The 64,617-nt window shown below is 36.5% G+C and overlaps 1 protein-coding gene across 3 annotated transcripts; it reads left to right on the top strand.

Annotated features, from left to right (window-relative positions):
* The first annotated feature begins 3,975 nt into the window (after positions 1 to 3,975).
* Positions 3,976 to 45,843, top strand: SLC35F5 (solute carrier family 35 member F5). Of its 3 annotated transcripts, none has more exon segments than NM_001101242.1 (16): positions 3,988 to 4,253; positions 5,112 to 5,202; positions 5,353 to 5,494; positions 10,000 to 10,143; positions 12,352 to 12,414; positions 15,159 to 15,240; positions 16,755 to 16,945; positions 22,535 to 22,616; positions 23,375 to 23,462; positions 25,745 to 25,809; positions 27,731 to 27,835; positions 31,219 to 31,378; positions 36,988 to 37,078; positions 39,725 to 39,879; positions 40,420 to 40,506; positions 43,256 to 45,843. In NM_001101242.1, coding segments are annotated over 15 exon segments (1,575 nt in total). In that variant the 5' UTR covers positions 3,988 to 4,213; the 3' UTR covers positions 40,496 to 40,506; positions 43,256 to 45,843.
* The last annotated feature ends 18,774 nt before the right edge of the window (positions 45,844 to 64,617 follow it).

Genomic DNA, 64,617 nt, shown 5'->3' with positions numbered 1-64,617 from the left:
TAAAAAAAAAAATTAATTTTTTTGCTACGGTGGGTCTTCATCGCTGCTCAAGAGGGCTTTCTCTAGCTGCAGCGAGTGGGGGCTACTTTCTAGTTGAGGTACACGGGCTTCTCATTGTTGTGGTTTCTCTTGTTGCGGAGCACAGGCTCCGGGCATGCGGGCTTCAGTAGTTGTGGCTCATGGGCTCGAGTGCGAGCTCAGCAGTTGTGGCACATAGACTTAGTTGCTCCACAGCACGTGGGATCTTCCCAGACCAGGGATGGAATGGGGGAAGCCCTCCTTGGGAAGTTTTACAGCCATGAAGATGACAGAAAGCCAAGATGGAGCTGCACAAACAAACCTTATTCTATTAGCAGCCCCACATATTAATATTTACCTTCCCATGGTTTGCCACTCCTGAAAGTCTGAAACTCTTTTTCTTTATCACATCTCTACGAATTATTCTTGTTTTGTTAAAGATGCTGTATTAGCCCACCTTCTGACCACCAATTTGAGTTACTCTTCTTTTAGATTCCTCCCCAGTGATATGCCCGCTATGCGTTAATAAACTGCTTGTTTTTCCCTTGTTCACGTGGCTTTTGTCAGTCTAATTTTGTAGGACCCCAGCTGGAAAACCAGGAGGGTAAAAGGAAAAAAGAACTTTTCCTCCCCTACACTCATATTCTTTTATTCTTAGAAAAAAAAATCATTCCTCTAATTCCATCCCCATCAAAATTCTACCCATTATTAAAATGAAGTTCAGATCCACCTGTTTTCTAAAGCTTTCTTTATATTTACCTGAAGAGATCATGCCTGCAGAACTCTGGTCCATACCCTCAAGGGCATGGCAATGAGTGGCCATGAATCAAGCATTGTCTTAAGATGCCTATTTTATGGGTGTTTAGAACTTTTATTCAATTCTCTGTTGATATTTTGCTCTTCCAAACTGCCTGTAAACCCTTGAAAATGTAGGACTTGATTGTACACAATAAACCCTTAGGACCTTAGATTTAAATCTCAGAACCTCTCAAGGTTCTGACTTACCCCGTAAAATGCAGTAATTCAAATTCAAAAGCAGTCTCTTGTGTACAGTAATGAAAACTAAATCGTGAACGCCAATCCATTAGACCATGTGTTAGATACAAATCAAATCAATTATTTATTGAGCTTTTGTGCCCAGCATTCTAGTAGAAAATATGATGAAATATAAGAGACAAGAGTAGACTGTTGGTCAGCACTTGATCAATAACTGCCAGCTTCCTAAGTTTCTGTCTTGTTTCCAACTTAGAACCAGAGCAAGGTAAATATGTATCCCTCCAACCACAAAGGATGCCTTGTTTCTGGTTAGCTTTCCTTGTTTCCCCATGCCAACCGTCAGGGTATACCTGAAGCCTATCCCTGTTTCTACTGGAAAACTTTTACACTTCCCCGTCTTTGAATCTCTGCCAAATGCAAGTGATGTGGGCTGACTGCCTTGCTATAGCAAGCTCTGAATAAATGTTTTCTGCTTGTTCTCATTTGAGTGTTCTTTATTTCCAAGCTTGGAATTCACAGAACTATTATAAGTGGTTTCAACTATTAACTGGAAGCTCCAAAGACTCATGACATAGCCATTTGTGATTTTACTAAGGCTTGAATTTGAAATGTAATCTTTGATACTGGTGTACAGGAGTGAACTACTGACTGCCCTGTACACTCACACATGATCTTACCTTCATATTCATATTGTGACACATGTAATTACTGAGGAAATTATATTCTCTATATTTCAGGTAACTTTTTTTTAAGATATCAGACTTAATAACATGAATTTTAAGGGTCTACTACTGAGAGATTTCAAAAGGACTTAAAGAGTGATCAACTTTGAAGAGTAAAAAGGAATTTAATAAAAATGAAAAATCAATCTTTTAAGACTGTGAGACTACAAAAATAGTGGTACCAACAAAAATGAAGATATGAGGAAGAAAATAGGCTTTAAAATGTCAAGAGACAGCGACATGTTCCAGTTCATTCAAGACATTGACCACTCTTCTGTGTCGGGCCCTAGTCTAGATGCTGAGGGTATAGTGGAGGATAATAAAGGCAAAAATTCTTGTTCTTGTGGAATTTATATTTGAAAATGTAGACAGTTGGGATTTTGTAGGGAGGGAAATGTAAAGTTCTTACATCTAAGAATTAATCACAGAAATAAGAGTGAAAGTTATACCAGAAAGCAGCTTTCTAAGACTTCGAAGTTACTAAGGGCTTGGCCTTGGATAAGATGTGGGGACACAAGAAAGAAATGCCTGAGTTCAGAATGCCACACCACAGAAATCACACCAGGGTCTGTTGACTCAGAGTAGTCCAGTGGAATTTTCCTCAGAGTGTGCTGGGAAAACATGTTAATGGAAGATTAACCTAGGTCTAGAGGCACTGTCCTTTAACAGATGCTCTGGAAATAAGTGGTAATAATGGTAATTTATATACATTTACAAAGTACTTACATTTGCATTATTTATTTAAGAAATAGGTAACAGTATCAGCATATTTCTAATGAATTGAGGTAGAGAGAATAATAGTCCTCAAGATCACAGAATAAAGAGTGGTCAGACACTATACTGGATGCTTGGGGCTGGTGCACTGGGACGACCCAGAGGGATGGTATGGGGAGGGAGGAGGGAGGAGGGTTCAGGATGGGGAACACATGTATACCTGTGGCAGATTCATTTCGATATTTGGCAAAACTAATACAATATTGTAAAGTTTAAAAATAAAATAAAATTAAAAAAAAAAATCTCAAAACAGAAAAAAAAAAAGTACAACCTAATTTTCCTGGTTCTAAGATCCTGGAAGGTATTCATAATGCTATTATTTTTTTTCAGTCTACTATGGGTCTGCCACTCTAAAGAAACAAGAATAAAGCATCTACTGGAATAATTTGATCAATGTCTGCAAACAAATTTCCCCTAAGTAATTTAAATGGTTAAGATTTTTTTATTCTGCATGATACCTTTCTAAATATTTATTAGAGGAGCTTAATGCTGATAGTTTATTAGAAATTGACGGGGTCAACAAAAAATGTTCAATGGTATTGCTTTACTAGTTAACGGAACAAATTCAATATATTCAATTTCTATAAAACAGGAGAAATTTAGAAGGTAAGAAATGCACTACATTGTGATTACAAAAGAAAACTTAAATTTCTTCACACCACCTCATAAAGATGTTACAAATGCGCTGGTAGTAGACAACTCCAGTGAAGAAACTTCTGGTCTCATTTTCGTTTTCTAAATACATATCAGGACGCTGGTCAAGGCTTTTTCTTATGGGCTATTCAAAAGCTAATTTAAAAAATCTGTATAATTTAATAATTATTAACATTTGTGTTCTACCTGTATGAACTATCTAAACCCTTCACATTTGTATGCTCAAGTAATCCTAGCATATATACAAATTAATAGACGAGGCAGGTACTATTATTATGCCTAATTTTCAGTAATCTGAGGGCCAGGGAGGTGAAATAGTTTGGCCTTACTGACAGAACTTCTAATTCCCGAACCTGGGATCTATTTTAAATACAAGTTTCCAAAGAGCAAAAGTTCTCCCAGGCCATTCTGCTCTTCCGTCCTCTTCTCGAGAAAGAACTACTGAGAGTTTCCTGACCGAATTTTGTAACAAATGCAGTTGTTAGCTCTTGTTTTGGTGCGGGACCATCTGGAGGCTCAGGCACCACCCTCGTCCTTCGCTCCAGTTCAACCACCCACGCCTTCTTCCCTCTTCTCATTCCACCGCGCCCTGCTTCCCTTCTTCCCATCTCCTCTCTGCCGTCCCAGCGGCGTCTTCTCGCTCTGTGCCCAGCGCCCGTCAATAGACAAACCAACCTAGACGTACACCCTCCTGCCGCCTGCAGTCGCGCAGTCGTGACGAAACCCGTGCGCCACCGCCCTTGCGCCGGAGAGAGGGGCGGGGCCGCAGGCCGGGCTGGCAGGCTGGCCGGCCGGGGGCGGGGCCGGGGCCAGGGTCCAGCTCAGGGCCTCCGCGGCCATCGCTGCCTGCGCGGTTCCTTACCTTCGCCCGCCCCCAGCCCTCCCGAACCGAGTGGAGCCGGTTGGCGTCGGCAGTGTCGCCCCGAGGCCCACCGCGGCTTCAGGGGCTAGGCCTGCGCGCAGCGCAATGACAGGCGGTGCGAGAGCTCTGTGAGTCCGAGGCCGCGGCCGTGGCCCTGGGCGGCGGCGGGTCCGGGCCGGGTCCGCTCATGGTGCCGCCACGACACCATCCCGGGGCAGGAAGGCCAGGTAAGTAGGCACAGGATGGCCGCGAAATCACTCGGAACCGAAGCCGGGGACCGAGGGCTCCGAACAGCCCCACTCTTGAGCCTCTGGTAGCAGCCGAGGTGCTCTGACCGAAATGGCCACAGTGTCTGGGGACCTATTGAAGGGGAGGCTGACAGGGGCGCGCGAGCCCAGTCTAGACTCTGGTAGTTGAGGAAGCTTCCCGGCGCCGCCGCCTCAGGGCTTTAATCTCTTTCTCCGGGGAGACGTCACTGCCTTAACTTTCTTTTTTTCCCTCCTCGAAAAAAGGAAGATTCCCTTGAACAGCTGTTTCCCCACCCACCTCCTGAATGACTATTTCGGATCGAAATAGTAGACACACTGAAGGGTGGGTGGGGGAAGCGTGGAGGATCCTTTCCCTTGACCATGTGAGGTGCTTGGAAACGTGCCCTCAATACACAAAACAAATCGCTTCCTCTCAAATCTGCCAAGTCCACTCAAGATCTGGGACGGAGAAGACACTTAGAAACAGGCGCGTGTCTAGACACTGTCCGGGGGTTGGGTGCCTCTGAAGAGAGTAGCAAGAGCGGCGAATCCAGTTCTGTCTTTATGAAACTATTATGAAGCTGTTCTTCACTAGTGAAGTATTCTTAAATATGCTGATTGTTGAATTTTGCTTTTTTTCTTTGTATCGTATTCTTTGAGTATAATTTGAAATGTATAGTAGATAACAGAAGTGTAGAGAAAAATGTCAGTTATATTTCACATACTCGATATTCTTTCATTTGCTTTCATTTTAAAGGTGAAGAGTGAAAAAGAGCTTATGAGTCTTATTTTGAGTGGTTGATGTTTTCACAAGCATTATTCTGTGGTGATTTTTAGGTGCACTGAGTTCTTCACCTCCGTTTAGACTCAGATCTTCTAAGTTTTCAGGCATTGCTCTTCAAGATCTCAGAAAGGCCTTTAAAATAAGGTAAATTCAACACTTAAAAAAAACAAAAACTGTGTGACTTTGAACATTAGCTTAACAAATGTCATACTTCTGTTGTACTTATATTCTCATTTTTATATGGTTATTTTTTAAAGATCCTTTCTAATGTAATCTGTGTTTTTCTAAAAACAGACTGCAAATGGTGTGTGTGTTTATCATGAACCGAATGAATTCCCAGAGCAGTGGTTTCACTCAGCGGAAGCGAATGGCTCTTGGGATTGTTATTCTCCTACTTGTTGATGTGATATGGGTTGCATCCTCAGAACTTACTTCGGTATGTAAGCCTTATCTAGGAATGATGCTGTGTTATTGAAATATCGTTATATTTATCTCTAGCCATTACTGTCTCTCATGCCCACTTAAGTGGTATTTTGAATATTGTTAAATTTTCTTTTATAACGAACGAGTATCAATTCAAGTTGAAGCTGAAAGGATACTGTTTTTATTGTTTCATTCAGTTTTCTTAAATCCCTAGAAGGAGGTTATGTAGAAAATGAGATACATGCCTATTTTCTTAATATTTGTGGGTTTTTGGTGTTTTTTTTTTTCTCTAAATTTATTTCTTTTTTTATAAATACTATTTTCTAGTGGAACAGCCATACAGGAGTCACCATTTAGTAGAAAGTGAAAATACTTTTGGACAAATGATTGAAAGTGATCCGAGTTTTCATGTATGGTCACTATTGTACACATACATTGGTGCATGGACATTTATGTGTTTGCTGATTTAAACGTTCTTGTGAAATACATGTATAGGGTGATTGCCTTTAATTAAATTTTATTTTGTTTTTATTGATGACCTGTTGGTAGTAATGTGGTATTTTGAGTTCACAAGCTAGTTTTTCTTTCAACTTGTATAGGTACTTAATTCACTTTAGTTAACGATCCCTGCAAAAATTCATTTTCAGAAATTACTGTTTCAACTTACATGTTGCTATATTAAGGCAAAAGGAAGACTAGCATTTATAAAATGAATTTAAATGTCAAAGGAAGCAGTGCGATACTGCTGGTCATCCCACGTGGTAGCTAAGTAAATAGTTGACATTGGCATTGTATCTGATGAATAAATTTTTAGCCTTTTTGGAGTTAGACTCTGGAATACATTAGGCCATTGATTTTTCACTCTTCTACAAACTTTTTTTTTTTTTTAAGATTAGCATTCTGTAGTTTAACTACAAAGAAATCTGTTTAATGTTGATAGGGAAATACGCTTATCTTTAAAATTTTATTTTAGTTTCAAATAGTTTAGTTTTTATTTATTGTGTTGGTTACTTCCTTTGACATCATAGCATGAGGCTGGTAATGGCTACAAGTCTTACTTTGAATGATGCCAATTTGAGCACTGTAAGTTCCTCATCAGTCTTTATGTAGTTGTTGAATATCCATATGATTATTGTCCAGATAGAGTATTTCACTGCTGCTGCTGCTACTGCTGCTAAGTTGCTTCAGTCGTATCTGACCCTGTGTGACCCCATAGATGGCAGCCCACCGGGCTCCCCCGTCCCTGGGATTCTCCAGGCAAGAACACTGGAGTGGGTTGCCATTTCCTTCTCCAGTGCGTGAAAGTGAAAGTGAGGTCGCTCAGTCGTGTCCGACTCCTAGCGACCCCACGGACTGCCTACCAGGCTCCTCTGTCCATGGGATTTTCCAGGCAAGAGTACTGGAGAGAGTATTTCACTAGAGGTTATAAAATGTTGATTTTTCTAAGGATCATTCCTTCTGCATTTATTAGTTGAAATTCTTTAAGGAGAACTTTTCTGCAACTACTGTTTGGTTATCCTGAAACATGGTTCATATGGGAAAGTTTGGATACATCTTTATTCCCTTTCTTTATTCATTTTAAATTAATGTTACCTAGCAACTTCCAGAAATAATCATTGAGCATTTTTTGTATATCATTATACATTTAGGGATTTTTGTATGTTTGATGTGTTTTAAACAATTGTGGTTATTAATTATTTTATGTAAAATTAGATAGCCAATGGAAATTTGCTGTATTTGCTATATGACACAGGGAGCTCAAATCCACTGCTTTGTGACAACTTAATGGATTGGATGGGGTGAGAGGTGGGAGGGAGGCTCAAGGGGGTGGGTACATACATATGTACCTATGGCTGATTCATGTTAATATATGGCAGAAACCATTACAATATTGTAAAGCAATTATCCTCCAATTAAAAATAAATAAATTTAAATTTTAAAAAAGAAATAGGATTGTGCTTATTATCCCTTTGATGCTTAAACTGCCCTATCTTTGGCCAGTGAGAGCACCTTTAAATTGTCTCTAGTGTCTTTTTTCAGTAGGACCCCATCCTGTTTGCCTTTTGACACAAAATGTCCTAGACTTATGTCATACATTCCTGCCTTGGATTTGACCCTTTCTTCAAGGATCAATGGTTTTTTTGTTTTCAAAGTGGTACAGATTATCATCTGGATTCTTGTGGTGCTCATTCCTTATGGGTTATTTTTTTCTAGGGCTTTCAATGCACATAACTAGGATTTTTTTTTGTTCATTTGTTTTTATTCCTTTTTTTTATTTTTTAACTTTACAATATTGTATTGGTTTTGCCATATACCAGCATGAATCCGCCACAGGTATACATGTGTTCACCATCCTGAACCCTCCTCCCTCCTCCCTCCCCGTACCATCCCTCTGGGTCGTCCCAGTGCACCAGCCCCAAGCATCCAGTATCATGCATCGAACCTGGACTGGTGACTTGTTTCATATATGATATTATACATGTTTCAGTGTCATTCTCCCAAATCATCCCACCCTCTCCCTCTCCCACAGAGTCCAAAAGACTTCTATACATCAGTGTCTCTTTTGCTGTCTTGTATACAGGGTTATTGTTACCATCTTTCTAAATTCCATATATATGCATTAGTATACTGTATTGGTGTTTTTCTTTCTGGCTTACTTCACTCTGTATAATCGGCTCCAGTTTCATCCACCTCATTAGAACTGATTCAAATGTATTCTTTTTAATGGCTGACTAATACTCCATTGTGTATATGTACCACAGCTTTCTTATCCATTCATCTGCTGATGGATATCTAGGTTGCTTCCATGTCCTGGCTATTATAAACAGTGCTGCGATGAACAGTGGGGTACACGTGTCTCTTTCAATTCTGGTTTCCTCAGTGTGTATGCCCAGCAGTGGGATTGTTCGGTCATAAGGCAGTTCTATTTCCGGTTTTTTAAGGAATCTCCACACTGTTTTCCATAGTGGCCATACTAGTTTGCATTCCCACCAACAGTGTAAGAGGGTTCCCTTTTCTCCACACCCTCTCCAGCATTTATTGCTTGTAGACTTTTGGATTGCAGCCATTCTGACTGGCGTGAAATGGTACCTCATTGTGGTTTTGATTTGCATTTCTCTGATAATGAGTGATGTTGAGCATCTTTTCATGTGTTTGTTAGCCATCTGTATGTCTTCTTTGGAGAAATGTCTATTTAGTTCTTTGGCCCATTTTTTGATTGGGTCATTTATTTTTCTGGAATTGAGCTGCAGGAGTTGCTTGTATATTTTTGAGAAAAGTTGTTTGTCAGTTGCTTCATTTGCTATTATTTTCTCCCAGTCTGAAGGCTGTCTTTTCTCCTTGCTTATAGTTTCCTTTGTTGTGGAGAAGCTTTTAAGTTTAATTAGGTCCCATTTGTTTATTTTTGCTTTTATTTCCAATATTCTGGGAGGTGGGTCATAGGGGATCCTGCTGTGATGTATGTTGGAGAGTGTTTTGTCTATGTTTTCCTCTAGGAGTTTTATAGTTTCTGGTCTTATGTTTAGATCTTTACTCCATTTTGAGTTTATTTTTGTGTATGGTGTTAGAAAGTGTTCTAGTTTCATTCTTTTACAAGTGGTTGACCCGTTTTCCTAGCACCACTTGTTAAAGAGATTGTCTTTAAGATTTTTTTTTTTGAAATAAAAATTATGAGTTCTTGCTGATATTTTCAATTTAAATGATGATAACAAGGATATCCTATGTAGTGCAGGGAACTATATTCAATACCATGTAATAACTTAAAATGGAAAAGAATCTGAAAAAATAGGTAGTTTATACATAGACACACACACACACACACACACACACACACACACACACACAACTGAATCGTCTTGCTGTACACCTGAAACTAAGACAGCATTGTAAATCAACTATACTTTTAAAAAAATCAAACAAAAATGATAATTGCAGGTTTTTTTTTTTTATAACTTCCTAATAATTTTAAACTTCATGCAGTTTTCTTAATAGCCCATACTTTTTCATTGGCTTTCTTTGTGCTATTTCCTCTGTTTGGGCTATTATTTAGCCTTTCAGATATGGATCAAGAATAGCTTCTTTTGGAAAATTTCTGTAACCTTCAGAATGATCTTTCTTTGGTATTCCCTTGGTACCCTGTACCCCACTGTCATGGTATTAGCATATTACACTGTGTATTCTTCTTATCTATATCTATCTATATATAAAATCTGGATCTTTTTATCTCCTCTCAGGAAAGCCTGTCTTACTTTGCCTTAGTCCCTAATATAGATACTGTTGCATAGTAGGTTTTCAGTGCAAACTAAAAACTTTTTTTTGCAAGTTGTTTAGAAATATTATGCTTGGCATATAAGAAAAAGACAATATTCAGAAATGAATTAAAAATATTTTTGTAGTCTCTTTTGATCTTTCCAAAAGTTAAAAATCTTTCCAAAGAGTTAAAAATCATGTAATAATCTTATTTTATTGGAAATGAGTAATGAGGTTTGTCTCAGTTTGTGTAACTGTTTTCCTCCACAGTATGTTTTTACTCAGTACAACAAACCATTCTTCAGCACCTTTGCAAAAACGTCTATGTTCGTTCTGTACCTTTTGGGCTTTATAGTTTGGAAGCCTTGGAGACAACAGTGCACAAGAGGATTTCGAGGAAAGCATGCTACTTTTGTAAGTTTTAAATTTCAAGTGTTTGTTGGAGAGGGGTTTTCAATTTTTCAAAGTACCAGTTTCTTGAAAGATGTCAGATTTTAAGTTGTTCAGTTAAATGAATGAAAATAGTATGATATATGAAAAACCTACTTTTGTTGATACTTTAAAATTTTTTCTAATCAGCTTGGCATCAGAATATTTTGTGAAAGATCAAAGGTACATAATCAGTTTCTTTCGCTTACCTTGTGATATCCTCTGAGTTGTTAAATATTATTTCAGTTCAGTTCAGAACATGTGGAGAAAATAATGGAAGAGAAGGGATAAGAAAAGTATCTAGAGTTTTGGTCATTTGCAGACCAGATGAATATCATCTAATTAGTTGATTATAGAAGAAAATAATTCAAAGTTTGTATGTTAAAATGAAAATAACATATTTCAGAGCATTTTTCAGATGTTTGGCTAATCAAATTATATTCTTTCATTAATGTGACATACATGCTTCTTTTTAAGTGTTGGGAAAAAATGACAGTTTATATAGTGATATATCTTCCTTGTAGTGGAAACTCAATTTTTGATAATAAAGAATATAAAACTATCTCTTACATTAATTCTTTTCTTTTTCTTTTGTTTTTAGATTCTCTATCCCTCTCTTTCTTTTTAAAATTTTGGTAACATATACATAACATCATATTTACCATTTTAATCATTTTTTTCTTTTACCCTATTTTTATTGTATTCAAATATATATAACATAAAATTTACTATTTTAACCATTTTAAAATGTGTAGTTCAGTGGAATTAAGTACATTTGTTTTTCTGTATAACCATTACCACTATCCATCTCCAGAACTTTTTTGTCATCCCAAGCAGAAACTCTGCTTGAATGCCCATTCTTTCCTTCCCCCAGCTTCTGGTAACCTATGTTTTATTTTCTGTTTCCATAAATCCTTTTCTTTTATGTGTACTACTTTTTGTGAATTAAAACAATATTATTTCTTGTCTTAGCTAATGAATGCATGCCTGAGAAATGAACTTTTTAGATTTTTATCGGGCTTTTCAGTAATTTTTGAGGTAAAGACTGGAAATTATACTCCTGTGCACAAAAACTTACCAAAATTATGAATATGAGTAGTTTTTACTTTGTAAAAGTTAAGATGTATACATTATAGAAATGCACATTCATTGTAGTATTACATGTAGGAATATGTTACATGTGTATTAATACATGTACATTGTTGAAAATTTTAAAGATATAGAGGAACAAAACAAAGAAAATAATAAATTCTACCATTCAAGGAATAATCTCTAACACTATTTTGGCATATGTACTACCATTCTTTTACATGTGTGTATTTTTGTTTCACTTTTTATAAGAATGAAATTATTCTGTTACATCCTGTTTTATTACTTGCTTTTTGTGCTTGATAGTATATCACAAACAACTTTTTATGAAACTTAACATTGTTGGAACATTTTTCAGTGTTAAGTATTTTTTAATTGCAGTAAAGTTCATTGTTGGAGACAAATTATGTTAACAGGAAGAATAAGAATAATCTATTCGTACTCTTACCATTCTAAGACCACTATAAATATTTGATACTATCCGTAGATATCTATTTATATGTATATATATTAAAAAAGATTTATAGCAGAAATAGGTTTGGTCTATATATATTGCTTTCTAACCTGACTTGATTTTTCATTTACCATATCGTGAATATTTTTCCAGACAAATAAACATTTGTTATCATTGTTTCCTATTTTATTTAACTAACAATTTTTAGAGTGTTTTCACCTTCTCTTTTGTTGTGAATAAATAGGAATGCCTTTGTATTCATATGTAGTTATTTAGTTAGGCTGAATTCCTAAAAGCATAATTGCTGGGTAAAACACCAGTGTCATTTTATGGCTTTTGATTCCTTTCACTAAATTAGCATCTGTAGTAGTTTCACCTGATTGATGTCTGTTAGCAGTGTGTAAGATTGAACTGTCAGCAGAACCCTAATCATTTGCCAGTAGGGTAGGTAGGCAGTGGTATCTTGTTTAATTTGCATGTTTTTGGTTACTTTTTTCATGTATTTGTTGCATAGTAGAATTTTTCTGTGAGTTGTCCATATCTTGTCCATTTTTCTACATTGACTCTTCCTTACTGATTTGAGCTGTGACTCACATCAGTTCTAGTTTGTAACATGAGTTTAATCGAATTTTATGTCTCATAATTTGTAGTTTGCAGATGCTGAAGGGTACTTTGCTGCTTGCACAACAGATACAACTATGAATAGTTCTTTGGTAAGTGTTTCTTTTCTCGTCAGGGAGAGACTGGGTGGAGTTGACCGTGGTGGGAAGGACTGAAATAACTTTGATAGCACCACAGCTATGTTAAGATAGTTGTATCTCCATGTTAGGTGCTCTCCACAAGAGTTGTAATTTGGTACTTTCTTTTTTTTTTTTTTGGTACTTTCTTTCCTTAGCGGCACCTGGGGCCTAGAAGCAAGCAATTCAGCCACCTCTAAGGGGAGAAGGGAAGAGGAAATTAGTTAAAGAGTGAAAAGAGAAAAGGAAGTCCTTTGTTTCTTACCAGCTTTGTCACATCATGTTTGTTATATTTTATCACTTAGAAGCAAATGCATTTACTTGAAACAGACTCTATAAGCAGATTGTGTATTCATTTCACAAATTTTTAAGAGCACTTAATATATTAAATACTTCTTCTAGACTCTTGAAATATAGCTTATGCTCCAGTGTGTGTTTGAGGAAGGAAGAGAGACAGATAATAAACAAGCTTACAAAGGAATTAACATAGTCACTCTATTTAATCTTGTTGGAGACAGTATGTAAGAATACTCTTTTTAGATCATTACTAAGTTATGTATTTAAAATGTATCATTCCAAGTGTGGTATTCTATTTGAGAAAGATTTTAAAGTTACTCTAAAATTTAGTACCAATTAATGAAGCACTATAGGTGACCTTATTGACTGTTTTTTAGTTCATCTGGCTCTTAGAACTACGGTTGCTTGCAAGATAGGTTATTCGGCACAGTGTAGGCTTTGTTAAACTTAGAGAAAGTGTCATGTCTTTTCTCTCTCGGATCTTTAGTGTCAACAAGACTAGTCATTGGGAATTCCCTGATGGTCGAGTGGTTAGGATCCTGTGCTTTTACTACTGAGGGTATGTGTTTGATCCATGATCAGGGAACTAAGATATCACAAAGCTGTGCAGCGCAGCAAAAAACAAAACAAAACACAAAATAACAGCAAAAAGAAAACTAGGGGAAGAAAACACAAGACTAATATCAGTTGTCTCTGTCAGTGTAGAAGACAAGAGTTGAAATGGCAACCTACTCTTCTACTGCTGCTGTGCTGTGCTCAGTCACATCTGACTCTTGGGACCCCATGAACTATAGGACCCATGAATTGTAGAGCCCTCCAGGCTCCTCTGTCCATGGGATTTTCCAGGCAAGAATACTGGAGTGAATTGGTCTTCCCGACCAAGGGATCAAACCCCGTCTCTTGCGTCTCTTGCATTGCAATATTGCAGATGAATTCTTTACCACTGTGCCACCTGGGAAGCCCTACTATTTTGCTAAGTTTTGCTGTTATCTGTAAGATGTACATGTCAAATTGTTTTAGGTCAAATGCTGTAATGCAACAAAGAGACTCTATTTCCAAATCCTGTTATCTCTTCATTTACTGAATAGTTTTAATTGACAGAATCTGTATCAGGAGTTAAATAAAAAAAAAAAAATATTTTATGTTGATTTAAGAAACTGTCTTTGGAGAATTGTACCTTGAATACAGATCATCTGAGAAACATTTGCAAAAACAGTTGAGGTGTTTAGAACCACTTAAAATGTAGAAAGAAAGCTGAGTGCTGAAGAATTGATGCTTTTGAACTGTGGTGTTGGAGAGGACTCTTGAGAGTCCCTTGGACTGCAAGGAGATCCAACCAGTCCATCCTAAAGGAGATCAGTCCTGGGTGTTCATTGGAAGGACTGATGTTGAAGCTGAGACTCCAATCCTTTGGCCACCTGATGCGAAGAGCTGACTCATTGGAAAAGACCCTGATGCTGGGAGGTATTGGGGGCAGGAGCAGAAGGGGACGACAGAGGATGAGATGGTTGGATGGCATCACCGACTCAATGGACATGAGTTTGGGTGAACTCTGGGAGTTGGTGATGGACAGGGAGGCCTGGCCTGCTGCAATTCATGGGGTCGCAATGAGTCGGATACGACTGAGCGACTGAATTGAACTGAACTGAAAAATGTAGATCTTTAGAGCATGGTTAGACAAACCTGAATTTAATTCTGTTGTCTACCACTCAATTATTTTATATCTCAACTTCTAGAAAAGTTCCTTTAAAATTCCATTTTATAAAGTTGTTGTGAGGACTAATGAGAAATGTAAGTTTACCTGCTCTGGACATGAGAAGTAAGAACTGATAAGAGGAAGCTATTTTTCTATCTGTTAATCTAGTTCAGATTTTTAGGAATTTTTGGTTTTAGGTGACTCAAGTAGTAAGGGGAAGCAATTTGGCAAATTTGTATACATATTATACATGTGATTATTTGTTCATTGTCTGCCTTCCCCATTAGACTGACTGATCATTGAGAACAGAGATTTTGTTTCTATTCACTGTTACATCCCCAGGACCTAGAACAGTACCTGACATAGTAGACACTCAATATATATATCTTAAAAGAATGAATGAAAAGGAATGGGAGATAATCTATTAGCTGAGAGAGGTCTGTTTTTATGATTTTTAAATGTTAAATATCATAATGTGCCAGTGCTGTTCGATTACATTTCTAAACTTTAAACTTATTCTTTCTGTCTTTGTACCTGAGTGGATCATTTGAGTTTCCTTTTTAAGTCTTGAAAATGCATTTTGGGAAAATTATGCTGTATAAGCATGGTGGTGAAAGGCTCTCTTTTGGGTGGTATCTGTGTCTATAAACCATTCACTTAAATTTAGCCAGTGTATCAGATATTATACTTGCTGTTTATATTTGTTTCTGTTTTTGCTGCATTCCAGAGTGAGCCTCTATATGTTCCTGTGAAATTTCATGATCTTCCAAGTGAAAAACCTGAGAACACAAACATTGATACTGAAAAAAGTAAGCAAAACTTAGAATTTCATGACTTAGAAATGGATGAAAATTTTAGCTTTTCATTCAAGCCATTCCAAAATTAAGTGGTTCTGTGGGTTGCCTATTCCATGTGGTATTGGTTCAACCTGTAGTTGTCTGGTAGTTTGACTGGAAGTTTTCATTAATTCAATGGAAATAGCTTCCAAATACCAGAAATCTCTATGGTGTTACTGTAAACATAGATTTATTTTTTAATCAACAATGTTTTCTGCAACCAGGCCATCAAAGACGTTGATAGCGAATTACAGGAGTTTTGCCAGTTGTGAATGTGATAAGGAAAGCCAGCTTCAGTGTAAAGTGAAGAACTTATCTATGATATTCTCTTGCAAGTAGTGGAACTGTAGAAGAATGTTCTGCATGCTTGACTAGGAAAATAATTCTCATAAATTGAATATCTATGAGAAAAAATCCAAATAAGCTTTTACTATAAATGCCGGGCTGGATGAGTTACAAGCTGAAATCAAGATTGCTGGGAGAAATAACAAACTCAGATATGCAGATGATACCACTCCAATGGCAGAAAGCGAAGAGGAACTGAAGAACCTCTTGGTGAGGGTGAAAGAGGAGAGTGAAAAAGCTGGTTTAAAACTCAGTATTAAAAATGTTAAGATCATGGCATCTTGTCCCATCACTTCATGGCAAATAGAAGGGGAAAAGATGGAAGCAGTGACAGATTTCCTTTTTTTTGAGCTCTAAACTCATTACTTTACTGACAAAGGTCCTAGTCAAAGCTATGTTTTTTCCAGTAGTCATGTATGGATGTGAGAGTTGGGCCAAAAAGAAGGCTGCGTGTGAAAGAATTGAAGCTTTTGAACTGTGGTGTTGGAGAAGACTCTTGAGAATCCTTTGGACTGCAAGGAGATCAAACCAGTTAATCCTAAAGGGAATCAGTCCTGAGTATTCATTGGAAGGACTGATGATGAAGCTGAAACTCCAATACTCTGGCCACCTGATGTGAAGAACCAACTCATTGGAAAAGACCTTGATGCTGGGCAAGGTTGAAGGCAGGAGGAGAGAGCCACAGAGGACAAGATGGTTGGATGGCATCACCGATTCACTGGACATGAACTTGAGCAAACTCTGGGAGATGGTGAGGAACAGGCAGGCCTGGCATGCTGCAGTCCATGGGGTTGCACAGAATTGGACATGACTTTGCGACTGAACAATATAAATGCTAAAATAATATTCATACTATATCCTGAATCAGGCAGTTGTGCATGTATACAGTTGAAGAAACTTTATTTGAATATTGGTCTCATTTTAAAATCATCAAAATGTTTCATAAATGGAAACATTTTTTCTTGCAAACTCTTTTCCATAAGCAGAGCTGTCCCATATAATAATGTAACTGTTTTTTTTTTGACTATTCAAACGTGATCATAGATAAATTATATGCATTTATCATTATATTAAAACTTTTAACTTTTGTTGGGTGTGAGGGGAAATGTTTAATGATTTTGTACTATATTTTTCCTTTTAAGTTCCCAAAAAGTCTCGTGTAAGATTTAGTAATATTATGGAGATTCGACAACTTCCATCAAGCCATGCATTGGAAGCTAAGTTGTCTCGCATGTCATATCCTACTGTGAAAGAACAAGAATCCTTACTCAAAACTGTGGGGAAACTTACGGCAACTCAAGTAGCAAAAATTAGCTTTTTTTTTTGCTTTGTGGTAAGTCTTCTCTTTATTATATGTTTGGAATTTGAATTTTAAGACAGTATACATACCAACAATATACTATGGAAGTGTAAGACAATTTAGGTTGCTTAATCATGACTCTAAACTCTGTTATCTGTCATCAGAGGGAAATTAGAGTATTAAAGTTAATAATTACTAGTCATATGTGAAAGAATGTAATAAATACTGTACACTACAACTACTCATATATATTTAGAATTTGGATAATAAATAGTTATTTTATACTATGATATATATTAATACAAATGCTAGTAAATATCCAGATAAGAGTTTGCATTGACTGCATTGATTTCTTCAAATAATTGCTTTTGTAGTTTTACTTAAAATTCGTATGTGTGCTGTCATGTCAGTTGTGTCTGATTCTTTGCGAACTTATGGACTATAGCCCACCAGGCTCCTCTGTCCATGGGATTCTCCAGGCAAGAATACTGGAGTGGGTTGCTATTTCCTCCTCCAGGGGATCTTCCCAACCCAGGATTGAACCCGGGTCTTTTATATCTGCCGCATTGACAGGCAGGTTCTTTACCACTAGTGTCACCTGGGAAGCCATATAAATGTGGTCAAAATATTACTAGTATTTATAGTAAACATTTTTTCAGAATATTTTATTATAGCTTCTCAATTATTTTGATTTAGAAACCAAAAAATATGCTTAGTGTTTCACATAAAAAATTCATTTAGCAAATAAAATATTATTTTAGGCTAATCTTGGATTGGACAACTTGTCTGAGTAAGTAAAAACTCTGATTTACAATTTAAAAATGAATTTTAATACTCAACCTATTCCAAGGTTGTTTTGTATGAACCTTTAGGATTTAAATATATACTGAGCACTTAAAAAAATTAGGTAATGATGCAGTGCTAATGTCAATATTATTAGCCTGATTATTAGATTTTTTTTTTTACATTACAGTTTTGCTTCATATATACGGCATAGCCAATTTTTCACCATCCTCTGCCTGAATAACCTCTGTTTTAGTGATACCTTGATTAATATATTCAGGAATGAAAATCAAAGAATCTTTGGGAGTTGTAATATGGTAACTACATATGTAATAAGGTTAATTTAAAGGCTCATGTATTTAGATTATGCTATTATGATTTCCATTACCTTGTTTTAAATGTGTAAAGCAAGACTAAAATTAATTAATTTTATCTCTTTAACTTTTAAAGGAGACATGAGGTGAAACGCAAAAAATCTATATAGTAAAAGTTTAAAAGGAGGCGAGAGATAAGAACCAGATTAAACATATAATGTCTGTATAGGGGGCAAACTGACTGTGGAATGCGTTGATTATGTCAGGAACTTCCACTAAAAGAAAGCACACAATTTATCTCTAGGCAGTTTGACAGGAAGGAAAGGTGGAGACCTTTCTGATTTACGTAGCTTGTTGTCTATTAAAAAGAAGTACTTCTCTTTATTGATAAAGTTAACTTTTCCCAACTCAAAACTGAGAGAATAAATTTCATAGGCAGTAAGACATTGTTCGAGAAGGCAATAGGACCCCACTCCAGACTTTTGCCTGGAAAATCCCATGGACAGAGGAGCCTGGTGGGCTGCCGTCTACAGGGTGACACAGAGTCGGACATGATTGAGCGACTTCACTTTCACTTTCCACTTTCATGCATTGGAGAAGGAAATGGTAACCCACTCCAGTGTTCTTGCCTGGAGAATCCCAGGGACGGGGGAGCCTGGTGGGCTGCCGTCTATGGGGTTGCACAGAGTCGGACACGACTGAAGCGACTTAGCAGCAGCAGCAAGATATTGTTCTGTATAGCAGATTTACAGGTAGATATGTGCAGATAATAACCTTTTAGAAAGATTGAAGTAAAATATACATATCACAAAGCTTACTGTTTTAATTATTTTTAAGTGTACAAGTCAGTGGCATTAAATACATTCACACTGTTTTGCAAACATCTCCAGTGCCTGTCAGGAGAACTTTTTTCATGTTGCAAAACTGAAACTCTATACCCATTAAATGATAATTTCCCTTTCCCACCTGCCTTAGCTGCTGACAGCTACCATTTTATTTTTTGTCTCTGTGAGCTTAACTGCTCTGAGTACTTTATTTAGATAGAATTATACAACATTTTTCCTCTTGTGACTGACTTTTTTCACTTCATAATTTAATAAATTATTCTTGTTCTTCAGGGTTTATATTTGTATCATGTTCAGAATATTTTTCTTTTTAAGGCTGTATAATAGTCCATTCTGTGTATATACCACATTTTGTTTATCTGTTCATCCATTGATATACACTTGGATTGCTTCCACTTTTAATAGTCTTTGAAACATGTAAAATATCATGTATGAAATGAGAAACCAGTCCAGGTTCGATGCACGATACTGGATGCTTGGGGCTAGTGCAGTGGGATGACCCAGAGGGATGGTATGGGGAGGGAGGAGGGAGTAGGGTTTAGGATGGGGAACACATGTATACCTGTGGCGGATTCATTTTGATATTTGGCAAAACTAATACAATTATGTAAAGTTTAAAAATAAAATAAAATTAAAAAAAAAAAGAAAAATCAGTATTAAGTACATTATTAATATAAGAGCAGGGAGCTATGTTAATCTTTAGTAAAGGCATTTCTATAGGAAGTCAGAGTAGTACAGTCCAGGAATTCAACTTTTTAGAAACCTGACTCAATAGAGTGATAAGCTTAGTTGAGGTCTAGAGCAGTGCTATTCAGTAGAAATATAATGTGAGCCTCAAATATAGGTCATATATGTATTTTTAAATTTTCTAGTAGCCACATTAAAAAAAGAGAAAGTTATTTTTTTTCTTGTGTCTTTATTTGAGAATTATTTGAAAATTTAGCTGTTTTAGAATTTTGCCAACCATAAATGAGTTTTTGTATTCCATCAACTGCAGGGCCCATAATGAGGCTTTGTACTTAGTATGATGTCTTTCATCTTTGGCCTTTGAAATGCTTTATAGGCTTTAATTAATTATTTGTTTTTCTTTTTTTGGAGTATAATTATTTTACAACATTGTGTTAGTTTCTGCTGTGCAGAGTGAATCAGGTATATGTATACATATATCCCTTCTCTCTTGAGCCTCCCTCCCACCTGCTCCATCCCACTTCTTTAGGTCATCACAGCACTGAGCTGAGATCCGTGTGCTATATAGCAACTTCCCACTAGCTATGTTTTCCACATGGTAGTGTATGTATGTCAATCCTAACCTCCCACTTCGTCCCACTCTCCCCTCCCCACTGTGTCCTCAGGTCCTCTCTCTAAGTCTGCATCTCAGTTTCTACCCTGCAAATAGGTTCATTGGTACCATTTTTCTAAATTCCATATATATTCGTTAATATATGATACTTCTTTTTCTCTTTGTGAGTTACTTCACTCTGTGTGACAGACTCTAGGTCCATCCATACCACATAAGTAAAATTAATTTTAATACTATATTTTTATTTAATCCACTTTATGTATATAAAACACTTGAACATACTCTTGATATAAAGATGATTGATGAGATAGTTTGCATTCTTTTTTTTGTACTAAAATCTTCTAAACATTTCAGTTTTTAAATATTTTTTTCTATTTCATTTCATTTTCTGTTTTTATTTCAATTTCTAAACATTTCAATTCAAGCTAGCCATATTTCATTTGCTTAATAGTGACATGTGGCTAGTGGCTAGTGTATTGGACATTGCAGTTCAAAAGGAGTTAATAATTACTGTATTTGCCAGCCCTCCTTTAATTATTTTGTCTCATTAGGGCTTATGGTGTTACAGTTTTTTTCTGTAAAGTACAATTTAGGTCTCACAGGCTTTTACGCTAGTTTTAAAATCAATTACCACTCATGAAATAATGAAGTATTATATAAATTATTTGTGATAGCTCAATTATTAGTAAGTGGTTGTCCTCAACTCTGAAATAATGAAGAGAAACATTGTAAAAATAATTTTTACTGAGGGTAATTGAGATGGTCTGACTTTGTGATGAGGCTGCCTTGAGTTTGAGAGCCAGAGAATGGAATTTGGGGAGAACTGGAGAGTGGGAAGATTTTTCTGGAAAGAGTTCATAGCTAATGATGAGTAGTTAGAATCTTTGCATTCCTACCATCTAAATGGTCTTATTTTATTTCTTTATCTTGCATTAGCAGAGAGCAGTGAGATTGTTTGGAAAGTGAGCACAGTATTTAAGTATTAAAATGGTAAGGAAAGTAGGTCAAGAAAGCTAATTATCACCTGATAAGCATTACCTATTCTTGCAGAAAATCTCCAAAAGATAATTAAAGGGCAGAATCTTCTGCTTCTTGTTTAGTGCATCAACTGCAAGCAGTTGTGGCTCCTATTGCAATATATATTTGATATTGCTCATGCTGCCATTTGCTAACCTCATTTTTTATTTAGATAGTCAAGTGAAATTAGGATGTCAGAAGACTACAGATGGAATCAGAGTCTCTGCTGTGCTTTCAGTCTGGCTTTAGCTTACAGTGTAGACTGAATGGAGACTTCTAGGCTCTCAACCATCTGCTGCTTCCTAGCAGTGTGCTAAAATCATGTGTCTATACTGCTTCTTTGAAATATAAACGCTGATAATCATACCACTCACTTAACTAAAAGTTCTGAAAGAGATCAGGAGATGTCCCTCCCTTAACAGAGACAAATCATTCTCCAGCAGAACATGATTATCCAGTCCATCTGTTTAAGCAACAGAAAACAGGTAGACAAGCAGTTAATTTACTTAGACCAACAATCTGCTTCTTAATGTATGCTACATTAGGGACACTCATGCACATGTGTCCCAGGAGGCATATGCTAAAATGTTCTTGGTAGCATTGTTTGGAATAGTCAAAAAAATGTCCACCAACAGAAAATAGATAAGTTGTTGTAAATTGCATTAGAATATCTGATGGCAGTGAAAATAACTTTGTATGCACATACACACAAACATCAGGCTTCGTCAAAAGAGGCCTTATTTCTTATTCTCTAAATCAAAGTGGGCCCAGGGTTGGGAATATAAAGATACCCTAGCTTAGATGAGCAAAAGGGAAGAAAGAAGGGGAAAAAAATTCCCATAACTGGAAAACCTCCAGTTTTGGTGTTATGTCTCAAAACTGAGAATCACAGAAACAATCACAGTTAGCCAGTAAATTCACAGTATTCTTGGACATTCTAAAATTTCCAAAGTGAATACAGCCTTTGTCTGTATCAGTCTGGCCAGTTCCATCTCCTTAAGCATCACCTGTTCAATTGATTTCTCTTAAATTTGATTTAGATAAATTTAATACTATCAGTGCTTAGATAAATCAAATTTCAATGTTGATTTGATATTAAATTTATCCTAATTTTTAAAAAGAAGCCTGAAGAGTGCTAATTTTTAACCAATTTGTTCATTTCTTAAGAAAATTGGATAGCAAAGATTTTTGGTCTGATATAAATGTGTGTCTTCTTTTTAGGCCTGTGATTTTTCAATGTAAAACAAAATTTAAAACTTCTTATAATAGTATTTAGCAGGAGAAAAGAAGGAGGGAACTATAAATTATAATAACAAATACAAATAAGTAATTTATTAGGTTTCATTATTTTCTGTTTCTTCAGTGGTTTTTGGCAAATTTCTCATATCAAGAAGCACTTTCAGACACACAAGTTGCTATAGTTAATATTTTGTCCTCAACTTCTGGTAAGAAATTTGTCTTATCTGTATTATAACTTGAGGCCTATTTCTGATATATATGTGTACATATAAATATTTTTATCTTGTTATAAATTATTTCATTCTTTTTAACATATATTAATGTATTATAACTATTACTTAATCTTAAAGTTTAGTACCATAGCCTTGTACTGTTTATATTCCTTCTAATGCTTTACAGTATTTTCTATGCAACAAAAATACATTGTATATAAAGTTTTATAGGCTGACCCTTTGTATTGTAGCTGTCTTTCCTTTCACATATTCTTTCTAAGGATATTTTTTTCGACCCTTTGGCTAAATGTGGTTGCTTATTTCAGATCTATAATTTGCTCTATGAAAGGTGTTTTATTTTTAAAATTGAATCAACTTCCAGGTCTAGAAGATAAAAAAAGTATTTTTGAGCTGTAAAAATAACTATAGCACACATACTTGATTATGATGAGGTCAGAATATTACTGTGAATGCTGAGATTAACTCTCTTAGTAGTTTTAAAATAAATAGGACTGTACTTGATCTGTATTGGTGAGATAAACAGTTTAATTTGGAGACTGTTTCCTTGTATGGTCTTTGAACATTTCAGCCTAGGTAACTGTAGTCGTATTCTTAGTCATTTAAAAATGACAAGATTTAAAAGTTAGGTAATAAGTAATTTACTTATTTAAACAATCAAGTTGATAATAAATAATTTTAACAGTATTTATTTAAGCGAATGTATCTTTCTTTAAATCTTTTTCTTTCCACAGGACTTTTTACCTTAATCCTTGCTGCAATGTTTCCAAGTAACAGTGGAGATAGATTCACTCTTTCTAAACTTTTAGCTGTAATCTTAAGGTAAGAATATAATATAATAGCTAGTTTGTTCTTCTTAAAAATGCAGTGTTTAAAGCATTTCTGGTAGTGATAGAGGAGGGTTTATATTATAATATCATATATAGGCAGAGAAAGAGGAAGATAAAAGAAGGTTTTAAATGAACATCAGCTCTGCATCACATCCTTGGCTAGTTTTAGTTTTTAAAACCTTCCTAGGGAGCATAACTGAAGGGAGGATCTTTGGTTCCCATTCATGAGACTGTGAACTTAACTAAGTATTGTACTGACATTCACATGCAGTTGTCTCTGATTGTCTCAGCCTTAATCTTTTAGTTATTTTCTGTATAAGCCATCTGGCAATTTTGTATTACTATTTGTAATATAATACATAAGTACCATTAGTAACTAATTTAAATCTTTTATTTTTATTTAGCTTTGTATTTATTTGTCTTGTCTTCCCTAGGAGATTTTAAACCATTGAAGACTAAATCCTTGTTTTCTGCTTCTTTGTGTTATCAAAGGCCTAGCATAGGGCTTTGCTTACAGTCAGTATTCAAATAGATATATTGATTTGATGAAACTCTTGTTTTTGTAAGAGAAAATCAGAAATCAGAGAAGGTACCAGAATAATTTACCAGAAAGATTAGTGTTTTTGAGCTATCAGAGCTGGCTTTGAATCAGAGCTCTGTTTGCCCCTGGCCATTTCCCCGTAACTCTCTGAGAGGATTTCCTTGATGGCAAAATGATGATAGTATCATCTAATTTACAGTTTTGTTTTAAAGTTTGGAAGGATGTATAGGAAAAGTGATTATAATAGACACTGGTTCTTGGCAGTCACAAAGTGGTGTTTCTCTCTTTTAGATACAAGGGTAGATTGACAGTGGTAGTTTTCATGGGCAGTCTGGTTGAGCCAACTGATTTACCATTTAGACTTCATGGATGCTAGGAATTTATTCTTTTACATGACTGGCCCATGATTTAGCCAGACGAATTTTTACACTAGGAAAATACAGTATATTTATATTAGGGAAGTAATGAGGTTTATCCAGCTTTGTTCACAATTCATGCCTATTTCTAACTGTTCTTTGTGTTGTCTTAATAAAAGTAGAAAGATGCACAGAAATAGAAAGACAATATAAGGCTCCGTGAGGATGGGAATCACATCTCTCTTGTTCATTGCTTAACCCAAACTATTGCTCAATAAGCAACAGTTGAATGAAGAAATAACCTCTGATTTCTCTGCCTCCTTTATTTGGTCTTATTTTATCCATTAAAATGATGGAATTATTTATTTAAATATTTAAGAATAATTTTACTGTTAATTTTGATTTTACCTGGTGGGTTAGTGATAAAGAACCTACCTGCCAATGCAGGAGATGCAGGTTTGATCCCTGGGTAAGGAAGATCCCCTAGAGTAAGAAAGAGCAACCCACTCCAATATTCTTGCCTAGGAAATACCATGGACAGAGGAGCCTGGTGGGCTGCAATCCATGGGGTTGTACAGTCAGACAACTTAGTGACTAAACAACCATAACAATATCAAGAGTTATTACTAGTTTATATGGGTTTAATACATGTACATTTCAAAAAAAAGATTGAAGGAGGGATGACAAATTGACTTTTTCCTAATTGAAAGGCAGAAGATAAGCATAGCAAGTTAAGAACACTAGACTCCGGAAGTAGACTGCCTGTGTTTCAATCCCAGCTATGTGATTTTGGTCAAGTTACTTCATTTTTTTGTGCGTTAGTTTTCTCATGTGTAAAATGGGAATGGTAATGATTAATAATACCTTCCTTATAAGGTAATGTCAGTCATTTTATGTGGATTAAGTGAATTAATACAAATACAGCACTTATAGTATACTGATATTGCTGCTGCTAAGTCGCTTCAGTCGTGTCCAACTCTGTGCGACCCCACAGACAGCAGCCCACCAGGCTCCCCCATCCCTGGGATTCTCCAGGCAAGAACACTGGAGTGGGTTGCCATTTCCTTCTCCAATGCATAAAAGTGAAAAGTGAAAGTGAAGTCGCTCAGTCATGTCCGACTCTTCACGACCCCGTGGACTGCAGCCCACCAGGCTCCTCCATCCATGGGATTTTCCAGGCAAGAGTACTGGAGTGGGGTGCCATTGCCTTCTCCGATACTAATATTATTCAGTATTAATTAAATCATGAATTCTTTGATGGTTTGACCTAAAGTTAAGATTAGTCTTTATTACTTGTAAATAACTTTGATCTTTATGATTAGTCTTTTAAAGGAATTTATTATGTTACTCATCAGTAATGACGGTTATTTCTCATAGCATTGGAGGTGTTGTGCTGGTAAATCTGTCAGGATCTGAAAAGTCTCCTGGAAGAAACACAATAGGTAAGTATCTGACTCTGAATTCTTCCTGTTAGAGTATACAAGAAAGACCTGTGCATATCATTGTGCGTGTGCACATACACACACGTGCATGCATATGCACACATGTGCACACAGATATACACGCAGAGGGTGGGCACTAATAAGGCTTTTATTAAAAAAGTTTTTCCTTTGGAAATAATGTAAGAAAATTAAAAAATAGAACACAGAACTCTCATATAACCTTCACCCAGATTCTCTTAACTGTTTATAACATACATAACTACAGTATAGGTTTAAAAATCAGGAATTAACAGCGATTACAGTCATTTTTATTTAGTCTGTAGGTTCTTTTCAAATTTCACCATTTTTCCCCACTAATGTTCTTCTTCTGGTCCAAGATCATTTGTTGTGTTTAGGTATCATGTCTCCTTGGTTTTCTTTAATCTGTGACTATCCCGCTGTCATTTTTTGTCTTTCATAACTTTAATATTTTTGGAGAATACTGTCTGCTTTTTTTTGTAGAATGTCCTTCAATTTATTTTTCTGGTATTTCTTTATGGTTAAATGAATATTGTGCGTTTTTGGCAAGAATACCATGGAAGTGATACTGTGTCCTGACAAATCCATCATATCAAGAAGGCTCATGATATTTATTTGTTCTATTACTAATGACATTAATTTTAAAGTGATGTCTGTCAGGTTGCTCCAGTGTAGCTCCTAGTTTTTCCCTTTGTAAGTGATAAGCATCTTGTTAGAGATATGGAGACTATACATATATCCTGCCCATCATGCTTGCAGCCACTAATTTTGTTATTCTCTTCTGATTCTTACCTGAAACAATTACTACTATGGTAAACATTTAGTTTTTGATCCATTGTTTAGATTTAACAGAAGAATCCAGTTTCCTTGGTTTCCTTCTGTATACTTTCTTTAGATATTTAAAGTCCATTGAATAGAATAATGCTTTCTAAGCTATTCCTGGATAGTGCCCAGGGAGCTGTGTCTCTTGAACTGTCTTAGCTTCTTCTCACCTAGAGCAGCTCTGTATGTTTAAAACAATATATGTGTTTTGTGTGTGAGATTTTGTTGACAGGCTATCCTTTAATAGCAATAATAAATAAATGAAACGTTGAACTTTTGGATAATTGATTTAAAGTATTGAATGTGGTCACTTGGCAAATAGCACCTTATTATAGCTGTTTTTAAAGGCTTACTTAAATGTTTTTGAGAGTGAGTTAATATATTAAAGAGAATCAATATTCATTACGCAGGAAGGAACTGCTAGTGCTACATTATGTTAGGTATTTTAGAACATGAAAAAGTATAAATTATGTGTTTGCAGTTGTCAAGAAGTTTTTTCTTTTAATCAATATATATGATTGACAAAATGAAACTCCTAGAGAATAAAATCATACTAGATTCAACTGTAGTAAGTATTAAATTGTCTAAAATAGAAGACAAGTAGGATGGAAGTTTAGTGGAGTAGAAAGAGGATGCTTGGTGACAGTGTGGGACTTTAAAACAGTCTTGAAAATGGTGGTAGAATGTGTATTAAAATGATACATGGCGGGGGGTGCGGAACAATATAAATAGCCTAGAGTGGGAAGAAAACATTGTTAAGTTGGCTATGTCAGGTCTCAAAATTGTTTATGTACGGGAAGATAGGAAGTATGCACTTCAAAATTAAATACCAAAGTGTTGGTATTATAACATGTATAACTGATTGGTTAAATCATCAAGGTGAATGATTTTGTATTTGTTGGTTTACACTTTAAAGTCCTTCCTATATTCCTGGAGGACATGGAAAAGGTGGGTTATACTTTATCTTTTCATATTTGAATAGTACTCATTTCTTGAAATAGGACCTGACTGTGTCAGATTTTAATTAAGTATGTGTTGAATGAGTTCATGAACAAATACTTTATTATATTGACTTTTACAGGTTCCATTTGGTCTCTTGTTGGAGCCATGCTCTATGCTGTTTATATTGTTATGATTAAGAGAAAAGTAGACAGAGAAGATAAGTTGGATATTCCAATGTTCTTTGGTAAGAATATGTTTAACTTGTTGAGACTATGTACTCTGAATGATTAACTTAGGGTTTTGTTTTTGTTTTTTGGAGGGAGTAGGAAAGGTTCCCTTCCCACTCCCCCATGTAATTCTTTAAAATCATTAGACTTTAAAGATTATGAAGTCCACTCTCAGTGTTTTTCTCTTATCTTGTTCTGCATAATTGTGGACCTGGAGGAAATGTTCACTCTCTCAATGTGAGGTAAAAGAAATTCTAACATACCTTTTTCAAATTAATATCTTTAACCTGGAAATCAGATATTTTCCTCATTGATATCACTGGTTATGCTGTTATAAGCATGTGAGGGTTTACCTGTTGTATTATACATTTTGCCATTTTTGAATTGTTAGAAGCATAGAATTGGGGAAACTGCCCCAAAATGATGTCTAATACTATTTCTGTCTATGAGCTAATTTTTACTAAAAATTGTAGGTCATTTGCACTGTAAGACTCAGACTCTTTTATGACATAGATTTTTTAAATTACCCAATTACAGTTTCAGGCATCAATTCTTAATTTTGGTAAATGCCTAATATAATTTATAAATTCTTATTTGCCTGAAATGAGCTCAGTAAAGAAGTCTGATATCTAGGATTACAAAAGAAGAGTACATTGACATGATATGTTCCAAACGATATCTGAATATCAATAGATAATGGAGCCTAGGGATGAGAATTCAAAGTACTCTAGCTGTTGTAACTTCTTTTATCTCATAGTCATCTGAAAATGAGATTAGACTAGGTTAGTAGCTGATTTATTAAGGATCCTGGGAAGATTGGAAGGAAGTGGAGTTGAATGTGTGAGTTTGGTTCCCAGACTGCTCTGCTGCTTCTACTGAAGCAATTCTGCTTTGTTGTTTTTTTAGCATTATAAATTAATTTGTAGAAATGATTTTTCTACTAAAAGTAGTTTGAATATCTGCACCTAATGATTAACAAAAATAAAATCTTTGAAAACCCACCAGACTGGGTGATCACTCAAGTTGCTTTCAAGTAGAGAATTCCTAAGTATACCTTAAATATGAAGATAATTTTAATGACGTCTTATTTTGAAGTCATAGCAAAGTCCATCTGGAATGGATTGAAATGTTAATATTTTGCAGTTTTTTTTTTTTTTTAAGATTGGCAGCTTTGAAGAAAAATTGCTTCTTTACTCTTGCTGGAGAGTATGTGTAGACATATGCCATGATATGTAAAGCAATATGAATTTGACCTGGGCTTTAGAATAGACAGAATTAGAGAAGAAGTAGTTAGAATTGAGATGTGGAAAGTTCTTTGGGCATCACGGTGTGAGCAGAGCATAGCAGGAAACAGTGAGTAGATCCAGTGTGCTGGAGCATTCAGTTGAGGAAAGAGGAGAAGCATATGAGGCGTATGAGAATCTGCAGAACCAGTGAAGTGATTTGAACCTTTCATCTCTAGATCCAAAGGTTGTCACTTCATGTGGAATTTCACAGGCTTCAAGTTCAGGGAACAAAAAGAGATCTGCTTCCTGATAATGTCAAAGTGAAAGTGAAAGTGAAGTCACTCAGTCGTGTCTGACTCTTAGTGACCCCATGGACTGTAGCCTACAAGGCTCCTCCATCCATGGGATTCTCCAGGCAAGAATATTGGAGTGGGTTGCCATTTCCTTCTCCAGGGGATCTTCCCAACCCAGGGATCAAACTCTGGTCTCCCGCATTGCAGGCAGATGCTTTACCCCAAAGTTTGGTGTTTTAAGTACAATGATTTTTTAATGTTATACAAGCCTTTTGTGTGTGTTGTTTGTTTTTATTTTTATCACTAGGTATCTTAAGTTGGTTTTCCTAGAAGCAGAATATGAGACAGTAATTTGGTGTGCGAGATTCATGGAAGGGGTGCTCTGCAGGAAAGACTGACAAGCGAGTGAGATAAGCAGAATAGAGAAGAGGCAAGAACCATGTGATCTCTGGTGCAGCTGAGGCTTGGCCAGCTTGTTTTAGGTCCCTGGGCAGGGAGCATAGGGAGAGCAGAGGCAGTCCTCAGAATTGTCCTAGCCTAGAGCCGTTAGGATTTGGCTGCAGAGGGTGTGGAGTGGGGAGAGGGTGGGATCTTTTTGGGAAAGACAGACTTGGTCACTCACTCTCCAAGACAGTTCTTCAGAGAAGGCAGGTACTGTAAGTCTTAGTGGCAGAGAGTGGGCATTCCCTCCCTATTACAATTTAACTAGGCATCCTAAATACAAGTTTATTATTTAGCAGCAAATATAAAATATATATCTACTGTAATTTTCTTTTAGGAAAGCTCTATAATTACCTTTGGATCTCACAGTGAAATTGTGATGTTAAACTGTATGCTAAGTCACTTTAGTCATGTCCGACTCTGTGTGACCCCATAGACGGTAGCCCACCAGGCTCCCCCGTCCCTGGGATTCTCCAGGCAAGAACACTGGAGTGGGTTGCCATTTCCTTCTCCAGTTAAACTGTATAGAAAGTCCAATAAAAACTACTATAAAATTATAACATTTGTGTCTTTACATTTTCATGTGTGTAGTCATATATAAGCTCACATTTCTATATTTAAAATAACAGCATTTGTTAACTGTTTATTCATGCCATGTACTGTGTTGTATTTTTTTCTAATCTTCCTAGTAACCTAATTAAATGTTATTTTATACTTACAGATTGGAAAACCGAGGTTTGCAAGAGGTTAGCATGTTGCCTAAAGATTATAGTAGTAGTGAATGGTAGAGTGGGATTGGATCCCAGGGCAGTCAGACTGCACTTACCCACTAAATGTTATACCCATCCTTTACACATAGTCCATGTTTAGTTCATATTTACATAGCTATCTGTATAAGTATGTAATCTCACAGACTAGCTTATGAGCTCTAGGAAGGCAGGAAACAAGAATTTTATCTTTTTTTGGAACCTTCCTCCATTATCCCTAGCATAGCATGGGTGCTTTAAGCATAAATACAGATTGAATCAGAGAGTAAACAGTGTATGTAGTTCATCATAATAATTTGCGCTGAACACGTGCACACATAGATATGCATGAGTTATTCCTTTTACGTTCCAGGACACTGTATTATCATAATCTGATGTTGACAGCCAATCTTTTTGAATCATTGTAAATGTTTTTTCTTCAGTAGTTGCTCTATGCAGTAGGGATAGTTGAACCTTGAAGACTCTGTGATCCCCAGTCGCTTGATAAAGTTTTTGCTTGTGTTCATCTCTCCATAGGACTTACTTAAAAACAAAAGTAACAGAACTTTCAGTTAAGGAAACCTAATGAAGCTCATTATAGGAAACCTAATGTTTTCTGATTGTAGAGTTGCAATTTTGAAAGATTGAAATAAATCACAGTTACTAACTTTTTGTCTCTTTTATACGTGTTTAGGTTTTGTAGGTCTCTTTAATCTGCTGCTCTTATGGCCAGGTTTCTTTTTACTTCATTATACTGGATTTGAGGACTTTGAGTTCCCCAATAAAGTAGTGTTAATGTGCATTGTCATTAATGGCCTTATTGGAACAGTGCTCTCAGAGTTCCTGTGGTTGTGGTATGTACTGTTTATTACCCTGTGATTTATTAGTTATGAATTTATTGACTTTTGGCTAGTTTAAGCATTTCTATATTTTCTGTCTTCTGATGGCCCTTCCTATGTACTTTCTCAGCTTATATACTTACAACGTAATACAGTAACTCCATTAGAGCAGGAACTGTTTTAATTTTTTTAAATTTCTGTGTTCCCATTGCATAGACTAGTGGCTTGCATATAGAAGTTCATAAATCTTTGTTGAATGATTAGATGAATATGAATGACCTATATTTATAGAACTGTTTTATAAAGTAGAGTGTTACACAGATTAATGGTATCATTTTCTAATGGACACTCACACTTAGGAGATGTGTATCCCAGGTATGCATACGTGAGTTCTAAGTGAGAATCTGGGAACTTTGCTTATTCAGGAGTCTTTGAAATGTCTGTTTGATTGTTCAGATTTTTGTTTATTCTCAGGACTTTTCATATGAGTGAGGCAGATATATAAACCCTAATCTTTAGGGTTTGATTAATTTGAGGTTTTAACATACTTTGATGTAGTATCAACTATGTTGATATGTGGTAATAATCTTAAAATATTTTGAAGATAATATCTTATATAGTGTTTAAGAAAACCTTCAAATATAGAGTTTAACACTTAGTTCTATTCCCATCTAATAGAAACTTAGAAACACAAATTGTACTTAAGCTCCTGACTGAATTTTATTGCATACCATTTAAACTACTGATTAGTTTTCCCTTGCAAAAGACTGCAACAAAAATAGCCTTTTCCATGAAGTCTTGCTTAATATGCTACCTGCACTTGTCTCCCCTCTCCAATTAAGGAAGTATCTTTTTCCTTGATGTCCTCCACTCTCACTCCTTTTTATGTAGTACTTAAAGGTTTAGTTTATATTGTAGTAATTCATGTAGTTGGGTTTTCCTGGTAGCTCAGACAATAAAGAATCTGTCTGCAGTGCAGGAGACCCAAGTTCAATTCCAGGGTCAGGAAGATCCCCTGGAGAAGGGAGTGGTTACCCAGTCCAGTAGTCTTGCCTGGAGAATTCCAGAGACAAAGGAGCCTGGCAGGATACAGTCCGTGGGGTTGCCAAGACTGAGCATGAGGTCGTTAGACTGAGTAATACACACGCACACAATGTATGTAATTATCTTAAATTCCTTTGTTGATCTAGAACCCTTTGGTATCAAAATCTATTTCCTCATTTTGTACAAATTATTTTAGGTGCTTTTTTTTGCTTTTTTTTTTTTTTTTTAAACCAAAAGGACTTACCTTTTTTGTGTATTAATATGTATCATATGTCTTGTTCTTTTATCCTGTCACTTCTTTTGTTATATCGTTTCTCCTGCCTCCTTCCACTCTTGGTTCTGAGCTGATAAAACTACTTACTGGTGATGTTTTGAGTGTTCTTGGTTGAACCATAGAGAATTGTTGATTTTCAGCCATTTTTGATGGCTGTTTGAGAGGGTTCAATGCAGTGAACCCTATGCTTTAAATGATTATTCACTCACTGTATTTTAATAGAAGTTTATATTCTGTACTATTCTAAGTTTAGTTTAAATTAGAAAATTTCAAAGCAAAGAGTTCTTACATATTTGAAAGAAATAATTTAAAAAATTTTGGATATTGGACTAGAGAAAGGTTTAGCATGGTTCGTATTACATTAAGACTTAGAGTAAACATGGACAGTGCCACTTTCAAATGTTAAAATACTCATTCCTTATTGAGAGTTTTATTTTTAATAAATATATAGGATAGAGTTTCATTATGCCAGCAGATTTTAATGTAGGCTTTGAGGATGAATAAATACAAGTTGTGACATATGTAAGCTCTCTAATGTGAGCATTCTAAGTTTGCACCCTTGGAAAATTTTACTCAAATAATAAAATAACATGTTTTGAAGTATTCTTTTTTATATTTAACTTTTTTAAAATTTAAAAAATGTACAAAATGGATTATAATGAAAAAATAATCTTTGTCTTCTACCCCAAATTTTCATTTCTTTTTCTCAAAGGCAACCACTGTTAATTTCTTAGCCTTCTACCATACAAAATTATCTGTACATACAGAAGTGTGTATCAATCTCTTGATCTCCCCCCTCCAATTTGTTTTATTTTTAACATGAAAACTATGGATATCATTCTTTACTTTTCTTTGTTCCCACAAATTGTTGTCATGTAAATCCTTACATATCAGCCACTAGATTCATTTTTTTAAAGCCTGTGTAGTATTCTAATCTGTTATGCTCCAATCTGTTATGTAACATAATGCATAGAACATAATGTGTTTTACCAGTTCCTTCTTGAGAGATGTTTTTGCTTGTAGTCTCTTGCTTTGAAAGTTATATGGTATTAAGCATCCTTATATTTTTGCATATACACGTAATTATTCTATAGGATAAATACTGAAAAAAACTGAATCAAACACATGGACTTCTGATTCTGATAAAGAGTTACAAAATATCCTCCGCAGAAGGAACACAGTTTATATTCCCAACTGTGTATTTGAATCTTTGTTGTTGAAAAAACTGAACACTCAAAGTCATATATTATGATCAAAGCTACCTGGGCTGGATTTTTCAGGACTTCAAAAAAGTTTTATTTTTCAGATATACTTCTATACTCAAGCACTTAAGAATACTTTTAGTAACAATTCAATAGCAGTAAGTTAATCTGTAATGGAACAAATTTCATGTCCCTTAAATTCTAGGTGTTATTGTAACTCAAAACAACTATAAGAAGCATATCTATATGTTTTATATAATTTTATATCTTAAAAATAATTAAATCAGAAGTCATAATCTACATGTATGATGATTTTTTTCTTTTAGGAAGGCAAGATTATGTTAACTATAAATAGACAACTAACTTTAGCATATATATAATCATGTACGGAGTAGCATACTAAAGATTTAAAAGTGCAGTTGTAAATTTTTTTGGAAATTAGAGATGTGTACTTGTCACTCATTGTTTATTTAAAAAAATTTTTCAAGTGCACCATTAGCTCCATATACTGTACTTCTAGTGTAGATGTGAGGTTATCCACCTAGTCCTCTGTCTCAGCATTTCCTGAAGTGTCCTGAATGGATAATAGATCAAATGAATTCAGCCATCAGCTAAATTGGGAAACCTGCTATAAGTCAAATGGGTTTTTTAATACTTCATCTCAGACTCAGTCTGATGTTACTTTGCATTATGAATTTCTAAGAACAAATGTATTTTAAAAACCCAGGATTTCCCTGGTGGTCCAACAGTTAAGAATCTACCTTCCAATGCAGGCAGTGCGTGTTTAGGATCCCTGGTCAGCAAACTAAGATCCCAAATGTTGTGGGGCAACTAACCCCACATGCCACATCTAAAGACCAGCCCACGTGCTGCAACGAAGAGCCTTCGAGCCACAAAGAAAGATCCCACATGCCACAACTAAGACCTGACACAACCAAATAAATAATTAAAAAAAAAAAACCTCAGGGAATTCCCTGGTGATACAGTGGCTAGAACTCAGTGCTTTCACTGCCAGTCCCAGGCCTTGCTTCTGGTTAGGGAACTAAGATGCTGTAAGTTGTGCGGCCAAAAAAGAAAAGACCAATAATAATTTTTTAAACCCAATATTTGATCCCCAAATACTCTTTTCACAGAGAAGCTTATGAATTGCGGGCTATCCCTTGAATTCTCTTTACCACATTGATAAGAACTAATTGTCCAGCCTCTGTTGAACACTTAAAGTGACATACTTTATCAAGAGTTCAGTTCAGTTGCTCAGTCGTGTCCGACTCTTTGCGACCCCATGAATCGCAGCATGCCAGGCCTCCTGTCCATCACCAGCTCCCAGAGTTCACTCAAACTCACGTCCATCGAGTTGGTGATGCCATCCAGCCATCTCATCCTCTGTTGTCCCCTTCTCCTCCTGCTCCCAATCCCTCCCAGCATCGGAGTCTTTTCCAATGAGTCAACTTTTCGCATGAGGTGGCCAAAGTACTGGAGTTTCAGCTTTAGCGTCATTCCTTCCAAAGAAATCCCAGGGCTGATCTCCTTCAGAATGGACTGGTTGGATCTCCTTGCAGTCCAAGGGATTCTCAAGAGTCTTCTCCAACACCACAGTTCAAAAGCATCAATTCTTCAGCGCTCAGCTTTCTTCACAGTCCAACTAACTCTCATCCATACATGACCACAGAAAAAACCATAGCCTTGACTAGACAGACCTTTGTTGCCAAAGTAATGTCTCTGCTTTTGAATATGCTATCTAAGTTGGTCATAACTTTCCTTCCAAGGAGTAAGCGTCTTTTAATTTCATGGCTGCAGTCACCATCTGCAGTGATTTTGGAGCCCCCCAAAATAAAGTCTGACACTGTTTCCACTGTTTCCCCATCTATTTCCCATGAAGTGATGGAACCAGATGCCATGATCTTGATTTTCTGAATGTTGAGCTTTAAGCCCACCTTTTCACTCTCCTCTTTCACTTTCATCAAGAGACTTTTTAGTTCCTCTTCACTTTCTGCCATAAGGGTGGTGTCATCTGCATATCTGAGGTTATTGATATTATCAAGAGTTAGCCTCTTTTATTTCAGGACAATATTGTTAACCCTAACAGCTAGAATTTACTTACCTATAATTTCCATAGTTCTATAGTCCTAACTGTATATATATTACAGCTTTATAATTAATTTTTATACACTCAATATCTATTCAATACGATGCTTTTCTTCATTTTTTTCATTCAGTTATATAAAATTATATGCAGTTGGTATGTCAGAATTTGATACTAACATTGATAATTCAATGTGAAAATAAAATGAAGAGCTTATATTTTGGTTACATCAATTACTAGAAAAATGAAAAACAGCAAGGAAAGATCCTTAAAAAATACTCATTTTTTTTTTTTCTGATACTAAGCCAAACCAAAAGAGCAACAAACATCTAAAGAGTACTTAATTTTTAATGAGGGCAAGATATTTTTGCTTTAATGACAGACTCACCTGTTGGTTATCACTTTCTTACTGTTATAAGTTATTGTCCTGAACTTTTATTATAGCTGTTTCCTTTGTTATCTAAGTGTCATTATCACAAAACTAAGAATTCTTCTGACAGTTTTATAAAAAGTGTTAACAAAATATAAGTTACACATCCAAAGTTGAATATCATCTGTAAGCAGATTTAGAAAATAATATAAAATCTTTTGAAATTTGTATATTTATATATTGGATTTTTAATATTTAAAGATGAATTTTGAGAATTATCTTAGTAACTGTATTTTTTATTATGTTAATCCATCGTAAGCTTTTATCCTGATCTCTCTTGCCTATATGGTAGGGTAATTTTTATTTTTTAAGATTTTTGGATGTGAACCATTTTTAAAATCTTTATTGAATTTGTTACAATATTGCTTCTGTTTTATGCTTTGGATTTTTGTACACAAGGCATGTGGGATTTTAGCTCCCCAACCAGAAATCAAACCTGCACCGCTTGCATTGGAAAGTGAGGTCTTAACCAGTGGACCATCAGGGAAGTCCCCCCCACGAGGATAGATAATTTGGGGTCATTGTTTTTTGTTGGTTCTTTTGTTGTTTCAGTATGGCAACGTATATTTTCTTTCTTTGCTTTTTTTTTAGGGGCTGCTTTCTTACCTCATCATTGATAGGCACACTTGCACTAAGCCTTACAATACCTCTATCCATAATAGCTGACATGTGTATGCAAAAGGTAAGGCAAACTATTTACTATATATTTTAAGTATATTATTAAATCAGAGCTAATAATGAAAGTTAAGGGACTGTGACTAAATTATAAAGATGACCATGAATAATACTTGGTGCCTTCTCTTCCAAGCTGTTTTACTACATAGAGATATAAAAAGTACCAAAGAAATGGTCATCTTTGTAATTTAGTCACATTTAGTTTTTATTTAAAAAACAATTCTTTGTTATTTAATTTTGTTTTCTGATTCAGTATATTATTTATTTACTGTGGTTAAGAATGGAAATCTCTGTAATTGAGAATTAATTATGCTTCATATACCATGATTTTCAAATAATGTGAATATTATTAAATATATATAACACTAAAATCATACATCATATAATATCCAGGCCTTTCTACATCTTCAGGTCATAATCTTGAATATCAACCAAAATTAGTGAAACTAGGGAAATGATGCTTATCAGACAGACGATTTTGGTAGCTGCTGTGTAAATGAACTTTACCATACTGATATTTTGAAAAATCAGCTTTTTTGAAGATTTGAAAAATAAAAATTGAAGTTTAATTTTATTTTTGGATTTTTAAGAAGACCTGTAATAGCGAATTTAATTTTAGTAAATGATACTGTAATTTGTTCAAATATTTTAAGATGGAGGCAAAACAGAAGGGAAAATATATGTATATATAATTGATTAGAAAAACACACCGACAGTCACTTCTTGATTGCACATCAGGCATTTAGTTAAATGAGTAGGCTGCGCCTTTGGTGGGAATTAAGGGCAGAAGAAACATTCTGGAAAAAGTAGCAGGGTGTGTCCCAGAACTGCAATAGAAACATAGTGGGAGTAACTTACTTTCTTAGGTTTTTTTTTATTCTAATAGTGAAAGGTATTTATAGATATCAATAGTTTCTGAAAAATTTTGCATTCATTAACTTTATTTACTGTGCTTAAGATACATTTTGTTTTGTTTTGTTTTTAACTTACTGCTATTTGATATAATAGGAAGCATCCCTGATTGCATTCAGACTTATATTCAGATATATTCAGAAATTAGACTTTTTTTGTTTAGTTGGGCAGTTTTCATTGTTAATAAATGTCTTCATTTAAAAAAAAAAAAATTGTCCTCATAGCTTGCTGGAATTCAAATTAGAAGTTTTTTATTATTTGGCAACATAAAAATAACTGCATTGTTAAAAGTGAACTTTGCCTGTAAAAGTCATCTAGAGTTTCACCTACCTTTATGAAGTTTGGTTTTTTCAGTAGGATTTTTTTAGGTGAATAGTCATGATATCATTCTGTCAACTATATTTGCGTTTTTAGCTCTAATTAGTCATAAGTTTTTTTATGCTGTATTTTTTCTGTTCTTGGGTCATTTAAATTCATCATGTTTTTTCTAGATGATTAAATATCCTGCAAATATTCCAAGAATATGCTACACCAATAGTTTGATAACCATGTGAAGACTTTTTAGTACTGCCTGCTAGGTGTTAGGCTGACTCAGCCTGTGTATATGTACCATATGAGAAGAATGTGCATGCTGAAATTTATTAGTGGTTTTCCTTGTGTTATGCATTATGAGTCCTTCATAAATAAATAATTATTTTCACAAATACTTTACTCTGACTAAAGCTAATATGAAAAGGAATAGTATATGTTTCCCACAAGAGGGAGTCTTGCCTTTGTTTCTATACCTCATTTCTTTAATACTTAGAAAGGATAAGCAGTTTTTCTTCCCTATTTTAAAGATAGGAGTTACTGTTTTCATCATTATTTTGAAAGCAAACTACCAGTGTGTTGCAGCTGAGTCTCAATAATTAATCAGTGTAGGCTTTTTTGGTAATTGTTTTTGATCCTAAGTTGAATCTAGGTGGTAAAGGAAATAATTTTTTTTTTTTTGGTAACTTTATGGGATCTCATTATTTTTAATTTTCTTGATGATCCAGGTAAAATGATGGTTTGAAGGGTCAGGATTAGCAATCTGAGAGCTCCTCACCTTTGAGGCTTTGCCTGTCTCCTTTGGCTCACATTTCCTAGTAAAAGTATTTCTCTTTGTAGTCTTTACTTGTGATTTCCTTTGGAATCTTTTTCTTTTTAAGCTGTATTTCATCAGTAAATTGTTTGCCAAAGTTTCACTTAAGAGTTTCATCTGTTTTCAGTACTGTCATAAGAAAAGACCCATAACATAACACAATATCACAGCTATAGCATAACTTAGTTTTTTATAAATGGGAATTTAAAAAAAAATGACTTCAGAAACTAGAGGAGAAGAATCAACTTGAGAATAGTCAGTAATCAGTAAAGAACAAATGGGCAGTGTGATATGTAAGACAGATGCTTAAAAATTCATAATTCTATTTCTGGTGTACTCTGCCTAATAACTGAAAAGCATGGTTTCCTGCCTTTCCTTTAGGATATTTTCTAAGTAAGTAGTTATTTTTTTGGTAATTGAAGCAAGTGATTAGTATAAGTAAATCCTTATATTTAATAATAACATTCTTAATATATTGTCAGTGCTTAGTATTATTTTCTTGGTGTTTTAATTTATTTGTCCACGTTATCACAAATGTAAAAGTTGTGTTTAAGGGAAAATTGTCTTAATGATAATTGTGGGTTTTTTTTTTTCTTTTTTCCTATCTCTTATTTTTAGGTGCAGTTTTCTTGGTTATTTTTTGCAGGCGCTATCCCTGTATTTTTTTCATTTTTTATTGCAACTCTCCTGTGCCATTACAATAATTGGGATCCTGTGATGGTGGGAATCAGAAGAATTTTTGCCTTTATATGCAGAAAACATCGAATTCAGAAGTAGGTTAAGTTCCAATATAAATTTTTCAAATGTTTGCCAAGTATGGGAATCATACCATGCTGACCTAGCTTTTAGAGATTCTATGAAGAATTTTTAAAAGATTATAATATTATATATACAATGCCAAATAAAAGAATCTGTTCACATCTATGGGTGATAGGATAGTTTCTTCAAAACTGCTGCTTTTTAAAAAAATGTTTTAATTAACAGGTGAAATCAAAGTGCTTACAGTTTTGCTGTAACAAATTTAAGTGTAGAAAAAATTTATTGATGTGAACAAAATTCATAATAAAATATGGTAACATTGCCTCATTTTCTTTTTCATTTTTTTTTCAAGAGAGAAAGCATTTTATATTCTCTAAAACATTACATTACAGAATGTAAAGAACTTCTTACATTCTGTAAAGAACTTGGGACAGTTTGTTGAGCAGTCTTGCTCTAGTCCTAGGTCTGACCTCAGGCATTAGCCAGTGGAATAGATCATTTGTGAAAGTTCCTTTCAGGTCTAAAGCTTTCCTAACTATGGTCTTTTTTTTAAGGGTTCCAGAAGACAGTGAACAGTGTGAGAGTCTCATTCCTATGCACGGTGTTTCTCAGGAGGATGGCGCTAGTTAGCTATATTCCAGGTTTGTATGTTAGTGGGCATTAGTATTGAATAAGGTTCTTATTCTTTTAAAATGTTTATTTATTTTTATTTTTGGCTGTGCTGGGTCTTCTTTGCTGCGCTGGCTCTTCTTTAGTTGTGAGTGGGGGCTACTTGGTTGCCATATGCAGGATTCTCATCACAGTGGCTTCTCTTGTTGCAGAACACAGGCTCTAGAGCACACAGCCTTCAGTAGTTGCAGCATCTGGGCTCCTTAGTTGCAGCACCTGAGCTCTAGAGCAGTCTCAATAGTTGTGGCCCACAGGCTTAGTTGCTCCACAGCATGTGGGATCTTCCCGGATCAGGAATCGAACTCGTGTCCCCTGCATTGACAGGCAGATTCTTTACCACTGAACCACTGGGGAAGCCCAGGTTCTTATTCTCGTATTGCTCAAATACAGAATCAATTTCCTATAATTAATTTTTTTGAGAGTTGATACAGCTTAGAGGCTGAGAAAATCCAACTCTAGAGTCAAACTGCCTGGGATCCGATTCCAGCTTCTGTGTGTACTAGCTGTGTGACGTTATGCAAGGTTCGTAACCTCATTGTGCCTGTTTTCTTCTCTGTGAAGTGGGGTTGCAGAAGAACCTCCCTCACAAAGTTGTTAGAAGTATTGAATACTTGGTAAGTTTAAAACACATGAAATATGGTACCTGACCCAAATAAGTGATTACCAAGTATATCCAGTCCTTTCTCTATGCATGTGTGTGTTTACCATAACTGGCATGATTCATCCAACATATCCTGATTCTCTGACTATGCTTTTCTCTTAACAGTGTTTCAAGAACAGTTTGTTTGTTTGTTTGTTTTAATTTTAAGAAATAGTATCTTTTATATTTCTTACATGACAGAAAGAGTTTTATTGTGTTTTGGCTGCTGTGTCTTCACTGCTATGTGTGGGCTTTCTCTAGTAGCCACAAGTCGGGGCTACTCTAGTTGTGATGCATGGGATTCTTGTTATGGTGGCTTCTCTTGTTATGGAGCACAGAACTCTTAGGCCTACGGGTTCAGTAGTTGTGACACACGGGCTTAGTTGTTCTATGGCATGTAGGATCTTCCAAGACCAGGGATCAAACCTGTGTCCCCTGCATTGACAGGCGGATTCCTAAGCACTGGACCACCAGGGAACCCCTGATTGGTCCCTTTTTCTTCTAGTTTTTACTCTTAGGATGGCTATGCATGCAATAGTGTGAAGAGTTAGAGTTCTATAAGACTTCTTGTTCAGTGCAGCTGTCTCCTGCCCTGCCTATATTGCTCTCACTTTTTTTCCCACCCTGAGGAGTCCCTTTAAACTCCTCATTGATTATTTCTGTATTTTCCTCTCCATCTAAGTACCATGCTTATACTTCTATTTCTTGATTTTTCAGTTTCAGGCATCTTCAGTTGATTTTCCCACTATGGCAGTATGAGATAGGTTACTTTCAGCTTCCCCGTCCTCTGCTCCCACTCCACTTGCCTGCCTTCCAACCCTGTATCCTTCCTTCATCCTCATCATCCAGGATAGTTACGGTGTGGTTTGGATAGATATGTTATCAGTGTTTACCAAGTTATGACCATATAAATGTTATTTTTCCTGAACTATGTAGGATTGTGCCTGGCATTTAGAGAATTAACCTCAGATCTTCTCCTGGGATAGAGAAGAGGCACTTGACTAGCTGTGAAAAGTGAAGGGACGGCATCTGAGTATCTAATTGCCTTTTTCTATAAACTTTGTACCAATTTTAGTACGTTTTTAGTTGTACATTTTTTTAGTTTTTTAGTTGTACGTTTGTAGTCTACCTATTTTTAGTTGTTTCTTTTACCTCTCCCTACAGAGATACCTGGTTGTATTTCTTCATTGCTAACTAAGAATTAGCTGCTATATTCTTGTCTCTGTTCTTTGTCCATGTGGTTTAAACCTTAAAAAATCCCTTTATTGTCTTTCTCCTGAGGTTTTGGAGACAGTAGAACTAAATATGTATTTTGCCGTATTTAAATTTTTTAAAAATGCAAATAGTTATATAAAGCTTTTTTAGAACATACTTTATTTATTTATTTCACTATGTTGGGTCTTAGTTGCTACACATGGAATCTATCATCGAGGCATTTGTGCTTCTCTCTAGATACGGTGCCTGGGCTCTGGAGTGCACAGGCTCTCTAGTTGCAGGGCACAGGCTTAGTTGCCCCACAGCATGGGGGATCTTAGTTCCTTGACCAGGAGTTGAACCTGCATCCCCTGCATTGGAAGGTGGATTCTTAACCACTGAAGCATCAGGGAAGTCCCTCTTTAAATCTTTTTAATGCTTTAATTTATGCATTTTCCCTCCCTGGTATGCTGTGCATCATTTTCATATTCACATTCATACCCACTCTCACCCAGAAATTTTTGGAAGTGAGAGTAGGATAAAAGGAAGATAGTGAAGACTAAAGAAGATAGACTATAATAGAGTAGAATAAGGTAGACTGGGTTAGGCAGGAGTCTTTATCTCCACAGGGATAATGATAGGATGTATTATGAATAAAACTGTTATTTTGTGATCTTAAAATAGCTTCAGATGTCAGTCAACACGTAGAACTCACTTACATCAGTTCTTAGTACTCACCTCAAGTTCTGGTATCCAGTTATTTAAGTATATAGACTGTTTGATATGTATTTCAATGTTAAGATAATTTGCTTTTTAAAATATAAATTAGAAAATTAAAAATGACAGTTGTAATCTAATGATGATTATGTGTTTGTTTTTATTTTTAGCTTGATGATGGAGTAGTATACAGCGAAGAGACAATCTCTGGCAAGTTTTTGTAGAAAAATGTTTCAGTGCCTAGTCTGAAAAATAACAGTTTCAGTTCTTTGGAACTCTAAAACATATTTTCCTCATATCTTTTGTCTTCATTTTCATAATGAAGTACTTTGCTATGTAGCTGTGTACATACCACTACAGTTATAGGAAGTTTCGGTCTACAGTCCATCTAAAGGACCAACCTGCCTTATACATCTCAAGGAATTCAACTGATGAAATAATTTGAACTAATCAAAGAATAAAATTTTAATGTTCTGAAGACTTTATTTTCACTTATTATTTGTTAAATGCTGGACTATATTAGGAAAATGTTTTCAGAAATCATTTTAAGTACATAGATCAGTGTTTCTTACAGGTAAAATGCTAAAATAAGCTGCCTATAATAGGTACGAATTATATTTTTGAGTTTTGTAGAATATTACAAATTAACAAAACAAAAAGTGTTTAATTTATGCAACAAATATGTTCACACAAATTTGGTAGGACTTTAAAAGAATCAATGTTTGACAGATCTGTTTCATTTACACTGCATATACTGTATTATCTTTCATAGCATTAGGTGCCTTGTACTTTAAATCTGTGACAAACCATGATGAATTTTTAAAGGGGAAGTATTACTGTAAAATGAAGAATTATGTATTTCTAAAGGCTGTAATGCTGTAAATTTAATTGATAAAGCTCTGCTTATTTAGAGTTTTGAAGAAATATCCTCTCTTCAATTGAACATTTTCATAATGGAATGATGTAAATTGAAGTGATAAAGTATTATTAAAATAAAATGTTTATATATATGTGTGTGTGTATTACAGATCTACCAATTGGTTTCTGATTTTTTCATATATAAATATGCAAAATTGTTCTAGAACTGGATGCCTCTTTTTAAAATAATTTAGTTTTCCTAAATAAATTTTTATGATTAAAAACCAAAGAAGGGAGGCAAGAAGAAATTCTACTTTAAAAATTACAGTTGTACTTTTCCTCTACCAAGATTAAATTAAGTATAAAATACTCCTGATTTAACTCTTAGACTTACATCCTTATTGTGCAGGTGCTCCTGGACTTTACTCACTGTAGACCTCAGAGGATTAATGTATGTCCCAGAATCCATTCAGTCTTTTGATTAATCAGAACCCATTTCCTTCTCAAGTTTTGTGAGACTAGTTCATTTCTCTTTAGAATTTCTAAAGAATTGAATTATGATTCAGTTCAAAGAATTATGATTTTTAAGAATTCCCTTTGTAATGCTTAGCTTCAGTTTGTCTTATTCACAATCTTAAAATTTCTTTGGTGTTACTATAAGTCTAAAGTGAAGTTTAGTTTGTCCTGAGAATTTTTATATTACATTAATTTAAAAGATTATTTCTTGCTAACATTAAATTTTAAAAAATAGACATCTGTTCTCCTATTTGGTGCCACCAATAAATCTTATGCTGAAAATCATAATTGATTTTGTTAGCTTGGCACAGGTTAAAGGCGTGTAAAGAATGTGGACTTCTAAGAAATTTTATCCTGGGAAGAACTACTGAAGTAACATTTCAGTTACTCAAAGACTAAGTTTGGTTGAAATTTATTATCTGTATACCTCTCTACTTTCTATTTTTGCTGTTTGGACCATTGCCAGTACTTCTTGGCAATTACAGGATGAAATAGTTGAAACAGTGATAGTGAAATTAAAACTTTAAATTATTCTCTAAATATGGTAGGAAAAGAAGTTGAAGTCAGAAGTTTTTAGTTGTCCATGTGCTCTGTGTTCATATGCCATACAGATCATGTGTTGTCACTCAGGATTCCAGAAGTAGTAAGCCTTGTTAATATATTGGAAAAATCTTGAGGAGGTCTTCTTCCATTTGGCTATTATGCTTTTTATCAATGAACAGCCTCTTTAGAAGGAAGCAGTATTATTGCTTCCCTGAAAGTATGAATTACTACTGCTTTGCAGTATTATCTTCTCTCCTAGTTATATCTATGTCAATGTTTTTTATATTTGAATACTGTAACCAGTGCAAATGAGCAGTTGAGGACTTCCTTCCTGCATCTTTGTAGTTGAGGGTTCATCTTCTCAAGAAATAGTTATGGTAGATTACTTCCATGCTGCGATTACCTAGAAATCGAGCTAACAGGGCTCTGTCAGAATGTGACAGCAGTCACATTGTGGACCTTTGGAACTATTGGGAGAGGCTACACTGAAGTATTCGCTAACGTCCTTCATCTCTTGGAACAGTGTTGGCCTGTGATTATATTTTTCTGAATCTAAAGACCCAAATAGAGATTTCTAATATCTTGTTTCAGTCTTCTACTTTTCTTCCCATACATAATTTAAATCCCATTATTGTATAATGTTTCAAATTATGACCTTGATGAAAGGGAGTCTGCTGTTTTGTACTATGTGTTAAACGAACATCAGAATCTCTACTAAAACAAAACCAAAAAGCGAGGCAGCCTTAAAAGCTTAGGTGAACACTTTGAAGCTTAAAAAAGCCATTAGGGGTACATAAGATACCTATAATTATTCCTGTAAATAAATTTTGATTTAAAAAAATGATTTTTTTAATTGACTTCTATCAGCCTGATTAACCCCTTAAACTGATTTTTCCACTGGCAAGGAACAAATAAAATTCATTTTTTCTATAGAATTGAGCTCACAAGGTAAAATGAATGTTCTCAGAATTATACAGTCTTATTTCAGAAAGAATGCTAATGCTTTATAGTCAGTCGTGCAGAGCCAATTTGGGGTTGCAAGGTATGACTGCTATGGAATCCAAGGTTTTTCGTCAGGCACTTTGGTAAGATCTGTAACACTAATTCTCAGTGTGCTGGCTGAAGAAGCAAAATGTCCTTAAGGAAGGATAAAGTAGGAATTAATTTTAACATATATTTCCCAGAATCGTATTAGCAAATAAATGAAATGTTATTTTTATATCAAGCAATTCTAGTTGTAATCCTGCATCATTTCTGCCTACTTTCTTTTTGAAATAGTTATTACTAAATAATATTATAGGAAGAGTGAAAAAAAAACAGAAATGACTGTTAGCTGTGACATCTGCAGATTTATATGGCTAGCATAATTGTGTGCTGACTTTTCTTCAGTAGTGACAAGGCATACATGCAGAATTTGAAGGTAGGGTTCTACTTTATTAGTATGTCATGTACCAAAGATTCCATTTAGATAAATTGAGGTACTTTTTTTACATAGACTTGCAGGTTTTAGACCCACCCCATTTCCTTTTTAATACTATTAGTTTCATTCATCTGTGGAAAAATTAAGTATTTCATAGTTCATACTCTATATATACTCCATAGGAGATTTCCTTTTAAATATTGGGAACCTTTAAAAAACTGGAGATAGAAAAGGGGTTCATTATAAATTTGAAGCAAATAATGACCACCGAGAATTTATTGTTATATTAACATGAAACTTTTTTATTTTTGCCATCAGGCACCAAGAGTACATGATAATTGAAATCTCTATTTTAATTTTAACTCATTTTAATGATTACCTTATTTTCATTGTGATTTTTTTGTTTGTTTTCTAAGAAAAAATTGTGCTTTATGTATCTTAGAAACTAAGCATCTTTTAATGTCATTGCATTTATAAAACAATGCTTTCCTATAAAATTTCCTATATGAAATATATATATTAGAATGACAGCTAATGAAATCATTGACATATATTTAAGGGAAAATTGCATATGAAAAGAAATTAGTATTCTTTGGTTAGGCGTATTTGCCAAAATGCTAAAGTGAAATGGCAAAATCTCCAATGAGAACATTTTGAATTTTTGTAACAAATGATTTTATTTTTCATATGGGGGTTTGGAGTGGAGAAGTACTCAGATGATGACATGATTTCCTTCATGATACTAATATTTTAAAGGTGGAAAAGAAAACCCTCCAAATTGAAACTTTGAACAAGGTAATTCACTAAATTCCTACTTGGTTTTCCTATACCTAGTTTTAATTATGGCAAATAATAATAAAGTCAGGCATTGGTATTTGTTAACTTCAGTGGATCTTTGTAAGACAGGCAGAGATTTTTGTTTCAAGAATCTTATTTATTTTGGACATAAGGTGAAAACAGCCTCAGAATCTTACTGCCAGTATTTGTTTATTCAGAATAGCTCTCAATTTTCTTTTTTTTCTCAACAAAAAAATTCAGTGTCAATCAGTTAGATCATGTAACATCCAAAGCAAAATTTTGTGGAAGGCTATCTGTGTCATGATATTCTGGTATAAAGGGTAATACACTAAGTTCTTTTGACCTCTGCAGTAGTTTAGTGCAAAATTATATGTATTTTAATATATGTGTTCCAAGTAGAGTTTTTGAGAGACAATGTACTAAAAGACCAGTGGCTCTAAAACTTGAGGATTTCACCAGCATCTCTTGCGGGGCTTGCTGGTCCCCACTCCACAGTTTCTGATTGAGAAGTGTTAGAGATGGCCTGGGAATTTGCATGTCTAACAGTTTCCAGGTAATGCTCCTGCTGCTGGTCCTAGGAATCATTTGTGAATCATTACCCTGAGGAAACAGTCTTGTTCTGATAGGTGGGGCCATGCTCAGTAAATCTTTAATCCAATTTTCTGTCTCCCATGGGTGGGGCTGTGTTCCCTCCCTGTTGTTTGACCTGAGGCCAAGCTCTGGTGGAAGTAATGAAGATAATGGCAACCTCCTTCAAAAAGAGTATTAAAGATTTACTGAACATGACTCTTCTGCAAAGAGAATGCACTGGTCATAGCAAACACCCTCTTCCAACAACATAAGAGAAGACTGTACACATGGACATCACCAGATGGTCAATACCAAATTCAGATGGATTATATTCTTTGCAGCCAAAGATGGAGATGCTGTATACAGTCAGCAAAAACAAGACTGGGAACTGACTGTGGCTCAGATCATGAACTCCTTATTGCCAAATTCAGACTTAAATTGAAGAAAGTAGGGAAAACCATTAGACCATTCAGGTATGACCTAAATCAAATCCCTTATGATTATACAGTGGAAGTGAGAAGTAGATTTAAGGGACTAGATCTGATAGAGTGCCTGACGAACTATGAGCATAGGTTCCTGACATTGTACAGAAGACAGGGATCAAGACCATCCCCAAGAAAAAGAAATGCAAAAAGGCAAAATGGTTGTCTGAGGAGGCTTCTCAAATAGCTGTGAAAAGAAGCCAAAAGCAAAGGAGAAAAGGAAGGATATACCCATTTGAATCTAGAGTTCCAAAGAATAGCAAGGAGAGATAAGAAAGCCTTCCTCAGTGATCAGTGCAAAGAAATAGAGGAAAACAATAGAATGGAAAAAAAACTATAGATCTCTTCAAGAAAATTAGAGATACCAAGGGAACATTTCATGCAAAGATGGGCTCAATAAAGGACAGAAATGGTGTGGGCCTAACAGAAGCAGAAGACATTAAGAAGAGGTGGCAAGAATACACAGAAGAGCTATGCAAAGATATTCATGACACAGATAAGCATGTAGGTGTGATCATTCACCTAGAGCCAGACATCCTGGAATGTGAAGTCAAGTGGGCCTTTTGAAGCATCACTAGGAACAAAGCTAGTGGAGGTGATGAAATTCCAGTTGAGCTATTTCAAATCCTAAAAGATGATGCTATTAAAATACTGCACTCAGTATTCCAGCAAATTTGGAAAACTCAGCAGTGGCCACAGGACTGCAAAAGGTCAATTTTCATTCCAATCCCTAAGAAAGGCAATGCCAAAGAATGCTTAAACTACCATACAATTGCACTCATCTCACACGCTAGCAAAGTAATGCTCAAAATTCTCCAAGCCAGGCTTCAACAGTACTGAACCGTGAACTTCAGATATTCAAGCTGGTTTTAGACAAGGCAGAGGAACCAGAGATCAAATTCCCAAAATCCACTGGATCATAGAAAAAGCAAGAGAGTTCTAGAAAAAACATCTATTTCTGCTTTATTGACTGTGCCAAAGCCTTTGACTGTGTAGATCACATAAACTGTGGAAAATTCTGAAAGAGATGGTAATAGCAGGCCACCTGACCTGCCTCTTGAGAAATCTGTATGCAGGTCAGGAAGCAACAGTTAGAACTGGACATGGAACAACAGACTGGTTCCAAATAGGAAAAGGAGCACACCAAGGCTGTATTTTGTCACCATGCTTATTTAACTTACATGCAGAGTACATCATGAGACATGCTGGGCTGGAAGAAGCACAAGCTAGAATCAAGATTGCTGGGAGAAATATCAGTAACCTCAGATGTGCAGATGACACCACCATTATAGCAGAAAATGAAGAAGAGCTAAAGAACCTCTTGATGAAAGCGAAAGCAGAGACTGAAAAAGTTGGCTTAAAGTTCAACATTCAGAAAACTAAGATCATGGCATCTGGTCCCATCACTTCATGGCAAATAAATGTGAAACAGTGGGCTCCAAAATCACTGCAGATGGTGACTGCAGCCATGAAATAAAAAGACACTCCTTGGAAGAAAAGTTATGACCAACCTAGACAGCATACTAAAAAGCAAAGATATTAGCAACAAAGGTCCATCTAGTCAAGGCTGTGGTTTTTCCAGTAGTTATGTTAGATGTGAGTTGGACTATAAAGAAAGCTGAGCATTGAAGAATTGATGCTTTTGAACTGTGATGTTGGAGAAGACTCTTGAAAGTCCCTTGGACTGCAAGAACATCCAACCAGTCCATCCTAGAGAAAATAAGTCCTGAATGTTCATGGAAGGACTGATGTTGAAGCTGAAACTCCAATACTTTGCCCACTTGATGCGAAGAACTGACTCATTTGAAAAGACCCTGATGCTAGGAAAGATTGAAGGCAGGAAGAGAATGGAATGACAGAGGATGAGATGGTTGGATGGCATCACCAACTCAATTGACATGAGTTTGAGTAAACTCCAGGAGTTGGTGATGGACAGGGAGGCATGGCGTGCTGCAGTCCATGGGGTTGCAAAGAGCTGGACATGAATAAGCAATTGAACTGAACTGAGCTTTGCCCAGGACCCAGAGATTCCTCAGAGACTGTGACATAATTGTGTTTGAGTGTCTCCTGTGGAGATATGGGTCAGTGGTGGTCTGCTGCAGGGGCAAGGGCTCTGGGTGCAGTAGACCGGTGTGTCGCATAAGCCCTCTTGGAGGCCATTGCCATTAATTCCACCATAGTGCTGCCAGAACATACCCAGGACTGGGGAAACAGACTCTTGGTGGTTATAAACAAAACATTGTGTGCACCAGGACCCAGGAGAAAGGAGCAGTGACCCCACAAGAGACTGACCCTGACTTGCCCAGGAGTATCCAGGAGTCTCTGGCAGAGTGTGGGTTGTTGGCGGTGGCCTGCTGCAATATTGGGGGCACTGAATGCAGCAGTGCTTGCATGGTACCTTTTAAAGGAGGTCACAATTATCTTTATTATCTCCACCATAGTTTGGCCCCAGGTAAATAACAGGGAGGAACACAGCACCACCCATCAAGAGAAAATTGGATTCAAGGTTTACTGCCCATTCATGGCTCTGCCCATCAGAACAAGACCAAGTTTCCCACTCAGTCAGACTCTCCCATCAGGAAGATTCCATAAGCCTTTTATCCTTCTCCATCAGAGGGCAGACAAACTGATAACCACAATCACAGAAAACTAACCAATCTGATCACATGGACCACAGCCTTGTCCAATTCAATGAAACTATGAGCCATGCCATGTAGGGCCACCCAAGACAGACAGGTCATGGTGGAGAGTTCTGACAAAACATCTTACACTGGAGAAGGGAATGGCAAACCACTTCAGTATTTTTGCCTTGAGAGCCCCATGAACAGTATGAAAAGGCAAAAAGATAGGACACTGAAAGATAAATTCCCCAGGTCGGTAGGTGCCCCATATGCTACTGGAGATCAGTGGAGAAATAACCAGAAAGAATGAAGAGATGGAGCCAAAGCAAAAACAATACCAAAAAAAAAAAAAAAAAACAGTTCTGAATGTGACTGGTGATGGAAGTAGAGTCTGATGCTGTAAAGAGCAATATAGCATAGGAGTCTGGAATGTTAGGTCCATGAATCAAGGCAAATTGGAAGTGGTCAAACAGGAAATGGCAAGAGTGAACATCAACTTTTTAGGAATCAGCAAACTAAAATGGACTGGAATGGGTGAATTTTAACTCAGATGACTATTATATCTGCTACTGTGGGCAGTAATCCCTTAGAAGAAATGGAGTAGCCCTCATAGTCAACAAAAGAGTCCAAAATGCAGCACTTGGATGCAATCTCAAAAATGACAGAATGATCTTTGCTAGTTTACAAGGAAAATCATTCAATATCACAGTAATCCAACTCTATGCTCTGACCAGTAATGCTGAACAAGCTGAAGTTGAATGGTTCTATGAAGACCTACAAGGCCTTCTAGAACTAACACCCAAGAAAGTTGTCCTTTTCATTATAGTGGACTGGGACGCAAAACTAGGAAGGCAAGAAATACCTGGAGTAACAGGCAAATTTGGCCTTGGAGTACAGAATGAAGCAGGGCAAAGGCTAATAGAGTTTTTACAGGAGAATTCACTGGTTATAGCAAACACCCTCTTCCAACAACACAAGAGAAGACCCTACTACACATGGACATCACCAGATGGTCAATATCAAAATCAGATTGATTAATACTCTTTGCAGCCGAAGATGGAGAAGCTCTAAACAGTTAGCAAAAACAAGACTGGGAGCTGACTATGGCTCAGATCATGAACTCCTTATTGCCAAATTCAGACTTAAATTGAAGAAAGTACGGAAAACTGCTAGACCTTTCAGGTAGGATCTAAATCAAATCCCTTATGATACAGTGGAAGTGACAAATAGATTCAAGGGATTAGATCTGAAAGAGTGCCTGAAGAACTATGGACAGAAGTTTGTGACATAGTACAGGAGGCAGCGATCAAGACCATCCCCAAGAAAAAGAAATGCAAAAAGGCAAAATGGTTGTCTGAGGAGGCCTTAGAAACAGCTGAGAAAAGAAAAGAAGTGAAAGGCAAAGGAGAAAAGGAAAGATACACCCATTTGAATGCAGAGTTCCAAAGAATAGCAAAGAGAGATAAGAAAGCCTTCCTCAGTGATCAGTGCAAAGAAATAGAGGAAAACAATGGAATGGGAAGGACCAGATATCTCTTCAAGAAAATTAGAGATACCAAGGGAACATTTCATGCAAAGATGGGCACAATTCATTGTGAGCAGAAATGGTAGTGACCTAACAGAAGCAGAAGACATTAAGAAGAGGTGGCAAGAATACACAGAAGAACTATACAAAAAAGATCTTTAAGACCCAGATAACCACAATGGTGTGATCACTCACCTAGAGCCAGATATCCTGGAATGTGAAGTCAGGTGGACGTTAGGAAGCATCACTAGGAACAAAGCTAGTGGAGGTGATGAAATTCCAGTCAAGCTATTTCAAATGCCGAAAGATGATGCTGTGAAAGTGCTGCACTCAGTATTCCAGGAAATGTGGAAAACTCAGCAGTGGCCACCGGACTGGAAAAGGTCAGTTTCATTCCAATTTCTAAGAAAGGCAATGCCAAGGAATGCTCAAAGGACCACACAGTTGCACTCATCTCACACACTAGCAAAGTAATGCTCAAAATTCTCCAAGCCAGGCTTCCACGTGGACCATGAACTACCAGATGTTCAAGATAGATTTAGAAAAGTCAGAGGAACCAGAGATCAAATTGCCAAAAACCACTGGATCATCGAAAAAACAAGAGAGTTCCAGAAAAACATCTACTTCTGCTTTATTGACTATGCCAAAGCTTTTGACTGTGTAGATCACAATAAACTGTGGAAAATTCTGAAAGAGATGGAAATAGCAGACCACCTGACCTGCCTCTTCAAAAATCTGTTTGCAGGTCAGGAAGCCACAGTTAGAACTGGACATGGAACAGACTGGTTCTAAATAGGAAAAGGAGTACGTCAAGGCTGCATATTGTCACCCTGCTTATTTAACTTATATGCAGAGTACATCATGAGAAACACTGGGCTGGAAGAAGCACAAGCTGGAATCAAGATTGCCGGGAGAAATATTAATAACCTCAGATAATGCAGATGATACCACCCTTATGGCAGAAAGTGAAGAGGAACTAAAAAGCCTCTTGATGAAGGTGAAAGAGGAGAGTGAAAAAGTTGGCTTAAAGCTCAACATTCATAAAATGAATATCATGACATCTGGTCCCATCACTTCATGGCAAAATAGATGGGGAAACAGTGGAAACAGTGGGGCTCCAAAATCACTGCAGATGGTGATTGCAGCCATGAAATTAAAAGACGCTTACTCCTTGAAAGGAAAGTTATGACCAACCTAGATAGCATATTAAAAAGTAGAGACATTACTTTGGCAACAAAGGTCTGTCTAGTCAAGGCCACGGTTTTTCCAGTGGTCATGCATGGATATGAGAATTGGACTGTGAATAAAGCTGAGCACTGAAGAATTGATGCTTTTGAACTGTGGTGTTGGAGAAGACTCTTGAGAGTCCCTTGGACTGCAAGGAGGTCCAATCAGTCCATTCTAAAGGAGATCAGTCCTGGGTGTTCATTGGAAGGACTGATGCTAAAGCTGAAACTCCAATACTTTGGCCACCTCATGTGAAGAGTTGACTCATTGGAAAAGACCCTGATGCTGCGAGGTATTGGGGGCAGGAGGAGAAGGGGACAACAGAGGATGAGATGGCTGATGGCATCACCGGCTTGATGGACATGAGTTTAAATAGACTCCAGGAGTTGGTGATGGACAGGGAGGCCTGGCGTGCTGTAATTCACGGGGTCGCAAAGAGTCGGACACAACTGAGCAACTGAACTGAATTGAACTGAACTGAACATCACACAAAATGCCAGGCTGGATGAAGCACAAGCTGGAATTGAGATTGCCGGGAGAAATATCAATAACCTTAGATATGCAGGTGACGCCACTCTTACGGCAGAAAGAGAAGAGGAACTAAAGAGCCTCTTGATGAAAATGAAAGAGGAGAGTGAAAAAGCTGGCTTAAACTCAACATTCAGAAAACAAAGATCATGGCATCTGATCCCATCACTTCATGGCAAATAGATTGGGAAACAGTGAAAACAGTGAGAGACTATTTCTTGGCTCCAAAATCACTGCAGATGGTAACTGTAGCCATGAAATTAAAAGACACTTGCCCCTTAGAAGAAAAGCTATGACAAATCCAGATAGCATATTAAAAAGCAGAGACTACTTTGCCAACAAAGGTCCATCTAGTCAAAGCTATTGTTTTTCCAATAGTCATGTATGGATGTGACAGTTGGACTATAAAGAAAACTGAGTGCGAATGAATTGATGCTTTTGAACTGTGGTGTTTGAGAAGACTCTTAAGAATCCCTTGGACTGCAAGGAGATCCCACCAGTCCATCCTAAAGTAAATCATCCTGAATATTCATTGGAAGGGCTGATGCTGAAGCTGAAACTCCAATACTTTGCCCACCTGATGTGAAGAACTGACTCATTGGAATAAGACCGTGATGCTGGGAAAGACTGAAGGCAGGAGACGAAGGGGATGACAGAGGATGATATGGTTTGATGGAATCACTGACTCAATGGACTTGAGTTTGAGCAAGCTCCAGGTATTGGTGATGGACAGGGAAGCCTGGTGTGCTTCAGTCCTTGGTGTTGCAAAGAGTTGGACACGACTGAACTGAACTGAACTGACCCTGAAGAAAGAGAAGTAATTTTAAAGATAGAATCCCCTTGTTCTCCATTAGTGGATTTATTGGGGGGCATTTAATCCAGATAGGTCTGCATTTCCTTAGCTGTAAAATGGAGATTAATGCTACTTACTTGGGACTGTAGGAAATGAGATAGCCAAGTTGGAAATGCCCCATCCGACATGCCTGAGACTCGATAAATGCTGATTCCTTTGGTTCATTCTTCCTTTACTATTCTCAGGTGGAAAGTAAGAATTAAACTTAGCATCTTCTAAATTCCTCTCAACTCTCATATTCTATGTGCCTGGAAGTTCTCTGGTTTAAGAGACAATGCCAAACAGTGTTTTGGTGCTTTATAGAGTTGTGTGGTGGTAACATTGCGTAGACCATAGTTTTGTTTTTTGCCTTTGTTACAGCTTAGCATAGACTCTTTAAGTTTTCCGTCAGATTTCTAAAGCAGCATTGAAGAAGTTGTATCTGAACTTGTGATGATTTCTGGATGCTGAGGGTATCAGATAAATAGGTACACTTTTCTAAGTAACTGGCCTTGTTAGAGTCTCCACTATGTTGCCTCCTATAAGGCATTCTCAAATATCTAGTTTTCATTACCTTCTTCATTTTCAGACAGTGTTAAATAAGCTACAAAACAAATTCAAGCTAAAACTATAAGCATATAATTTTTACAGCATGAAATTGTTCAATATTTTAAAAATAATCACTAGTGTATTATTCACTGTTGTGAATTTATAATCTGAAAACTTGGGGATGCTCAAAGTACTGGGCTAAAATACTATTAGATGTGTTGTGCTGTTTAATTCCACCTTAATAAAGACAATAATCACAGCTAGGGTCCTTTTGCCCCCCCCTCATCCACCATCTAAATCTATAGAGTAAATATGGGGATGAGTACAGATAAAACAAAAAGCATACACGGCTAATTGGTTGGAGTTTGGAGACATGTGTGGAACTTGAATAAAGCATTTGGATCCATCCAGAATGGTCTCCTTAAACTGCAGACTGCTGGGGGCCTGCAAGATGAGCATTGGAGACTCGGGTGGAAGAGTTTTCCCCTTATGTTGTAGGCTCCAACTGCATATGAAATACTATTTTTAAAAACCTGAGCAGAAAGAGGCTAGTAAGAATGCAGATAGGACATTGAGAATGCTAATTCCCTTGGTTAGTATAACATGAAATATCTGATAGTGGCAAAACAAAAAAGTCAAATGTCAGGATGCAATGTAAGATAAAACTTCATCTAGTATAATCTAAAGTAGGTCTTAATATTCAGATTAGTGTTAAGAGATTAGGTAGCAGTATTTTTGCGGGACCAAGAATATGTATTTATTTTGTATTTCTTTGTAGTCACCCTGGTACATTCTTGTGAAAGTTTGTTTTGCACCCAAGATACTTTCTATGCAGTTGACTCTTGAACAGTATAGGGGTTCATCTGAGTATAATTTATCATTGCCTTCTGTATCCATGGTCCCACCACATCTGTATATTAACCAGCCACAGACCTTATAGTCCTGTGTTGTGCTGTGCTTAGTTGCTTCAGTCATGTCTGACTCTGCGACCCTATGGACTGTAGCCTGCCAGACTCCTCTGTCCATGGCATTCTCCTGGCAAGAATACTGGAGTGGGTTGCCATTTCCCCCTCCAGAGTATCTTCCCAACCCAGGGATAGAACCCATCTCTTAAGAACCACCATCTGTTAAGTTTCTTGCATTGGTAGGAGGGTTCTTTACCACTAGCACCACTGGGAAGCCCTTATAATCCTGTAGTATTTAGTGTTGAACAAAATCCACGTATTAGTGAAGCTGTCCAGTTCAGACCTGAACAGTTGTTCAAGGGTCAACTGTATTAAAATTTTATAGTATATTCTTAATCCCCTTTGACTAGGAAACTAACGCTGAAATTGTGTGTCAGCAAACTATGATTTGTATTTTTACACTAGACAAGAATGCATCGTTCTGGTCAAGTTGCCACATTTTAATTTTATCTGATAGTTCTGTATTGAGTGATCAGCAGCTAAGTGCAAATACTCCCATCCCTGTAGTAGAGATTATTTTATATAAAAGTCACCTTAATTACTAGACCCAGAAGGCCAGAGGTAATGAAAAGTACTTTAGAAAGATGAAATGTTAATGATAAATTAAAGGGAATAATCTTAGATAGATTTTCTTAAGTGTAATTTAGTGCAGATTTTGGTCTCAGATTTGTTATTAAACTTGATAATTTTATTCTTCCATCTGTTGAATAAAACGAATATTTTCAGATTTTCAGAACTTGGCATATTTAAAATTTAAATATAATTATAAAAATTAATTCTAATTATTATGTTATAAATTCTGTTATAATACAAGGTCAGAAGTATCCCAGTTTTGGAGGCAGTTTGAAACTGCTTATTTTTATACTATATGATTTAAGAAAAATTGTTTTATAGACTGAATAACCTAATGTAAAATATGTATGATTTATTTTAATGCATTTGTATAAAATCATTTGTATATTCTTACAGTTTGCAGTTTCTGTTTCAGTAAAAATATGTGAAAAGTTCAGATATATCCTTGTGCAAACCACTATTTGATTCCTAAAGTTTCCTTTTATTGAAACATTTGCATTTATTCTTTCATGCCTGAATCTCCAAGATATATCTCCTGTGATAAAGTAGGTCTTCCTGTAGAACAATGTGGTTCAGCTTTAAGAGACCAAACATTAAGCACAATGAGATGCACATTATACTTATCAAGGTCTAAACCCCGGTGGCGCAGATGATAAAGAATCTGCCTGCAATGTGGGAGACCTAGGTTTGATCCCTGGGTTGGGAAGATCCCCTGAAGGAGGGCATGGCAACCCATCCCAGTATTCTTGCCTGGAGAATCACATGGACAGAGGAGCCTGGCGGCCTACAGTCTATGGGGTTGCAAAGAGTTGGATACAACTGAAGTGACTAAGCACAGCACAGCACAAAGCCAACTCACAAGGTGACGTTTTTGAATAATAACTCTTGGGAAGGTTCTCTGTAGGAGAACCACGTTCTATCTCACAGTAAGGCCCTTCCAGTGAGTTTTCCTCCAGATGGAACAACTCACTATTTTACTGAGTATTATAATAACCATTTCCACCCAGAAAACAAAAGCTACTCAATTATTTTAAACAGGGAATTTAAAACAGGATTGATGCTCTTTAGTTAAAAGAGCTGAGAGAACCAGTAAAAGACTGAAGCAGCTTGGAAATAAGCATCAGCAGGAAGCCAGTCCTCTCTCTAGGTTGGTGGGACAAAGCCCACAGCCAGGTCTGCAGGAGAAAGGTGAACCTCAACAGAGAAGAGCAGGAGCTGTTCATGTGATACAGCTAGAAACAAGACAAAGACTCTGCTTTCCCTTTTCTTTCTGCCACTGACTCCCACTGCAGGACTTGCCTGGGAGCCAGCTGCCGCAAGAGCTTGGAAATTGGAGCCTTTGGATGTCAACTTGTCTGAGTTACAGAGCAGAGGTCATGCAGGCCAGAGTTGGCACAAGCACTAAGTAGCTGGCTTGCACTTGGAGGCCCAATTGTGTGGAAAACATATATCTTTAAAAAACAGAATTACAGTATGTGAAGATGTCATGTACTGCGACAGGAGTACAAGAAACACTCTGAAACCAGGATTGGTTTTGTTCATCTCAAGTCCACTCCAAAAAGAGGAATTGGGGGAAAATACCTTCCCTGGACATCTGTCATCATTCCCATCCCTCCTCCTCCACTTCTCACTGCCATCGTTTCCTCTCTTCCTCAAAAACTGGCTGCTTTAAAACCAAACATAAATATAAAACATGAAAAACATTTTTTAGTGACTGAGAGTTTAAGAACTAGAGAATTCAGGATAGTGCATTCATGGAATTGTTGGAAAGAGGAACTAAAACAATTTCTTAATTTCTTGAAAGACTCTTGAAAGACTGAAAATAGAATCTTAAGGAGATAGTGTTTTCAAAACTTCGCTCTATTTAAAACTCTTCATCTTAATTTTTTGAAAACCCATTAAGCACTTGTCAGTTCTCACCATTACAGATAAATGTTTTGAACTGAACTGGTTTACTAACCATAGGATCATTGTTTTATAGTTGGAAGTTTCTCTACAGAATATCTAATGATAGAATTGGGGTGACCATATATCCCAGTTTGTAGAGGACAGTCCTGGTTTATATCTGTTGCCCTAGTATAATCATTAAGAAGGCTCCAATGAAGAATATAATTTATATTCAATTAATGATATGCTGGGCTTCCCTGGTGGCTCAGTGGTAAAGAATCTACTTGTCAATGCAGGAAACACAGGTTCTGTCCCTGAGCTGGGAAGATCCCCTAGAGAAGGAAATGGCAACCCACTCTAGTATTCTTGCCTGGGAAATCCCATGGACAGAGAAGGCTGGTGGACTGTAGTTCATGGGGTCAAAAAAGAGTCAGACACAACTTAGTGACTAGACAACAACAACAGCAATTATATGGCTGCCCTAATGTACTCTATATGTTTCCTGACAAGTAGGCTACTGACAGATTTCACATTCTCTGACTCCCAGTCTAGTGTTCATTACTCTAGATCTGTGTGCTTGCGTGAAAGAAGCCATATTGATCAACGATCTTGGGTCTTTTGATCAGGAAGATAACTCCTGTCTTGAAGCAGTTTTCCTCTTTGAGAAGAATGCTAGGATACTTCATGGAGGTAAGTGAAGAACCTGATTATCTGCTTGTGCTATTGGCCCAAATTGTTCTTTCTAGGGCCATAAACCAGTTATTAAATTAACAAGCAAACTTTTATTTTTCAAGTTGATTGAGATATAATTGAAAAACTAAGTTGTAGTATGTTTAAAGTGTGAGGATTTGATCCATGTATACATTGTGAAAGGATTTCTACTATAAAGTTAATTAACACGTCCGTTACCTCTCATAGTTATTTATTTTTTGGTGAGAAAGCTTGAGATCTATTCTCAGCAAACTTCAGTTATACCATAAAGTGTTATCAACCATAGTCACCAAGCAGTACATTAGATCCTTAGAACTTAACTCATTTTATAACTGAAAGTTTGTACGCTTTACCAACTTCACCCCATCTCCCTCAACTCCCAGCCCTTGGAAACTACTGTTCGACTCTTTGTTGTTGTGGTTTTCTTTTTAGATTCTACATATGAGTGATACCATGCAGTATCTGTCTTTCTTCTGTCTGGATTATTTCAATTATCATAATGCCTTCCAGGTTCATCTGTGTTGCAAAGGGTAGGATTTCCTTCTTGTCAAGGTCTGAATAATATTGCATGTATATATTATACACACACACACATATATATACAGACATTTGAGTTTACCTCAGCTATTGTGAATAATGCTGCAACGAACATGGGAATACAGATATTGCTTTGAGATAGTGATTTTGTTTTCTTAGGATATATATCTAGAAGTGGAATTGTTGGGTCATATGGTAGTTCTGTTTTTTAATTAATTTATTTTTTTAAAATTTTTATTTATTTTTTAATTTATTTTGAAACTGCTTTAATATTTTCCATAGTGGCTGTTGTACCATTTTACATTTCTGCTAACAGTGTACAAGTCCTTTTTTCTATATATTTACCAACTTCTATTATCTTGTCTTTTTTTTTATAAAAGCCATCAGGCTGTGAAAGTGCTGCACTCAATATGCCAGCAAATTTGGAAAACTCAGCAGTGGCCACCGGACTGGAAAAGGTCAGTTTTCATTCCAATCTCAAAGAAAGGCAATGCCAAAGAATGCTCAAACTACTGCACAATTGCACTCATCTCACACGCTAGTAAAGTAATGCTCAAAATTCTCCAAGCCAGGCTTCAGCAATATGTGAACTGTGAACTTCCTGATGTTCAAGCTGGTTTTAGAAAAGGCAGAGGAAGCAGAGATCAAATTGCCAACATCCACTGGATCATGGAAAAAGCAAGAGAGTTCCAGAAAAACATCTATTTCTGCTTTATTGACTATGCCAAAGCCTTTGACTGTGTGGATCACAATAAACTGTGGAAAATTCTGAAAGAGATGGGAATACCAGACCACCCGATCTGCCTCTTGAGAAATTTGTATGCAGGTCAGGAAGCAACAGTTAGAACTGGACATGGAACAACAGACTGGTTCCAAATAGGAAAAGGAGTTCGTCAAGGCTGTATATTGTCACCCTGTTTATTTAACTTATATGCAGAGTACATCATGAGAAACGCTGGACTGGAAGAAACACAAGCTGGACTGGAAGAATCAAGATTGCTGGGAGAAATATCAATAACCTCAGATATGCAGATGACACCACCCTTATGGCAGAAAGTGAAGAGGAACTAAAAAACCTCTTGATGAAAATGAAAGCAGAGAGTGACAAAGTTGGCTTAAAGCTCAACATTCAGAAAACAAAGATCATGGCATCCGGTCCCACCACTTCATGGGAAATAGATGGGGAAACAGTGGAAACAGTGTCAGACTTTATTTTTCTGGGCTCCAAAATCACTACAAATGGTGACTGCAGCCATGAAATTAAAAGATGCTTACTCCTTGGAAGGAAAGTTATGACCAACCTAGATAGCATATTGAAAAGCAGAGACATTACCTTGCCAACAAAGGTCCGGCTAGTCAAGGCTATGGTTTTTCCAGTGGTCATGTATGGATGTGAGAGTTGGACTGTGAAGAAGGCTGAGCGCCGAAGAATTGATGCTTCTGAACTGTGGTGTTGGAGAAGACTCTTGAGAGTCCCTTGGACTGCAAGGAGATCCAAGCAGTCCATTCTGAAGGAGATCAGCCCTGGGATTTCTTTGGAAGGAATGATGCTAAAGCTGAAACTCCAGTACTTTGGCCACCTCATGCAAAGAGTTGACTCATTGGAAAAGTCTCTGATGCTGGGAGGGATTGGGGGCAGGAGGAGAAGGGGACGACAGAGGATGAGATGGCTGGATGGCATCACTGACTCAATGGACGTGAGTCTGAGTGAACTCCAGGAGTTGGTGATGGATAGGGAGGCCTGGCGTGCTGCGATTCTTGGGGTCGCAAAGAGTCGGACACGACTGAGCGACTGATCTGATCTGATCTGATCTGATCAGGCTGTGAGGTGATATCTTATTGTGGTTTTGATTTGTATTTCTCTGATGATTAGTGATGCTGAGTTTCTTTCCATATACCAATTGAACACTTGTATGTCTTCTTTGGAAAAATGTCTCTTCAGGTCCTTTGCCCATTTTAAAATTAAATTATTTGATTTCTTTTGCTATTGAGATATATGAGTTCCTTTTATGTTTTTTATATTTAAAAAGCCATTTTGACAACCCCACAGCTGACTGCATGCTCAACAGTGAAAAGCTAAAGGTTTTTCTTCTAAGATAAGGATGCCTATTCTTACCACTTCTTTTTAATATAATACCAGAAGTCCTAGTCAGAGCAATTAGTGAAGAAAGAGACATGGCATCCAAATCAGAAAGGGAAGAATTAAAATTGCCTCTGTTTGCAGATGACATGGTCTCATATATTGAAAAAAACCCTAAATATTCCATAAAAACTGTTAGAATTGATAAATGCTTTCAGTAAACCTGCTGAGTACAAAAATTTATATGTAAAAATCAATGTTACTAATTAGCATCCTTTTGTTTCAGCTTGAAGAACTCCCTTAAACATTTCTTGTAAGGCCAATCTAGTGGTAATGAGCTCCTTCAGCTTTTGTCTCTGAAATCTTTATCTCTTCTTTAATTCTAAGGGATCAGTTTGCTGGGTAAAATATTCTTGGTTGGCAGCATTTTCAATATATCATCCCAGTCTGTCCTGGTCTACAAAGTTTCTGCTGAAAAATCCACTGATAGTTGTATGGAGGTACTTGATACTCCTTGATAGTCCTCATGTGTGTAGGCAGCAGCTAGAAAAGTTAGGACTTTAGCTATGCAGTCTAGGCCCTATCAGGAAAAAACCAAGAGCTGGGTGGCTTTGCTTACTCTGTGCTAAGTCATATGGAAAAGTCACTGAAAGAGCTTGTGCACCCATATAGAACTGCCTACTTGTTTTGTGTGATCTTGGGGACCTGGTGACTACTGAGCCCTGTCAGTTCCCAGAACCAGGTGACTTGGGAGCCAGTTCCTCAAGCAGTCATAACAATTGGATGCTAGATGTGTGGACAAACTCCTTCCAGAAAGAAGCTAGAGACTTGGTTTTACTGGAGAATGAGCCAGGGGAGATGCTGTGGGATGTACCTGCTACTCTCTCCGACTCCTGGGAGGATCCTAGTTGACTTCATGCAGGCTGAATAGAAGAAGCTGGACCCTCAGACAGCATGTGGCTGGGAAAGTATGCAGTCAAATTCCTTTCAAGGAGACACTGAAAGATGAGTATTCTTGTCTGCTCCCTCCATACTGAGCCTGGAGAGGATAACTGTGGAAAATGCTTGCTGCCCATTCAAAAACTGCTGTTTTGTTTTGCTTTATATAGTCCTGTGAGACTCATGGATGATGAGTTCCACTGACTTTCAGAGCTAGATGATTTGAGGCACCGTCTCAGCAGACATAAAAAAAAAGTTTTAGCTCTAGAGGTATGTACAAGCTCCTTCTGGGGAGAAGCTGGCAACTTGGTTTTATTGTCTGAGCAAGTCAGAGGGAGAAGTGTGTGTGTGGGAAGTGTCCCCTGGCACTGATAGGCTCCTGGGAGGATACCCGCCAGCACTAAGATGTAGCAACAGCTGGAATAGCATGCAGTCAGGCTCCTTCCATGGAGAGAGTGGGAGATGGGAATTTTTGCCTGACCTCTCTGTGTTAAGTCTGGGGGTCTAGCCACCGGAAGTGCTCACATGCCTATTTAAAACTGCTGCTTTGTTTACCATGGTCCTGTGGGACTTGTGAATGCCATGTTTGGTCAGCTTTTAGAAATAGGTAATTTAAGGACCTGTCCTGGTATGGCAGCTGTAAAAGTCGGGGCACTGGATATGGGTCTAAACCCTTCTCTCTTCATGGAGAAGCTGGTAGTTGAGGGTCCTCTCCTGATTGTAAGGCATTGTGCCAGGGGTGGGCTTTATGGCAAGAGTGTGTTTCAAACTTTCCTATCCATTTTGTTGTATTAGTCTCCCAGTGTGTTGTAGTCACTCACCTAGTTTCTGCGTTTCTCTTGGGGGGAATTAATCCATGTGTAGCTGTATGTTTGTTGCATCCATGGGAGGAGGGAAGGTTATGAGCCTCTTACCTAGCCTTCTTGGTGATATCCACAGTGTGACATTCTTAAGGGGCCTTTGAGCTGCTCAGACATTTCTCTTGTCTGAGCATCTCCACTTGAATCTTGCCACACACATTTAGTTTTAAATTGGCTTTGAGGAGAAGCATCTAGAATGAAATCTAACTACATAGACCCAAATCACCCCAAGAACTGAAGGAATCTAAAACATACAACAGGTACTGCTTTCATACAGAGTAAGAGAGAGAAAAAAAAGTCTTAACAAGTAAGTAACAACTCTCAAACCAAAAGCAGGTAATCATGCTTTTGTTAAATGATAGACTACTACATCATCTCTAAGTGTCTTACAGTATTCCAGAATGACCTGGACCATAATCCAGGTGATGAGTTCTTAAAATATATATATGACTTTGGTGAGTGCATTTAAAACTTGCTTTAATAAGGGAGCAGTTAACATTTCCTAGACCAG

This window comes from Bos taurus, chromosome 2, assembly GCF_002263795.3.
Source record: "Bos taurus isolate L1 Dominette 01449 registration number 42190680 breed Hereford chromosome 2, ARS-UCD2.0, whole genome shotgun sequence".
NCBI lineage: Eukaryota > Metazoa > Chordata > Mammalia > Artiodactyla > Bovidae > Bos > Bos taurus.
The sequence above is the reverse complement of the archived record's forward strand: the minus strand, read 5'-3'. Positions and strand labels throughout refer to the sequence as shown.

Excerpts from the sequence above, each read along its gene's own strand:
- SLC35F5 (XM_024977925.2), top strand. Across the intron at positions 5,203-5,352 it reads AGAAAGGCCTTTAAAATAAG|ACTGCAAATGGTGTGTGTGT; the intron begins GTAAATTCAACA and ends TTCTAAAAACAG. Across the intron at positions 27,836-31,218 it reads GGATATTCCAATGTTCTTTG|GTTTTGTAGGTCTCTTTAAT; the intron begins GTAAGAATATGT and ends ATACGTGTTTAG.